This window comes from Sus scrofa, chromosome 17 (genome assembly GCF_000003025.6).
Source record: "Sus scrofa isolate TJ Tabasco breed Duroc chromosome 17, Sscrofa11.1, whole genome shotgun sequence".
Taxonomy (NCBI): Eukaryota; Metazoa; Chordata; class Mammalia; order Artiodactyla; family Suidae; genus Sus; species Sus scrofa.
In genome coordinates, this window is record NC_010459.5 from 52414364 (window position 1) to 52484851 (window position 70488).

At 51.5% G+C, this 70488-nt stretch overlaps 1 protein-coding gene and 1 long non-coding RNA gene across 4 annotated transcripts; one reads left to right on the plus strand and one right to left on the minus strand.

The window, feature by feature from the left end:
* Positions 10827-30469, minus strand: KCNG1 (potassium voltage-gated channel modifier subfamily G member 1). Of its 3 annotated transcripts, XM_013985459.2 has the most exons (4): positions 30223-30412; positions 20067-20240; positions 17182-17981; positions 10827-11994 (listed from the first exon to the last, which is right to left on the minus strand). In XM_013985459.2, the coding sequence occupies exons 3-4, from the start codon at positions 17953-17955 to the stop codon at positions 11224-11226; spliced, it is 1545 nt and encodes a 514-aa protein (XP_013840913.1). In that variant the 5' UTR covers positions 17956-17981; positions 20067-20240; positions 30223-30412; the 3' UTR covers positions 10827-11223. The 3 variants fall into 3 exon arrangements, with proteins under 3 accessions (XP_013840913.1, XP_020932856.1, NP_001106921.1); XM_021077197.1 differs by lacking the exon at positions 30223-30412 and having other exon boundaries at positions 20067-24763; NM_001113450.1 differs by lacking the exon at positions 20067-20240 and having other exon boundaries at positions 10890-11994; positions 30223-30469.
* On the plus strand, positions 30727-38085 carry LOC106506716. Its single transcript, XR_001302204.2, has 3 exons — positions 30727-31228; positions 32479-32611; positions 37904-38085. It is a non-coding gene; the product is annotated as an uncharacterized LOC106506716 (long non-coding RNA).

Below are 70488 nucleotides of genomic sequence, written 5' to 3' on the forward strand. Positions count from 1 at the left end.
ATGAGAAATGTGTGAAAGTCCCTTGAAATGTTATAAAAAATCAGGCAAAAGCATACCTCTGCTCGCTTGTGTATATTATTAATTTATCAGACCCTTTTCATCATTGCTGGCTGCGTTTGGGGGGAATAATTAGCAATAATAGCAATAGCTACTATTTATTGAGCATTGACTATGGGCCAGAGCCTGTGCCGGGTGCTTTGTATTCTTTATTTAATTCTCATATCATCCTATATGGTGGGGTGTTATTGCTCCCTTTCTTTTATTTTCTTTTTTTTAAACAGAGGATGAACTAGTTGTTCAGCAGCTTGCCCAGGGACAAACAGCAGGGCAGTGGCTTGTCAGGGAGTTGAACCTGAGATTCTTTGGCTCCAAAGCCCAATTTCTGTTTCTCCTGGACTTGCAACACTTGCTGCTCCTCCACGTTGTCTCAGTCATGCAGTAGTGTGTGTCTATTCAGTGTGGTTCAAATTAAGAAAACTGTGGATTGTCCCTTCTGAAGACCAGACTAATGTGGCTAGTGTGCTAAGTTCAGCTTTTAAATGCCATTAGTGTTAAAGATGGCTTGATAGACTCTTCTTGGACTTCTACTTCGGATTCAGGTATCAGTTAATTAAAATGACAGAAACCCAATTTATTGGATCACATGAATAAAAAGTCCAGGGGAAGAGACGGCTTCAGGCACTGCTGGTTCCAGGGATTCATTGTTGACATTAGTTTCTCTCTTTCCATCCTTGGTTCTGTTTCCTCTGTATTAGCTCCATTCTTAGGCTCCCATATCTATACCGTTCAGTGAGGAAGAGAGAGGGTCTTTGCTAATAGGGCCGATAAAGATCCTGACAACCATTTGGAAAATGAAATCCAGGATGAGGCAGCTCTAAGATGCCCTCAAGGACCCACGTACCTATTTTACTGTTCTGCCACTCTTAGTACTTGGCATATATCTTTAGCGTCACCTCATTGTCCAAGAGGGCTGTTAGAGATCCAGCAATCACATCTATGTTCCAGGAATAGGAAGAACAGAAGGATCATCTTCTTTTTAAGGAGTCTATTCAAAGTCCCCTACAAGAATTTTCTTATAACTTACTGGCCAGAACTTTTTCATTTGGCCACATCTAGCTTCAGGGGAGGCTGAAAAATTGTCTTTAGCTCAGGGGTTGTGTGCCCCGATCGAATTGGGGTTCTGTTAGTAAAGAGGCAGGGCAGAATGGGTGTAGCTTGACCAGAAGAATTTCCTTCGCAGTGGCCATTGCCAGATGCTGGGGAGGCAAAGAGCAGGTGCTCACCACACTTGGCAGCTAGTGTTGTGCGGAGGTCTCATAGCTCCTCCTCAGGGGAACAGATATTTTAGAAAGGGTTCTGGGTTAGAGGCCAAAGGTTCTTACGGCTGATTCCAGTTCTGCCACTAACTGGCCATGTGGTCACACACACCTCATTTTGCCTTTTGTGTTTTAGTTTCTCCAACTATAAAATGGGGACAATAGTCATATCAGCAGGGGGTGGGGTGGGGGAGGGATGGATTGGGAATCTGCGTTAGCAGGTGCAAAGTATTACACATAGAATGGATACACAGCAAGGTCCTACTGTATAGCACAGGGAACTATAGTCAATATCCTGGGATAAACCGTAACAGAAGAGAATATAAAAAGTGTGTGTGTGTGTGTGTATCTCACTTTGCTGTACAGAAGAAATTAACACAGTATTGTAAATCAACTACAATACAATTTTTTAAAAAGGAAAAAGAATAGTCACATTGGCTGGATATGCCTCTGACAGCAAGCAGAGAATGCTTGAGTAGCGGTAGGGTGACCAGCTCATCCTGGTTTTCCTGGGACTTTTCTGGGTTTACCACTGAATTCTAAATATAAATATAGCATCCTGGGAGCACCCTGAGTTCCAGGCTGGGATGGTTGGTCACTCCAAGTAGGAGTAACTTGAATCAGAAAGGCAGTTATCAGAGCTCCCGTTGTGGCTCAGTGGGTTAAGGACATGACATTGTCTTCCTGAGGATGCAGGTTCTATCCTTGGCCTCACTCAGTGGGTTAAGGATCTGGCCTTGCCACAAGCTGCAGTGGAGGTCACAGATGCAGCTCGGATCCTGTGTTGCTGTGGCTGTGGTGTAGGTCGGCAGCTGCAGCTCCAAATCGACCCCTAGCCTGAGACCTTCCATATGCTGCAGGTGCGGCCATAAAAAGAAAAAAAAAAAAGGCTTATCATTTGGAGGCAGGTGTCCCTGGGTGAGTTCAGCAGCTTGCCGATGTCTTCATGGACCCAGGCAGGCTCTCTGCATCTCTCTCTCTGAGATCCGCCCTCCTTGGCAGGTTGGGTTTCCTTCCTCCACCTTGCCATCCCCGGGGAGTGAGGGTGGCTGCCCAGCTCCACCACCTGTTGTCCTAGAAGCAGGGGCCGAGGTGGGGATTTGGGGGCATGTGGTTTACTGAGACGTGCTCTCAGGAGAAAACTTCAGTGGAGAAGGGAAGCAGGTCTGGGCAGGGGAAAAAGGCAAGGTGTGGTTTGGGCTGGAGTTTAGTTTCTGCCTGATCCCTCGGGGAGCCCGGGGGCATGAACGGCATCACTGAACAAGTGGCACCTTGAGGCCAGGGGCTGAGGACGGGCACCCCCGTGTCAGCCAGTCAGTGGCCGTGAGTTGGCTTGGTGGGGTGGGGGTGTAACCTTGCAGGCATCTCTGGATGCAGTGACTCCCTGGAGAGGGGGCTGCTGTGGGTTGTGACAACACGCAGTGTCTGGGGACTGGACACCCAGAGCATCTTGTACCCATGTCCTCACTCCACAGCATCCAGGACAGATGGGAGGAGAGGGGAGATGAGGGCTTTCTCTTCTCAGAGGGAAAATGTCCCCAGCAGGCAACGACAGACTTCCTCTGGGGGGGGGGTGTCACTGGCCAGCCCTGGGTCACGTGCCCACGTCTGATGACTCATTGGCAAAGGACGATGGGAGGAGCATCGTTGGCATAGACCCTGGGACGTGGCAAAGGGAGGACCTGCTGGTGGGGAGGACGGGGAATGGCTTTCCTGTGAGCAACCACGGTGTCTGCTCCCACAACCCCCCCACCTCCAAAGCCGCGGTGAGGCCCAAGTGCTGGCCGCACTCTGGAGACACACGTGGTTGTGAACTATTTTCCCCTCCAGCTCTTTCCTGGTCCTGCAGGCAAGTATGTTAGGCCTGCCCAGCAGAGATGAGACCACCCTCATGGCTCTCCTGGACCCTGAGCTGAATTTCTGGGCAGGCACGGGCTCTTGCCTCGGGCACGGGAGGAGCCCACGGGGGCGGGATGCGGGCAGCCCAAGTCTTTGCGGGAAACCATAAACCCCAGTGTTTGGGGATGTATCTTCTTCAACCAGGCCTTCCAGTTTATTCGCCTCTGAAAGCCAAGCACGGCCCAGAGGCCCCGGATAGAGAAGACTGACGAGCCGAGAGCAACAGAATAAAGGTACTGCCTCGCCCCCGCCAGCTCCCCTTCCTTCCCCACAACTGTCCTCAGAAACCTTGATTCATTCTCCCTGCTGAGTCATCTTCATGCCTAATTCCCAAGACCCCTGAGCTTCTAAGGGAGGCATTTCCCATCAAATCATCTTTATGGAGAAGTAGCTTCTGTCTGTTTAGCAGTGATTCTGCTAAATGGGGTCACATAGCCCTCTCCGTGGGCTTGTCGTTACTTAACGGACTTGTCACTCCTTTCTTGGGCCCTGCGACTACACAATAACACACGGAGGAATCACAACTGCCACGTAATCCAGACCTGGGGTGGAGGCCTGTAAGGTTCTTAGTCTCCCCCAGCCCTATTTTTAGGTATGTATGTATTTATTTTTTTCCCAGCCCTATTTTTAAAGGCAAGGGCCCTTGGTGGCTTTAAATTTATTACAACATATTTATTTATTTGGACTTTTAGAGGTCACGTGGGTGGCATGTTCTTGCCAGAAAAGGAAATGAAAAAAACATTTCAGGCCCTGTCTTGTGTTTTCTAACGCCCGCACAATCATTTCATATGTTTAACTCAAAATACATGAGTGTCGCTGGAGGACTCAGTTCACACCGTGGAGGTGGCTTCCAAGCAGAGGTCATCAGGTGACGTGGGGGCAGGGACTGTTTGCCTGTCATAACTGTGGTGCCAGCACACAGGAACCAGATTTAATGACAGTCATGCCCCTGCATGTATGAAATATGTATGGCTGATATGTGTGTGTATTTTATAGGACTCTGCATAGAAGTTAGGGATTCACAGATTTTTATTTTTATTTTTGGTCTTTTTAGGGCCCCACCAGCAGCATATGGAGGTTCCCAGGTTAGGGGATAAATCGGAGCTGCAGCCGCCAAACTACACCACAGCCACAGCAACACCAGATCTGAGCCACATCTGTGACCTACACCACAGCTCATGGCAACACCAGATCCTTAACCCACTGAGTGGGCCCAGGGATTGAACCTGCATCCTCATGGATACTAGTTGGGTTCATTACTGCTGAGCCACGAAGGAAACTCCCACAGATTTGTTTATTCGGCAGATATTAACTGATCACTTAGTAGGTGCTAGGTGCTGTCGCAGACTGGGGTGCCCTCTCTCATGGCACTGACCATCTAGTGGGGAGAGAAGGCCCATGAGCAATACCTATATAAGGTATCAGGTGAGAATAAGGGTCTTAGAGAAGGATGAAGCAGCTTCAGTGGCTAAGTGTTTTTATTTTTTTGTCTTTTTGCCTTTTCTAGGGCTGCTCCCGAGGCATATGGAGGTTCCCAGGCTAGGGGTCTAATTGGAGCTGTAGCCGCCACCGGCCCATACCAGAGCCACAGCAACGACAGATCCGAGCCGCATCTGTGACCTACACCACAGCTCACAGCAACGCCGGATCCTTAACCACTGAGCAAGGCCAGGGATCAAACCCACATCTTCATGGTTCCTAGTCGGATTCGTTAACCACTGCGCCACGACAGGAACTCCAGTAAGTGTTTTTAAATATAGATTTTATTATTATCCAGGTGTGGTTAGGCCAACAGATTAAGAGACAATTGCCATCGAAACCATAGTTTGGGAAGTTCCCTTGTGGCACAGTGGGTTAAGGATCTAGCGTTGTCACTGCAGCAGTTGGGGTTGCTGCTGTGGCGTGGGTTCAATCCCTGACCCAGAACTTCCACATGCCATGGGTGGAAGAAAGAAAAAAGTGAGGATAATTTGTTACACGCATAGTTCCTGGAGGAGGGGGCATGCCACACCCTGGCGGGGGCCCCTGGGGAAGCACCAGGGCTGGTCGGAGGCAGGGTCAGGGGAGGAACAGTGAGCCAGAGCTTTATTGTGGGTTTTGAGGGAAGGAGTGCATGAAGCAGGGCAAGCAGGCTTAGGTTTAGCAAGTCTTAAAAATTTCAGTGGGCTCAGGGGCATGGGGTTGTCTGATCTGGCCCCACGAGAATTAGGGCAGGTGGACAGTGGCCTGAAAAAGGAGCTGGCAGGAGGTGGCTAAGGGCATGGCATCTGGATTGGTTGGTTTGTATTTGAAAATCATGCTGGTGGGTGGGTTGTTTATTTTCTCCAGAAATTGCCATCTCTGGGAGGAGCTGCTCCTCCAGGGTCCGAAAGGCCCTGGATGTCAAATGATCAGAAGGCAGAAAAGCCATGGTTAATACACTGGGGGCCATGCTGGTAGTGATCTTTTATACAGGCTGTGGGGAGGAGGTCAGATAAAGCCTCTCCGTTGAGGTGACATTTGAGCAGAGACCCTGATGCAGAGAGGGAGCACATGGCTATACCTTAGCCAAGAGACTTCCAGGCGGACGAAGCAGCGGGTGCATCGACCCTGCGGTGGGACTGTATTCTGTCTCTTCACGTTGGTGTAGCTGGAAGGAGAGACCAGGAGACCAGGTGACCAGGGAGGTGGTGCCGAGGGGGGCTCTGGCTTTGACTGGATGCAAAGCCTCCAGGTTTCAGGGGAGGCCCTTTGAGCAGAGAGTGAATATGATCTGACTTGTGTTCCAGTGGGGTCCCTCTGCTGCTGTGCAGAGAACAGATGGGAGGGGAGGCAGGAGAGCAAGGAAACCAAGGAGGAGGCTCCGACGACAATCCACCGGGGAGAGGATGGGGGTGTGGCCGCTGGAGGAGGTGGGGGTGGGGGCGGGGTCGCTGGAGGAGGTGGGGATGGGGGCGTGACCGCTGTGGGAGGTGGGGATGGGGGCGTGGCCGCTGGAGGAGGTGGGGATGGGGGCGGGGTCGCTAGAGGAGGTGGGGATGGGGCGTGGCCGCTGTGGGAGGTGGGGATGGGGGCGTGGCCGCTGTGGGAGGTGGGGATGGGGGCGGGGTCGCCGGAGGAGGTGGGGATGGGGGCGTGGCCGCTGTGGGAGGTGGGGGCGTGGCCGATGGAGGAGGTGGGGATGGGGGCGTGGCCGCTGGAGGAGGTTAAGATGGGGGCGTGGCCTCTGGAGGAGGTTAAGTGATCAGAAACCTGTAGAAGCTAACAGGTCTGGATGGGGAGTCAGTTGGGGAAAGAGAGGGAGAGATGGGAGAACTGTTGTTAGGTGTTCCTCCGAACGTGTGAGGCCATTTCAGCAAGTTAAAATCTGAGTGAAAAGCAGGCGCTCTTGGGCGGATGTCTCTCTCCACGCTCCCACGGCCCTGCGTCTGCACCCCTACCATCCCACATGTGCAGATGTTTTATGTACGTGTCTTTTTCTCCATTACATTATCAGCACCTCTGGGGCAGGCAGGGACTGAGGCCAGTTCTGTTGTTTTGTTTGGTTGTTTTGTCCCCAGTTGCTCCGGGAGGGCCTGGCTCAGCGTAAAGCCTCTGGAAATATTTGTTCAAAGGGGGCGACTTTGCAGATCTGGGTTTTCTCCCTGAGAGGAAGGGCGCTCCCCGCGGGGCCGTGCTTCCGTACCCACAGGCCCCCTCGACGGCTGGTGGAATGTCTGGGGCTTCCGCACCCCTGGGCCCCCTCTGCTTGGAAGGCTGCCCCTCCCCATCCCCCAGGTCCCCTCTTAAATGTCACCCCCTCGGAGTCCTTCCCTTTCCTCAGTGGCTGCTCTCCACCTCTGCTTCCGGCCCCAGTCGCTGTCGCTAGGTCACCCTGTGCTCACCAACATCAGAAGGTATCTTCTTCAATTCCCATTTCACTCTTTCTCTCCCCATCGCTGAGCAGGGGCATCAGGGCAGGGCCTGTCCCTGAAACATTCACTGTGACTGGAGGTGACGTTGGTGGCCATTCCGATTCCCCTCCAGTGGGAGGGGTACCCATGCCCTCCAGCTTTGGGACTGGTTGCTAAAGGCTCCCTCCTGTGCCCCTCGGGAGGCTGGCTTGGCTGGTGAGAGGTCCTGCAGGATATACTCCGGATGCCCAGAACCAAGGAGAGGCAAGTTGTCCAGGTTATGCAAATACAGAGGCAGATCCTGTCTTTATTTGGTTCATCATGGATTTTTAGCATTAATCTTGATTTTAAAAAAAATGCTGCATTAAAATATGATTCATCCTGGGAGTTCCTGTTGTGGGTCAGCAGGTTATGAACCTCACGAGTACCCATGAGTTTGTGGGTTCGATCCCTGGCCTTGCTCAGTGGTTAATGATCTAGCGTTCTGTGAGCTGCGGTGTAGGCTCAACTGGAGATGGGGATAACCATGTGACCTAAAAAATGACAAATTTGGGAAAGATCTGTTTTGCTGTTCCCCCTAGACAAGTGATTTTCTCTCACCATTCTTCGCTGAATGGTTTTAGTTGCTTGAACCAGGGTCTTAAGGGAGGCCCCACTGGGGCAGGGGACAGAACTGTGCCCCACACTTCAATCAGAACAGCCCTTATTTGATTTGATTTATAGCTGTGCTCCTGCATCAGATTCATATTGCTAAAAAAAAAATGCAAAAGCCACCAGGGTCAGGTTGATAATGGTCTTAGAAGTGGCTAGTTCCGTGTCCTGAGGCACCTTTTTTTTTCTTTCTTTCTTCTTTTTAGGGCACATAGAGGTTCCTAGGCTAGGGGTCTAATTGGGGCTGTAGCCACCGGCCTTCACCACAGCCTCAGCACCTTGGGATCTGAGCTGTATCTGTGACCTATACCACAGCTCACAGCAACACTGGATCCTTAATCCACTGAGGTCAGGGATGGAACCTTCGTCCTCATGGATACTAGTCAAGTTTGTTACTGCTAGGCCACAACGGGAACTCCTGCAGTCGGATTCTTAACCCACTGCACCATAGCGGGAACTCTCTCTGGATTCTTAATTAGGGCCAAGGACCCTTAAGTCCCACTCTGGGTGTGAAAAGTCAGTATCTCAAGCCCCTTTTCCTATCAGAGGGCATCTGGCCTCCACTTTGGCCACCAGGACTGACCAGAATCTGGGAAAGAAGATGCCAGAAGTCTGGACCCTCAGTGGCCCCAGCTCCCCCGCTGCCTTCAGTGTGGTGGGGGCTCGGCTCCCCTCCCAGCAAAGCCCTATCTGGGCTCCCCCCTCCCCCTTAAGTGATATTCATTCCCCCCCGCCCCCGTGTTTTAAAGGCTTCATTTTAAGCCTCTTTGTGTGTCACGTTTCTGTCTGCTGAGCATTTTCAATTGTCTCCTGTCTCTCTTAGCCACTTTGGAGGCTGCGGGAAAAGGTCATTCCATAAATCTGAGGTATCATTACTGTGATGGCAGCGCCGGATCGCTGTGACACCCACTGGGCTGGGGAAGGTAGAGCTAATTAATCGGAAAACTTACTTCTCAGGCGTGAGTCACTGGAAGCAGGTGTCACGGGAGACTTTAACGAGGCCCTCGTGACTCCGATGATATTTCCACTCTGTATCATCTCGGGTGTGCCGTGTAGAGGTAACACTGCGTCCCCATGGGGGGGGGGAAGGGGAGAGAGACAGAGAGAGAGACAGAAAGAGACAGAGAGAGGGGCCCTGCGGCTCTGGTACCCAATGTTAAAAGCCAAAGCTGGAGTTCCCGTTGTGGCGTAGCTGGTCAAGAACCTGACTAGTGTCCATGACGACTCGGGTTTGATCCCTGACCTCGATCAGTGGGTGAAGAATCCGGTGTTGCCGTGAGCTGTGGTGTAGGCTCCAGATGTGGCTCAGATCCTGTGTTGCTATGGCTGTGACATAGCCCAGCCGCTACAGCTCCAATTCAACCCTTAGCCTGGGAACGTCCATGTGCTGCAGGTGCGGCCCTACAAAGAAAAAATGCAAAAGCCTTTCTATTTTCTGGCCCTTTTACTTCATTCTTTCGTTCACTCCATAGAGGTTTGTTGAGGACCTGCTGGGTGTCGGGCCCTGTGCTAGGTGCTGGGAGTCAGCTGGGGGTCGTGTGGCTGAGTCCCTGCCAGGAGAGCACTGACACCCCCCCCCCCAAGCAGGAGACAGAGCATAAGTAAGCAGCAGGGAAATCAACAAGATGGTTCCATGGGCCGTTAAATGGGTGAAGATAGTTGGGGGGGCAGCAGTGTGGGGGGGTGTTGCAGTGACTCCATAGCAAGGTAGTCAGAGAGGGGATGGGCGGGAGCCAGCCATGCAGGAAGGGTGATCGCAGCAGCGGGATCTGAATGTGCGAAGGCCCCATGATGGGGGTGGGCTGGGTGCATCTGAAGAGCAGTTTGGAAGCCAGCATGGCTGGGTGGGGTGAGTGACGGGGTGGGGGGGGGAGATGGGGCTGGAGAGGGGGGCAGCCCAGGCAGTGCGGGGCTTTGGGGTTTTTTTTTTCAGGGTGATAGCAGCTGCTGTGGGTTTAGGTAGGACTGTGATGGGACCAGATTTCTTTTCAGGCTTGCTCTCTGTAGCTGCCAAGGGGAGAGGCCAGGGCCAAGGCAGCAGGGGGTCTGAGGATGAAGAAGACAGCGATGCTGGTGGATCTGTGAGGGTGAAGGCAGGTGTGGGATTGCCACCTGGGCGTGAGGCCCCCTCCCTAGACTGGCACCGAGGGGCTCTGATCCCTGTGACAGGAGTAAGTCTGGTGGGCTGGCCTGGGCTTCCCTCTCTACCAGGCATCATCTGCTACACGAGGTGGGGAGCTGCACCCCATGGGGGGGGCTCTGTGGGCCTCTGAGGGGGTGCAGGGAGGCCTCTGGGGGCTACAGACGGGCTCTCACATAGCCCAGGGAACTGCGGTTCACCTTCCCAAAGCATCAACCTAATGCAATCTAGGTTTCCATTTATATTTTATTTTATTTTATTTTTTAGGGCCACCCCCGTGGCATATGGAGGGTTCCAGGCTAAGTGTTGAATCAGAGCTATAGCTGCTGGTCACAGCATCACATGATCTGAGCCTCATCTTCGACCCACACCACAGTTCATGGCAACGCCGGATCCTTCACCCACTGAGCGAGGCCGGGGATCGAACCTGCGTCCTTATGGATGCTAGTCAGTTCCGTTTCCCCTGAGCCACGCCGGGAACGCCTAGGTTTCCATTTAGGTTCAGGTAAATGGCTTAAAGCATTTTTCTTTTCAAAAATTAAAATAAATGTGGTGCAGAGTAAAAAATTCACACGGTTTTTGAAAAAGATAACGTGAGGCCATTTCACCTTTGAAGTCAGCCATGCTGACTTGGTGTCCCCTGGGCTGCTAGGGGTACCCTGGGGGAAAAGTTGGAGAAACAGATGCAAAAGAGAACAGAGAACGGGTGAGAAGGAAAGGGGGGAAAGAGAGGGCTGGAGGTTGGAGGACTCAGGGAGAAAGAGGAGCAAGGAGCCTCGGCATTTTCCAGCGATTTCTGCAAAGGTATCCACCCTCTTTTCCTCCAGCCCCACGGGGCCCACGAGGCATGAAGGAGCCAAAGAAATGGGCCCTTTTACTTCCGGTACCCACGCCAGCCGGCCTGGCTGGGAAGCGCAGTTTCCTCTCCTCAGAGAGCCCCATGGAAGGCTTTTTCTCTCTTTTTCACTGGTTTTCTTTAATGGCACATGATCCACACTAAAGACAGACAGGTAGCTGCTAGTGTTTGTATTTTTTTCTCTAGGCAGCCCCGTAAAGCAGGTCTTTGCTGGGCATGCTATTTACACGGTGGAAAGAAGACGCCAGCTCCTGACTGGGGGAAAGCGGCCTGGGGGCTGGGGCGGGGCGGGGCCCGTGTGCTGGGCTTCACTTCTGGACACAGAGGACCCCCGAGGATGCCGGGACAGCCCCTCTGGGGTGTGGCTTGGTCCGTCCTAGGCCAGGACCCACCTTCGACACACCTCCGAAGGCTTCTGTAGTGGTGGCGAGAGCGTCCGGCCGCGGGGGGCGGGCGGGGCTGGCGACGGTGGGGCTGCGTCCTCTGGGCTCAGTTGTTGTCTCTGGTGTCCGAGGAGGCACTTCCAAACAAGATGTCACTGTCGTGGGACATGCTGCTCAGCGGCGACTTGGTTTTGAGGAGGAACTGGGTCCTGCGGAACATCAGCCTCTCCTGCTCCTGCTTGAGCTCCAGGTAGGAGCGGGAGAAGGTGTGGAAGATGGAGGTCACCGGGAAGGCCATGAGGAGGATGCCGCTCAGGATGCTGCTGAGCGCCACCACCTGGCCGGGCGTGCTCCTGGGTACCATGTCTCCATAGCCCACGGTTGTCATGGTGATGACGGCCCACCAATAGCAGGCAGGGATGCTGGTGAACTCGGGGCTATCGGCCATCTCGTTCTCGATGACGTAGAGGAGGGGGGCAAAGAGGGCGATGGCCACGCAGAGGAAGAGCAGCAGGAGCCCGAACTCGCGGGTGCAGCGGCGGGCCGTGAGCCCCAGCGTCTGCAGCCCCAGGGAGTGGCGGGCCAGACGCATGACGTACAGGATGCGCAGCGCCCGCAGGACCCGCAGCACCAGCCCCACCTTGTCCAGGTAGCTGTTGCCCGTGCCGGGCTTGCGGCGGCCCGCGGCCGCGCCGTCCACCAGCAGCGTGATGTAGTAGGGCAGGATGGCCACCAGGTCGATCAGCGTCAGCGGGCTCCGCAGGAAGGCGAACTTGCTGGGCGCCTGGATGAAGCGCAGGAGGAACTCGAGGGAGAACCAGCCCACGCACACCGACTCCACCACGAAGATGTTGTGGCACATCTGGGAGCACTGGCCCTGGGGGAGAGGGAAGAGGTCAAGGCACAGGTCAAGGGGTACAGGGCTCTGTCCTGGGTGGGTGCCGGGCGACCTGGGTGGCGGGTGGTCCCACCTGTCCCTGCCCTGTGGCTCCGGGTCCTTCCCGGGTCCCCTCTTGCTGGTTATGCTCCCTCCCGAGGCTATCTCATCCAAGCCTAGAGTTTGAAGGACCGTTGACACTGATGGCTCCTAATCTCTCTCTAGCCCAGACCTCGCCCCTGAACTCCAGACCCCAGACAGGAGGCTTCCTGGGGTGTCGGATAGGTCCCCTCCTTTTGGTTATGCTCCCTCCCGAGGCTGTCTCATCCAAGCCTAGAGCTTGAAGGACCATTGACACTGACCGCTCCTAATCTCTCCCTAGCCCAGACCTTGCCCCTGAGCTCCAGACCCCAGACGGGCGGCCTCTTGGGGTGTCTCAAACTCATCATGTCCCTAAATGGGCTCCTGATGTATTTCTTTGTAAAATGTAAAATTTATTGAGGTGTCACTGATGTACAACACGGTGTACCAATTTAAGGTGTACTACAGTGAGGTGATTTGATATCCTTTTTTTTTTCTTCACTTTTTAGGGCCACATCTGCAGCATATGGACGTTCCCAAGCTAGGGGTTGAATCGGAGCTGCAGCTGCCAGCCTCTGCCACAGCCACGGCGACATGGGGACCAAGCCGTGTCTGTGACCTACACCATGGCTCACAGCAACGCTGGATCCTTAACCCGCTGAGCGAGGCCAGGGATTGCCGCCACATCCTCGTGGATCCTAGTCGGGTTTGTTACCGCTGAGCCACAGCAGGGGCTCCTGATTTGGCACGTGTAGACACTGCAGCATGATTATCGTAGTGTTAGTGAATACCCCATCCTATCGCATAACTAGCATTTCCTCTTGTGTGTGTCGAGAACATTTAAGATCTAGTCTCTTTGGGCTCCTGATTGACTGCACACCCGCCCACCTGTGGATCCCGTTTTTCTGGTTGCATAGGACTTGGCCTCATCCTGACAATTCCCATGTAATCCTCATGCAATCCCACTGGTGCTTCACTTTAAATGACTGCAGAATCGAACCACTGTCCACGTGGTGCAGTCACCACCCTCTCAGTCCTGGACAGTTGCAGGCACCTCCTACCTGGGCTCCCTGGTCCCAAAGGTCCATTTTGCACATATAGCCAGAGGCACTCAGAACATGAATTGGGTCCTGTCCCTCCTTGTGGCTCAGGGAGGTGGCTCAAGTCTCCGTGGAGCCCACATGGCCAAGCCACCACCCCTTCCACTTCCTTGCCCCCTGCCTGCCTTGTTCACCTGCTCCAGGCCCGTGGGCCTCCCCACTGCCCCTCCAACACCCCAGGCTCACCCCCAGCTGGGCCCTGACTTTCTCCTTCCCTGCCGGCCTCCTCTGGTCCCTAGACACCCACAACCATGAGGCTGCAGGTTCGATCCCTTGCCTCCCTCAGTAGGTTAAGGATCCTGCCTTCCCTTCCTGCAGCTCTTTGCTTCCATGTCGCTTTCTCAGGGTGGCCTTTTGTGACCTGCCCTGTTTAAAATTTTCCCCTCCTTTTTGTCTGACACTCTGAGTCCCCTTGACCTATTTGCTCGTAATGCTCATTTTTTCATAAGCCTTATAAGTTATTGAACACGCCTTAAAAGATACTCATCTAACTTGTTCATTGTCTGGCTCAGCCCTGCCTGGCCCCTGTCCCAGAAGATTGTCATCGCCTGGCACAGTTTGTGTGTTACTCACTCTCGACCCCAGTGCCTGCAAAGGCCCAGCACAGGTAGCTGATCCATTCGTCTTTGTTACCCGGGTGGATGGAAGAGCACTGGACTCATGTTTAGACAGGGCAGGGGGGCGAGGGGGGTGCTAAGTCGAGGGCAAAGGGAAACTGGGAGAGGTGGGCCAGGTGGGGTGGAGGCTGCCCTCTCCAGCTCAGCGCCCCCTGATGGCTGCCCCTGAATTCAGTCTAGAGGCTGCCTTAGTGAAGTTTTCAAGCGAAGCTGGAAATCTGGAGTTTTACATGAGGTCTCCTGGGCTGTAAATGTTTTGATAATTCAATACAAAGAAAGTACTCCACGGGCAACTCAAACAGTCTGCATGCCACATTTGTCATGTGGGCTGCCAGCTTGTGGCTCTGGGCTGCAATATACCTGGATGGTTGTTCGTCCCCAGTGGGTTTGGACATCAAAGGGGCTTCGGGCAGAGAGGGAAGGCACAGATGGCTCTACTTGGGCACAGCTGGGTTCTACCAGAGCTGCTATAATAGCTTTTCTCTAGGAATATGTGAGAGGCTGGAGGGAGGAACTAATACCCGGTGAGGCTTTGAGGTCTCCTCCTCTAGGAAGTCTTCCTGGAGTGCGTCCCCTCCAGGTATCCTCAGCACAGCCAGTGGGCCTCTCACAAGAGCCCCCTTGGCTTCTGTCTCATACTTATGGTCACGCGAGTGTCACCTGGGTTTGAAGATGCTTGAAGCTGGAGACTCACTCTGATATACCTGGCCTGCCCTGTGGAGCCCGAATACACTAGGCACTCAAATGTGTGCCTAAGTGAAACAGTGAACCGAACCGAACTGGTCCCTCAAATGAAGTCATTTTCAGTGATTCACGAAAAAGGCCAGGTTTTTCTAAAAGCAAGTATCAGACGTTGAATAAAACTACGAGTTTACCAGTATTTTCCTGATAAAATCAGGATCACATATGTTGGAGCTGAGAAGAAATCTAAGTCAGATGCTTCCAGACAGATCTCAAATGACACGCGTTTTCTCTTTTTATGGCAGGTGCATATAATCCATACACTTAGCATTTCCTGTACACCCATTGCTACGCACCATTCCACTTCCTGTAGACTCATTCACTGACTCCTCACAGCCACTTGGATGTGTCAGGAATCTGAGACACAGAGAGGTTAAGTAACTTGCCTACAGACACACAGCCGGAGTGGACAAAGTGGGATTCAGATTCAGGCTGTCTGGCTCCAGCTCTGCCCCCTTTGTCACTACTCCTTGTACTTCTCAAAAGTTCATTTTATGGGTTGAATGCTGTTTTCTCAACACTGGTTTTAAAAATCCAATGTATTAAAAAAAAAAAAAAAAAAAGCCGTTCCTGTCATGGCTTAGCAGTTAACAAACCTGACTAGTATCCATGAGGACTCAGCTTCGATCCCTGGCTTCACGCAGTGGATTAAGGATCTGGCGTGGCTGTGGCTGTGGCGTAGGCTGGCAGCTGCAGCTCTGATTTGACTCCAAGTCTAGGAACCTCCATATGTTGCAGGTATGGCCCTAAAAAAGACAAAAAAAAAAAAATTGCCAGAAGCTCCCTGTGAGTTATAAATGCAACACCACTGCTATTTCTTCCATAATACATCTGTGTGGAAAAGCCTCACATGGTGAGTGGTTCTGATGTTCCATCAGAGTCCACATAAAGCATGTAAGTAGATGCAGGGTACACAGCCGGTGCTCAATAAGTGCTGGCTGGAGTAATATTTATGTTGTGCTCATACTGCCATCCCTATTTCTCCAATGTCTACCCCACTGACATCTATCTGAATCTTTCGGACTGTGTGAGACTTGCTCTCAGAACCCCCACAGGGGGAAAGAGTCCAGCGTAAAGGCCCGAGGGTCTCGTACGTAAGGAGGCTGGACTGGGGAACACACATTCTGTGGACTCAGCTCCTACAACAGCAGCTGTGTGGGACTGCAGCCCAGGGGGCCTGACTATAAATGTTAAGGGAAGCTGGGAGTTTGAATTTTTTTTTTTTTTTTTTTTTTTTTTTTTGCTTTTTAGGGCCACCCCAGCGGCATATGGAGGTTCCCAGGCTGGGGCTCGAATCAGAGCTGCAGCTGCCGGCCTACACCACAGCCACAGCCACGTCAGATCCAAACTGCGTCTGGGACCTACACCACAGCTCATGGCAATGCCGGATCCTTAACCCAAGGAGCGAGGCCAGGGATGGAACCCAAAACCTCATGGTTCCTAGTTGGATTTGTTTCTGCTGTGCCATGATTGGAACTCCTAAATTTTTAAGTGAAAAAAATCTTAACTTAAAAAAAAAAAAATTTTTTTTAGGGCCGCTCCTGCAGCATATGAAAGTTCCCAGGCTAGGGGTCGAATAGGAGCTACGGTTGCTGGCCTACAGCACAGCCACAGCAACTCAGGATCCGAGCTGCATCTGCAATCTACACCGCAGCTTGTGGCAACCCTGGATCCTTAATTAACCCATTGAGTGAGGTCAGGGATTGAACCATTAGTGTCCTCATGAACACTAATGTCGGGTTCTTAACCCACTGAGGTACAACAAGAACTCTGGAAAAATTCTTACTTTTAAATGTTGGCAACCGAGTCAAAATTTGGGGGAGCACAGTGTGGGCCAATCACAGGTCTGTGGGCTGTAATGAGGCCCAGGCTGCCACGTGGGACCCATACTTCCATGTTCAAGAACCCAGAATTTGGACTCGGACAGGCCTGGGTCTGGGCAAGCTGCTTTGCCTCAGTGTTCTCATCTGTCAAATGGGTGTAAGAACACGTCCCAGGCAGGGGCGCTGGAAGAGCCTCTGAGAAGATGAGATGTGGACAGAGCGGCAGCCCAGCTGATGGTTCCTATAAAGTGCCGGCTAAGTAAGGGGGTGGCCCCAAGGATTGAGCACCCACCCCGTCAGGCCCTGGAGTAAACACTTGATGGGTAGTCTCCCATTTAAGAGAAAGAAATGCTCACTATTTGAGGTCACGGCCACACATACACACACCTGTCAATAAAGATCATATTCAGGACCCAGAAAATGTTTCTGGGATATTTCAGCACAAGGGAATTAGGAAGGCTGGGAAAGGATGCAAGATGGTGAAATAAATTTTGACGGTATATGTCACGTGCTGAGCGTGGGGCCAGGCACATCATAAATCACATCATCCACCCATCTCTTCATTTATTCATCCAGCCATTCATTCAACGGAGTGGCCGAGTGCCTCCTCCCAGCTGGAGAATGTCTTGGGGGAGGGACAGGGCCCATCACAGACCTGAACAGGCACGGAGCTCCTGTTTGAACGTGGAGATGGACAACATACACGTAAACACGATGTCAGGGGGGACTGGGACGCCGCTCAGCTAGTGCAGTCAGGGAAGGCTTCCTGGAGGAGGTGACGCTGCCCCTCCCTCCCCCCCGCCCCGTACAGCTGGGGGCTCTTACCTGCTCCTCCTCCTCCCTCAGGCTGGGCAAGGTGCTGATGGAGAGGTTGACGGCGGTGACAGTGACGAAGAGCACCGACAGGCAGGCGAACACCTTGCCGGGCAGCCCCGAGTGCGGCCTCTCCACCATGTCGCGCAGCCTCCGCATGCAGCGGCCCAGGCGGCCCTCGCCCTCGGCCGGGCCCTCGCTGTCGCGGTCCTCGCTGTCCAGCGGGTCGTCCTCGTCCTCCCGCTCCACCATCTCGGCGAACTCCTCGATCTTCTGCAGGTAGCGGCGCTTGCAGCAGCCGTCCAGGTGGTCCTCGGCGATGCCCCAGTAGAGCAGCTCCTCCTGGAAGGACAGGGCGCACATCTCCCGCAGCAGCCGCAGCTTGCCCGCCCGCAGGAAGGTCAGGATGGTGCCGAAGGCCCCCGGGTTGCGGTCGAAGAAGAACTCGTTGCAGGTGACGTCGTAGTCATCGCACACGTTGAGGATGTCGTCGAAGTTGGTGCAGGCCTTGAGCTGGCCCAGCCGCGTCAGCGGGAACTCCTCCAGCGTGGTCCAGGGCAGCGAGTACTTGATGCCGCCCACGTTGATGATGATCTGGCGCCTGCGGTCCTCGGGCTGGCCGCCCTGGCGGGGCTCGTCCTGCGGCCGCAGCCGCTGGGCCCGGCGGTAGAAGACGCCCTTGAGTGACTGGCTCTGGGGGAAGAAGGCCGGGTGGAAGGAGGCGTCGGAGGCGCAGCTCAGCGCGCTGTAGTCGTAATCAGAATTGTCTCCCGGTAAGAGGGTCATTTTGGGCCTTCACATCCCTCTAGGGCCTGCGGGGAAGGGAGGAGAGACCATGGTGACTCCTGAGTCGGGGGAGGATGCTGAATCTGCAGCTATGTGCTGGTATGGATTGAATTGTGTTCCCCTAAAATCACACAGGGAAGCCCTGACCTCCAATGGGATGGTATTAAGAGGTGGGGCTGGCGTTCCCGTTGTGGCTCAGCAGGTAATGAACCCGACTAGTATCCATGAGGATGAGGGTTCAATCCCTGGCTTCACTCAGTGGGTTAAAGACCCCGCACTGCAGTGGGCTATGGTGTAGGTCGCAAACACGGCTCAAGCGCTGCGCTGCTGTGGCTGTGGTGTAGGCCAGCACCTCCGATTTGACCCCTAGCCTGGGAACGTCCTTATGCCGTGGGTGCGGCCCAAAGGGCCTCCAGGAGGTGGTAGCTTAGGAGGGTGGAGCCCCCGTGGTGGGCTTAGTGCCCTTAGGGGGAGGAGAAGACGCCAGAGCTTAGGTGGCTGCAAACCAGAGAAGGGCCCTCCTCTGGACCTGGCCATACTGGCCCCTGGATCTGGGACTCCAAGCCCCCACCCCTCAACCATGAGCAATAAAGGTTTGTGGTTTAAAGCCCTTGGTTAGGGATTTTGTTACAGCAGCTCGAACTGAGTGAAAACAGCCACTCTATCATTCAGCACCCCCGATCGCCGCCGGTCCTCTGAATCCACATCATTTATGCCATAAAAATGTACCAAGTGCTGCTGTGAGCCAGGTGCTGCTTGAACTGGGGGTTCATAGCCCTGCACAGGCCAGATGTGGTCCCCGACCCTACAGAGCTGACATCCGAGGGGACCGTCATGCGACCTCTGTACTGTTATTTACTTCGCCCTTGAAGTCTGCCCAACCCATTTTCAGGATGTGTTTAGCTTGGAAAGGTAGCTGAATGTAGAGGAATGGTTCTCAGCCAGGGCTGATTGTGTCCGCCGAAGGGGGCTGGGGAGACGGACACATATGACAATGTCTGGAGGCATTTTTGGTGTCACGATTGGGCGATACTATTGGGACCGAACAGACAGGGGCCAAGGCTGCTGCTAAAAGCCCTATGAGGAGTTCCTGTCTTGGCTCAGTGGCTAACGAATCCGCCTAGGAACCATGAGGTTGTGGGTTTGATCCCTGGCCTTGCTCAGTGGGTTAAGGATTCGGCGTTGCCATGAGCTGTGGTGTAGGTTGCAGACATGGCCCGGATACGGTGTTGCTGTGGCTGTGGCGTAGGCTGGTGGCTACAGCTCCGATTCGACCCCTAGCCTGGGAACCTCCATATGCCGTGGGAGTGGCCCTAGAAAAGGCAAAAAGGCAAAAAATAAAAGTAAAAAATAAAAGCCCTATGATGCACAGGCCTGACCGCACAGCAGAGAACTATCCAGCCTCCAACATCCATAGTGCTGCGGTGAAACTCTGCTGCTGTGGTTACCAGCACAGGCTGTGGAGCCACATGGCCTGGGCAAGTTACTCAAGCCTTGATTTTCAATTTCCGCATCTGTCAAATGGGTATAACCATATGATCTCCTTCATAGGACAACTGAGAGGATTCGATGAATTGTGTACCTAAGCCCTCTTAACACAGTGCCTGGGACATGGGACAGCAAACCCTTGCTGTCTACTATTACTATTAGTATTTAACTCAAAGGGACGCCGTGTATCCTTCCATACCTGCGAGATCCACATCACTTGCCATAAATAAGAGGCCATCTCCAAAACTATGCAGTTATCACAACAGTGCCTGGTTCGCTGCTCTATCAGTAAACATCATCTCGAGGACACAGGAGTGACTCGGACAGGCACGCTCACTCCTCCAGGAAGCCTTCTTGGGCTCCACCGGCTCAATCAAGTGTCAACTGACTCCACCCCCATTTATCTTCCTGCACTGTTTTAGAATGATCCGCGTGCTAGCCAGCCTCCTTCAGTAGACTGCTTGCTCCCTGGGGGAAGAATGTGCTTGACTCAAATCTCTGAATCCCTGCGTCCAACAGCATAAAGGCTCCAAGAAGTGCTCAACAAATGAGTACATTTCCTGTCGGTGAGGCCAACAGGATGAAGGCAGTTCTGAGAAACGGAGGTCAGTGTATCAGCTTACCTAGACTTCTTCCTGCTGAATCCTCGAAGCTAAGCACTTGTGCTACTCGAATGAGATCGCTAGTCATTCACAGCTCATGGGCTGCATCTGGTTCACAGATATTTTTGCCTGGCTTGGAGAAGATTTTGACAACGGAGAAATTCCATGTTGAAATTCCTATGTATCTTGGTTATTCTTGGAAAAAAAAAAATCAGACTATCTGGTAACACCTGGCTCTAGTTCCAGAAATGACTGCCCCCTTTAGGCAGGGCACGCACACTACAACCCATCACAGTCCCCACCCCTCCCTGCTGTCCTGCTAACACCCGATTTACTTTTCTCATGTATGCGTCCTTCCTGGCCCCTGGCATTTGCGTTTGAGACCCCTCAATAATCAACGGAGCTCTCCAGAATTAAGCTGGTCCACAGAAACATCCTAAGAGTCTAATACTTTGCTTTTATTTATTTATTTATTTATTTATTGTCTTTTTGCCATTTCTTGGGCCACTCCCACGGCATATGGAGGTTCCCAGGCTAGGGGTCGAATTGGAGCTGTAGCCACCAGGCTACGCCACAGCCACAGCAACACCGTATCCGGGCCATGTCTGCAACCTACACCACAGCTCACGGCAACGCCGGATCCTTAACCCACTGAGCAAGGCCAGGGATCAAACCCGCAACCTCATGGTTCCTAGGCGGATTCGTTAACCACTGAGCCACGACGGGAACTCCTAATACTTTGCTTTTAAAAAACACCCCCCACCCCCCCAGCTCAGTCCTCCCATGGATGCAAGTGGTACCAGCAAAGTGTATCAACTCCAAATGGAGACCCATTTCCAGTACCTGTGTATCCATTCGTGCTATGGACACATCCAAGGGAGACACACACACACACACACACACACCCCTGCATCAATGAGAAACAAGGTTTAAGAGGAACCATGGGGGGCCTCCATAACTGAAAGGCACCTTCCTAAAAGAAATTCTTTTACAAAAGCAAATCATCACTCATTTATCTTTGGGGAAAGCTATAGTATCACAGATCAGGTTTTGGAAAACTAGGGTACACCTGCATTTGAAAAAAAAGTGATTCGATTTTAAAGCATTAAGAGTGTTTTCAACTTCCCCTAAAATTGGAACTCATCTCCTAAGGCAAAGCCTGCCAGAATCCCTTGGAGGAGAAAGATCATTTTTAGTGCGACTGCTTTTCAGCTCTGCTGCTTTATCTTTGCCACCAAAGACAAGGGGGAAAACGACATTCTATTTGACCAGAATGGTGGTGGAGATAAAGGAACACTCCTTTCATCCAGCAGCCTCAGAGAGCTCTTTGAAACCCCCACACCTGTAATCACCTTTTTTCTTGCAAAATTTCTTCGTTCCACCCTCCTCGTTCTTCCTCCGAGGGAAAGCTCCCTCAATTAGCGATTCCTCATTTTTCTTCTCTCATGACCCGAGTCAACCGTGAGTCAAAGCCTCAGCCCCCTGTGCGTGAGGTCATCCTTGTGTTCAGTATGGAGAAGGGAAAAGAGCCTGCTTTGTTCAGGCTGCCTGCACACGGGGGGCCAGAGGTCCCTGGGGAGGCCCAGATGCTGGACTTTTCAAGAGGAGGGATGGACGTCCTTCCTTTGGTCTTGGGGTCACCCTGCCCAGTGGGTGTGGGGGCGACAGTTCTCCATGCTAGAGTCTCGGGCAAGGTTCATGGATCAAACAGGCTCCAAAGTCCTGCTTCTGGAAAATAATGCTACTTTTCACCCTCTGTAAAAGGTGGCCTTTTCAAATTTCCCTACAGGGTGAGGTCAGCTCTGGAGCATGGTGGAAATGGAATGATTTTTGCCTCTTAGGGTCTGTATGTCTGCTTGGGAAGAGAAGCTGTTTGAGAAAGGAGGGGCTGTGACGGCGGGGATGGGGCGGAGGAGTCTTAAGGGAGCTGGCATTCATGGGTTCAATCCTTACCACCTGTCGGACTGGGCCAGGTGTGGAGGCACAGCAGAGGACAAGAGAGACCCAGCCAGCCCCTGTCCTCATGGATGTGACATTCTAGTGGGGGAGACAGTCTCTAAATAAGTACATAGATCATTTCAGGCTATAGTGAGTGTTGTGATGGAAACAGAACAAGGTAACAGATGGGGAATGCCTGGGGAGGGGGTCATTGTTAGTTGGAGGACCCAGGAGGGCTACTTAGAGGAAGGGACCTTGGGACAGAGACAGCCTTTGGAGAACCTGGGGGAGGGTGTCTCAGGTGGAGGGCATGGTAAGTGCTTGCTCCTGGGCCTAGAGATGGGCTTGGATGATCAAAGACCAGACTGAAGGCCAAGTGATTGGGCAGAGTGAGTGCGGAGAAGGTGGGAAGGGATGAGTATTGGGGGAGGGAGGATTGGTCAGCAGGTGCCAGACAGGGCTGGGGTTTATTCTGTGGGCAAGGTAGCCTCAGGAGAAGATTCAGGGTGAGCTGGGGAGGCCAGCCTGGGAGACCCTGTAGTGATTCTAGAAAGAGACCATCAAGGCTTGGACCAGTGGAGGGGTCTGGAGAATTCGATGGATTTAGGGTGGACTTTGGAGGAACAGCTGACAGGATTTGATACCGGACTAAAGTGATCATTCCCCTGGTGCAGTTCACCCAGATGGCCTATAGATGGCGCTATGATGATGAGACAGCCTTTCCTGGCTGTGGGATGATGGACAGGAGAGGGTGTGGGCAATTCAGGGAGAGAGAGCAGGAATGGGGGCCTCCTACACGGATGGATGGATTGGATGGATAGAGTCAGACCACCCAAGCTGACCTGATGCTTGAGTGTGGGCTTGGGGGGAGGTGTTGGTATTAGCTGGTAGCTCTGAGCTGGCAGGGCTGGAGAGGGCCAGAGTGCCAGGCCAGCAGAGATACGGCAAAGCCCAGGGGTGGGTACTTCCTGTGCCCAGGGCCCAGCACCCACTCCCCTGCTGAGTCTGCACACCACCCCAGGGCTGAGAAGTCGATGTAGGGAGACCCCACTGGGGGGATAGGGTAGGCAGAGTAACCCCCACCCCACCCTGCTCAGGCTCAAAGATGTCTGTGTGCTTAGCCTAATCCCTGGAACCTGGGAACACGTTAGACTGTGTGGCGAGCAGGAATCAAGGGTACAGATGGAAAGAAGGTTATGACTCGGCGTCCTTTGAGGTGGGAAGAGGTTCCTGCAAACACAAGGGGCCTTAAAAGATGGAAGAGAGGGGCAGGACTGGGTGTCAGAGCGATGCAGTGCTCGGGGAAAGAGCGACTGGCCAGTGCTGGTTTTGGAGATGGAAGGGGCCACAAGCCAAGGAAAGCAGGCTGAGACAGGTGAGGGACGGACTTTCCCCCAGATCCTCTAGAAAGGAACGCAGCCTGCCCACACCTTTATTTTAGCCCCGTGAGGCTCATTTGAGATCTCTGTTCTCTAGTAAGTCTGTGTTGTTTTAAGCCACCTGGTTTGTGGGGATCTGTTAGAGTGGCAATTAGGAAACAAATACAGGAGATGCTGAGAAAATGCTGGTTAGATTCCAGCTTGGGAGCCACTGACTGACTCCCCCAAGCTGGGGATGCAGAAGAGCCTGCTGGCTCTGAGGTCAGGAGACCTGGGTTCAAGGCCAGTCCCTCTGTGTCTTTGGACAAGTCATGTGTTGCCTCTGGGACACAGTTTCCTTATCTGTAAAAGGGGCATCGTGCATTGCTCCGACCTCTGAGTTACGAAGAGGACTAAAGCAGATGACACGGGGACATGCTTGGCCCAATGCCTGACATGCTTCAGACCCTCGGTGGCGCTGCTATCTTATTCTCAGCTATGTGGCAGCAGGGGTCTGTCATCTCCCCCTCCGCCAGCCAAAGGTGACTCCTTTCTGTGACCTGATCCAGCGGGACTTGAACCCAGCATCGTTTGCAGGGAGGGCAGTCTGGCACAGCCTCTGGGAAGGCCACGGGGTGCCGAGGGGAATGAAAGATATTAGTGCCTGTTGACCCAGGAATCCCAGGCGTGGGTTTAGTCCCCAGACCTGGGTCCACAGGGGTTGTGACAGACATTGTTGGTGACACGCTGTTCACCCTCCAGTCCTTGACTCAGGGTCTGCTCCTGGGGAGGCAGGTCTGAGAGAGGAAGAGGGTGTTTTTAAGTGCAGCCACCCCGGGATGCTGTGGTGCTGGGGGGACCCCAAGTGCCCCTCCCTGGGGGGCAAGGAACCAGCCACGCAGATGGCGGACGCCTGGAGATTTCGCAGGAATTGGAAGCAACCAACTAGATGGAGGTTTAGCAACACATTTAGATCTGAAAAACATGGTGCCAAGTGGAAAAAGAAACACAAGTTTACAGCACCACGCTATTTATGTAGACGCACACACACAACAGCACAGGCTTTGCAAAGGCTTGAGCACACGTGAGGACCCATGTCGACATCTCTGCAGGGAGGGTGCCTGGCAGGGCAGGGGAAGGGGATGAAGCTTGGGACCTGGATTGAAGGGAACAAGGGCTAAGACGGCCGGAGGAAGAGTGCTGAGAAGTAAAGCATGCAGTTAGCACGACCCCGGGTTTTAAGCCAGGTTGAAAAAAACAAAAGAACACAAACACCATTCAAGGTTTCTGTGCAATCCCTGGATTCGGGGGAGGCACAGATTCCCAGGCCTCTCCCCAGACGGTCGCAAGCAGAATCCCTAAGGGGGAGGCCCAGGGATTGGCATTTTCGAAGGTTCCCGTAGAGCTGGCTGATGTTTGAGAGGAAAGGAAGGGGGGCCAGGAGGGCCCGTAGACCCTTGAGGGGCTGGGGGGGTGGGGGAGAGGTGCTCTGGGCTTCAGCAGGGAGCCTCCTGCCCAGCTTCTCAATCTCCTTGAGCTTCTGGAAGGTGTCACACTATGGGAGCTTCACTGGATGACTAGAGACCCTCTGGTTGGAGGGAGAAACCTTCTGCATCTGGTGGTGTCACCACAGAGGCTGGGGTTGCTGCTGTGGCACGGGTTTGATCCCTGGCCCGGGAACTTCCATATGCTGCAGGTGCAGCTAAACAAAACAAAACAAACAAAATAAAACAAAACAGCCTTCTTGCACTGAGGCCGCCTCGAACCCATTCCCCTTTGTGAGTCCCCAGCTCTGCGGATGCTGTCCCTGCCATTTCTTTTCCTTCCTCCCGGGAGAAAGATGAGGTTCACGAGGTACGGAGAATGCCTGAGCAAACACTTCCAAAGAGAAATGATCATTGGAGCTGGAAGGAGTTCTGAAGGGCAGCCCCTGTGCAAGAAGGCTGTGGTCAGCGTCCGAGGGGGGGGGGGTGCAGGGCCTGGGGCTGGACTGAGAAGTGGGGAGCAGGGTGGGTGGAAGGTCTAAGTCGGGCTTGCCTGGCCATCACTGCTGCTTCTGCTCATGCCCTTCGGCCTGATAGAGCCATCGGCAACCCCCAAGTCACCAGCCCTCTCCTGAGCCTGTTCCCTCCCCACAAAGCGGGGCGCCAGCACCTATGTCCCAGGGCTGTTATGAGGATCTGAGGCTGGAGGTTTGCTGAGTATGACCACTGTCACCTGACCCCTCATTCCCATGGTCACATCCCATCGAGGACATGAAGGGTTCCATGAACCGTTTTGCGTGGATCCCGATGGCGAAACACCCCTTGGGGCTCTTTAGGATCTCACCAAACTGCTGGCCTCTCCCAGTCCTAGGCCCATCCTGAAGGACAGAGCTCTGTCCCTCTTCTGGGCGGGAGCAGGGATGCAGAGAGCGCTGGGCACTCGCAGAGCTGTTACCTGCCCCCTCGTCACAGCCTCCCTTAATCACACACCAAGTGCCAGGCGCGGTGGAAGAACCTTAACCAGAGACGCCCACGTCCCTCCCTGAAAGGCAGGTGTTACTATGAACACTCCCATTTTACAGATGAGGAAATTGAGGCTTTGCGATGTGAAAACGCATGACTCTAGTGATAAGAGATGAAGCCAGACTCCGACTAGGTCTGTGGGACTCTGAGCAAACCTCCTTGACTCTGCATTTTACTGCCTCCCTGCATCCCTGGTGGGGAAAGGGGTGGGGGTCCCCCACGGGCAACTAGCCAGGGATAGGGTCTCTCATCTCTTTATTTTCTACGACAAGCTTTTGAACTGTCTTTGGCGAAGGAAAAGCAGGCAATTGCCCAGAGCTGGGGAAGCATCTTTATTCCTACTGTGCATTCACGCGAGAGCAGAACACGAAATCAGCAAAACTGGATTTGTCAAGTTCTGGGTTGCCATTTTGGTCTCTGGGCAAAAGAACCCCCCTGCGGTGTAGACAGGCAATAGCTAGGGGTGTGGCCTCTGGACCGTGCTGCCCGGCTCACCTGTGCAGCCTTCTACAAATCACTTCACCTCTCTGTGCCTGAGTGTCCTCAGCTGGAAACTGAGGCAATTGTGGCACTCACCTGAGTGCTTGGAGCTGTGCCTGGCACCTGGAAAGGGCTCGGTGTCTGCTAGATTGGCTTCTGTGCGGCCAGCCCGGCTCCGCTCCTGCCTGCCCCTCCCTCGCTCTGCCTTTCTAGAGGCATGTGAAGCAGAAAACACCTTTTGCACAGGGTGGACCTCGGGGCCGGCTCGCCCTCTCCCCTGGCGCTGAAGTCGAGTCGCTCACTCAGCTGGGCCGAGTTTCCCATCAGTAACCTACACTGATGAGGTAGGCGAGCGCCTGCGACCCGTCTCCCAAATATGTCCGTGTCCTGAACCGTGTGACTACGTTATTGACCCGGCAAGAGAGCTTTTGCTGGTGCGCCTAAAGAGAGGATCTTGAGATGGGGAGGTGACTCTGGATTAGCTGGGCGGGCCAGATGTCATCACAAGAGTCCTTATCAAAGGAAGGCGGGAGGACCAGCGTCAAAGTGATGCGACCCCAGAAGCAGAGGTTGGAATGAGGCGAAGCCGAGGGCCAAGCGTGCAGGAAAAGGCAAAGAAAGGGATTCTCCCCCAGAAGGAACATAGCCCTGCTGCCCCCTTGACGTCAGCCCGAGGAGACCCGTTTGGACTTCTGATGCCCCCCAAACTGTCACGTCATACCTTTGTGTTGCTTTAAATCGCTGGCAATCTGTGGCACAAGAAACTAACCAAGTGCCATGCAACTTTCTTAAAAAGAACATTTCTTTCCTGAACTCTAGGCCCGCCCCCCACCCCCACACCTGCCAGCCTGTGTCACTCCCTAAGCCCCAGCGGGTGTTGGAAGGAACCCCATCCATCTCTCATTGCAGCCCTTGCCATGCCAGGGCAGCCTCATTTGTCAAGGTTAGGGCTCCTGGCTGTGCTGACGCAGAGGCGGGTCATGCTGCATTAATCCTCAATTAAAATGTTAATCAAAACGGATCCAGCCATTAGGCTGGCCTAGGTCCTGGCATGCTGGGTCGCTGTGAGGTGCCCTGTCCGTGTGGGGAACCCATATTTCTTGACGATTCCTGTCCAGCCTCGTTACAATCCAACCACGCCGGACCTCAGTCCTGCTTCCTGCAGGACCCAGGTCACTGGCGGGGCGGGTGGGGGGGGGGATATGTGCTGGGAGCTGGGCCTCCACCCCCCACCTGCCCCCAAAGAAAGAACATGCCAGAGTCTCCCAGCCCGCTCACCCCCCCACCCTCACCCCAGAGGCAGCCTCTGCAGCTTCCCTACTCTGCTTCGGGCGAAGTAACACCACATGCACGTTTGCCTTCTACCGGGAGGTGCTCTGGGGCGGGAGCCAGGAGGTCCTTTGCTATTTGCCTCCTTGCAGCCCCCAATCTGGGGACACAAACAGGCGTAAGCACAGGAACGGCCTGGGGAGCAGGGAGGACCTGGGGGCAGCAGGAAGGGGACACCTGCGCAAGCAGCCCCTGGGTTCTTGTCCTTAGGAGGTGTTAAGGCGGCAGTGTCTATGTCGGGGAAGTGAGGGGGGAGGGAGGGAGAGCAGGGCTGTGCCTGCCACCTGGGGGTGGGGTGGGGGCACAGGTGTGAGGCTGCCATCACAGAGCAGGGAAAGAGCTGAGGCACCATCCAGACCCCATCTGTAGCGCATTCACTCTCCACTCCGATTTTGCGAGTGCACCCCTGTTTGCACAAAAATGGCCAGTAGGAGCTGAGTGACAGCAGCTAGGCTATCTTACCTCTCCCTTTTTATTAATTCTATTTAGAGTGGCTTCTCCATCTCCCCCCCCAACCGCCCATAGAGGGAGGGGCTCCATCTGGGGGTTTAATGAGTCAAGCAGGAGTGGAGTCCCGGATCCCTATGTCTTTGGCAAGTGGAAATGTTGACTCTGCCTCACGTATTCAGAACGGGGATGTGGAGAAGGGACAGCCTGATCGTGACACCTTTCAGGGGTCCGGGGCGTTAACTGCTCAGTCCTGGGTTGAGTGTCTCAGCCCTACACCCAGGACGCATCTCTCTGCTCTTGGGTTCCCTGGGGCATCTCCCGCACCTCTTGCCAGGGCCCAGCTGTGTGTCTGGTGCAGAGAATTCAAAATGGCAGCGGGGCGGGAGCCTGGCTCCCAGATCTGCCCTCATCAGACGCCAGGACTCCGCCGGCCTGGGTTCTCAAGGCTCCGGAACATGAATCAAGGCTGTCTTGTTTCCCGCATGCTCATGGTCCCTCGTGAATTTGAAGCATGTCCCACGAGAGACCACTTTCCACTGGAATGGCTGGCTTAGGGGATGACTGATGAGGGCGATCCCCAGGGGCCATCCTTGCCTGTCTTTCAAACACCCCTTCTCCCCCCTCCCCTTGCTCAGCAGGTGCCTCTGCAGGGCTCCAAGACAGAGAACACAGGGTCAAGCTCAGGCCTGACAGATCCTGAGAGGTCCATTCAAGAGAGCCCGCACGCCTTGGCTACCTGCCAGGGCTCCAGAAGGGCCAAACTTTCCTTGGAAACGTGCTCCGGTGAGTCTCCCCAAAGTGAGTCTGACTGCAGTCATGTGTGTGGGGCTCTCACACACCCTAGTGAACAAACCTCTGCTCAGAGGCAGCATCAGGAGCACCCTCCACCTCCCGTCCAACACACACTCAATGAATGACAGCAGTTCCTGCTTCCTCCCCTCACCTCCACGGCATTTACCCCGAGGGGTCAGCAAAGGAGATCTCTGGTGTCCATCTGCTTCACCTTGGTGACCCTGCGTGGGCTCAGGAATACCAGTGCTTGCGAAAATGTCGACTGAATGACAACTTCACTAATATGCCCCGTCCGTGGGAGGCTGCCGTCCTCAGTAGGGTTGGATGGGTGTTTCAACCCTTCTTCCCATTGTCACCCTCCCTTAAGTAGATTTTTAAAGACCTTCTCTTCTTATCCAACAACCTATTCCAGCTTCCCCGCTCCCCTTGAGAATGAATGCCTTCGATGCAGCAAGGAAAGGTCATTCTGCAACCCGGCCAGCGACCTTCTGCCGGTAGACGCCTGGGGGAGGGGGAGGTGCAGGGGGAGGACATGCTATCCAAGCTGCGGGCTGCTTCCATCCCGTCCTGCCTGCATCCTACCCCCTCCTTCACCGTCCTCTCCCCAGCACAGTGCCTCAATGACTGTTTGCTAAATGAATGAAATCATGCACACTGGGCACTGGGCACCGGTGAGCTTCGCATAGTAGGTGCTCAACCAATCTTTGTCCAACCTCTGAATGAATGAATGAACTTCCCTCTCTTCCTTTCTCACACAAAAGACTCCAATCCATTCAGCCTGAGCCCCTCCCCTGAGGCTGAGGAGGCGACCTTCCCTTCCAGGGAAAAGCGCTGTCTCCGAGTCCCCAGCTCCCAGCACACATTAGGTGCTCAATAAAAGCTTGTGGCGTTAGTGAAGGACTCAATAAAGCCTCCTGAAGGGATGCTTCATTCTGTGTCTAAGGATGGCGTGAATGAGCAAGGGACAGACGCCCCCTACCACCTCCCCTACCACTCCTCCCTGGGTCCTCGGGCGAGACGGCGAGGAACCTCTGCCACAGCCAGGATGTGCTCCCTGCCCCGTCACTTCGCACCTTGGAGGCCCCCCACACACACCCCGGGAAGCCCAGAAGCTGGACCCGCACCGTGACCGTGGCGAGCGCGCTTCACGCCGCCGCCCGCAGCTGCTCTCGGGTCCTCTGTCGCCCCAGCCACCTCCTTCAGCGGCTCTTGCGGGTCCCCTCCGGGGAGCCGGGGCCACGGCCACGTGCAGCTCCCCCCACCGGAGCCCGAGGCCGCCCGCCCGGCGGCGCCCAGCCAGGCTGCAGCGCGCCAAGTTCCCACCTCAAGTTCGCGGCACGGCGTCCCCGCCGCAGAGTTGACCGGGCCGCAGCTCGCGTCCCCCGGCTGCTGGCGGGTCCCGGCGAGGACGCGACCAGGGGCTGCAAGCCGCCCGCGCCGCCTCTCGGAGCCGCCGGCAAACTTCGGCCCCCGGGTCCCGCTGGGCTCCGGCACTCGGACCCAGGGCCACCCGCCTCTGCCTCCCGGTCCCCGCCGGGCTCCGAGTGCGCCGGGAGCACCGCGCGGCAGCCGCCGAGGGAGGGAGCGGGCGGGAGGCGGGCCGGAGGGAGGGGCGGCGCGCGGGGCGGGGAGCGCGGGCGGCGGCGGCGGCGGGGAGCGCGGGGCCACGCGGCGCAAGCCCCGGGCGTCCGGGCGGCCAGCGCCGGGCCCCGGCTCTCGGAGGCGCAGCGCTCCCCGGGGCGCCTTCCAGGGCTCGGGCCAGGACCGCACACGGGAAGCGCCCGCCGCCGCCCCCTCCCTCTGCGCGGCCCCTCCCGCCCGCGCCCCTCCGCCGGCCCCCGTGGCCCCCGCGCTCCGCTGCCCTCGGGCTGCACGCGGCCGGCTGCGCTCCAGCCTCCAGGGGGCGCGCGCGCCGTGTCTCGTGCTTCCCCCGGGTTCAAGGGCCCAGGTGGTCCCGGTCCCCTGGCGCCACTGCCGCAGGCGCCAACGTGCCACGTCCAGCCCCCACGCTCCGCAGCCCCGGGGCCGCAGGCTCACGCGCTTCGTTTTTGTGCGGCCCCGCGCGTCTGTCCTGAGCTTCCCTGGAAGTCCAAGCGCGCCATTGGCCTTGGACCCCTCGGGCCACTGCGGGCCAGGGAGTGCAGACACCTTGCAGCGTCAACGTCTTAGGGACAGCACGTGCCACGCCAGGGGCCCTTCCCTTCGAGGCCCCGTATGCTACCGCCCACGTGGCCCAGCTGCCCCGCACCCCGGCCGACGCGGGACACGGGGGTCCCCGGCTCGGCCCAGGCAGGCAGCCCGCTGGGAGCGACGCCTCGCCTCTGAATTGGTAGGAGTCTCGATTCTGGGGGAGTTGGGTTGGAGGTCTGAGCCCGAGAGAGGGCGCCACCGCAGAGCTAGCCTTTTAGGCCTTTCCTCTTTCCCTTCCAGTGTCTCCCGCCCTTTCTCACCATCAGAACCGAGCAAGGCCGTGAGGAAACCCTGCCCGGGGCCTGGCGTGAGGCCTCGTCCACCTCGTCCCTGGGGAGCAGGGAGCGGAGTGCCCACTCTTTCCGCCAGGGCATGAGGGGGAGTGGGGTCAGAGTGTCATTCCAACCGCGAAGGGCAAACCTTGGCTCACTGGTGCTGCGGAAGCCACCGCCCCAAGGACCTGTCCCCAAGACCTCACTTTCTGTTGGGAGAGGCAGAACCAGGGCAATGGCTAGTTAGCAGGACTGCAGGCTATGGCAGGGCCGGAAGATGCCAGAGCTGGGTGTAGGGGGGAGTATAGACTGAGGGGAGAGATGGCTTTGGCTAGACCTGGGAGGAGGTGACACTGACACTGAGCCCTGAACAAGGAGAGGGCGCCCATCTTTGGAAGATCTGGGAAGAGCACATTCCTAGTCGATGGAACCCCAAAGGCAGTGGCCCTGAAGCAGGGGAGAAGAAGGCGGGTTTGAGGAACCAGAGAGGGCCTGGGGAGGGTGTGTAGAAGGGAGGTCCCCCAGCTGTGTGGCTTCGGTGATCAGGGGGTCCCTGGAGAACACTCGGAGGAGCATAGGTCTATGTGGTGGATCACACCCCTGCCTTTCCCTTCTGAAAATTGGCATCTGTATCCCTTTTCCTTGCTTATTATCTGTCTCTGCTCTAGACATCAGATTCCATGAGGGCCAGGACTGTGTGCTGTCTGTCCCCCGGCATCTTCCACATTGTCTGGTCCAGACAGCCCAGGCTTCTGACATAGTTGTTACAGAAATTCCTGGGACAGTCCGAGGGGACGCATTTGGTGATCTCAGGGAGACACAGGACTTGCTGAAGATCACAGGAGCACGTAGTGGAGCAGGAGTTCTTAGACCTACTGTGTGTCGGGATCCTCTGGAGGGCTGGTTCAAACCCAGAGGCTTGGCCCTCCCCCCCGGCTTTCTGTGTTGGTGGCTTTGGGGTGAGGCCCTTCAAACAAGTTCCCTGCTGCAGCTGGGGCGGCCACTGGTCTGGGGATCCCGCGTTGAGAACCGTGATCTTGAAGATGGGAGACCCAACCCATCTGGGTCTCACTTGAGGGTTCTCGGGTGGACTCAAGCCGTGCTTTCTATTGTGTAGGCCCATCTGGACCTTTGAGCCGCTCTGTGAAAGGGCTGTCCCCGGGAGCTGTGTCTATCAGGACGCTGTGCACCTGTGTCCGATGTTGGGGTGACCTGTGGACAGAGGACCCACAGCACAGATGGGGACCTTGGTAAGGACAGTTCCTCCCTCCCGCCCCCCAACCACCCCACGTACACTACACAGGCTCCCTTGCTGTGCCCAGGACTTAAATTACTGCCTGATCTTATCCCGGACTTGTGCTCAACGATGTCCAATAAAATTCTTTTAAGTCCTTTTATGGAATTCCCTCTGCAGTTGCTCCCTCCCTTTAGAGCCTTCCAGATTTTCAGCTCTTCTCGTCATCTCTCCATTTCCCTCCCAAGCTGTTGTGTGGAAATGGATGTTGATGATGCCTGGAGAGTGTCCTGAAAAGACGGAGACATTCTGCGTTTGCTGAGCACCTACTAGGTGCCAGGCAGGTTGCCGGGTGATTTGTAAATGTCAGAGGTACAAGCCGGGCCGGTCGGTGGGCTCTGGCTCCAAGACCTGTTTTAGGCAGGGCTGCTGGATTGAAGTTTTTAAACAACTTTGAATTCGTTGGCCAACCTTTAGACATTGGGAGTTTTCACATAATTTTTTGTTTGCTTTGGAACACTGGGCGATCTGGCAGACATCCCTCATGGGAGCCATGTGCTGGTGCTGGGTGGTGGGGCCCCCCCATGCCCCCCACCTTCGCCCGTGGTTTGCCCCTCAGCCCCATCAGGTCATTTAAGTTACTCCTGACCCTGGACGCATGATATACTGTCTTCTCATCTCAGTAAATTGTCCAGGGCTACACAGTAAATGACAAAGCTGGGTCTGAATCCAGACCTGTCTGACCTAAAAGCCCCAGCTTGTCACTGAAAAACAAGCTGCTGTGAGTCCCGGGGGCAGGAGGAAGCTATGGCGTCGCTGGCCCCAAGGAAATCCCTTAAAAGGGAGTTACTGTCAGCGGTTTAAGGATATGCTTTCCTTCCCATTCATAACCTACTGTCAGTAGGTCATAAAATTCTGGGTTGTTTTTCCACCGTCTGAGGGTTCCCCAGCACTGCCCAGACTTTGCAATCCATCCTGCCCCTTGAGATGAAAAGGCTTAGATCTGCAAGACCCCTGGTTAGAGTTAGGAGGAGGGGGGGTCTGGGTGGGGGTCTCCCTAAGCTTTCCTGGCAGAGGGTCTCACCGGGTGTCCCTGGCACACAGCTTATTGTAGGAAAAGTGCTGCCCCGCGATTCCGGGGTGGGGATGGGAGGGTGGGGAGCCTTCCCCCGCCACCTCTGCTGCTGCTCTGCCTCTTTTCTGGGCCTCAGCTGCCCCGAGCAGCGTGGCCCTCTTCCTGGAGTGGTCTTCCTTGGCTTTCCACACAGCCATGTCGTACGCATCTTCGTCAGCTGCTGTCACCTTTGGGACTCCTTGGCCAGGCGGGATCAGGGGACAGGGAGGGAGGTGGAGGCACCCAAGGGTACAACTTTATTTAACTCTTTATTTTAAAAGCTGCTGTTGCTTATCAGGAGTTTGTTTTACACTAATTTTGATTTTTTTTTAAAATACTGTCTCAAAATGTTATTTACCTTGATTACTGAGCTTTTGGGCACCTTCTTAAATTAAACACCCAGGCCAATGTTCCACCTGCCTCACCCTGGTCCCAGCGCTGCTCCTAGTCTGTGGCCCTGGGTCCTGGTCCAGCCTGTGGCCCTAGCCTCGCTGGGTGACTGGACACAAGGCCCCTTGGTGCCCTGAGCCTCTCAGCTGCCCCATCTGTTCTGGGAAAGGATTAAAATGCTGAGCTAGTTTATTTTCATTTTTCTAATATGTGAATGAGTTCTCGAATGATCCAAGACATCCACTAGAGCTTTGATAAGTTGTGCATCACGTCCATCTCCTGGGGGCTCTGGGGTGCTTAACGCCTCCCTGCCTCAGGCCATTACGGGATGTCACCGTCCTTTTCCTGACACCCGGCTCGAGGCGTTCCTCTGTGCGAACACCAGATCTTCGCGGCTGCTGTGCGCAGTGCCAGCTGCTGCCTTTGCTCACCCCCGGCCCCATCCCGGGAGAGGATCCGTTTTGGAGGTGTGGGCGTGCACGCTAGGCTTTGATGTCTTGCTTCTTGTTCTTTGGATCATGCGACACATGTCCATGAAGGACCGTCTGTTTGCCAAGCATCTCGAAGACACATTTCCAGCTTTAGAGGAGCTTACGTGTTAGCGATGGAGCCTACGTGTAAGCAGATCCGTGTGCTGAGCGAGGTCTCTGGGGGTAGAGGCCTTCCAGCTAAGTTCGGGCCACATCCAGAGAACGGGGCACTGTCCTTTCTCCCGGGAGGACCCTGCACCCTCTCTGCCGGCTTTAAGTGCCACAGCCCCGAGCAGCGCAATCACCTTCTTAATAGAATCCCGGTGAGAGCGTCCTGCAGCTTTACACGGTGTGTCCACACCTGAAGGCGCTCTGAGTTGGCGCTTTCAGTTCCTTCTAACTCCCATCTCCCTCCGCCCCTCCTCTGGCTTCAGCTTTTCCTGGTCTGACAGCCCCCAAAGCCCACTTCAAAGCCCAGCCCCTTCTTTGAGCTTCCACCGCAGCTCCAGCCCTCAGGGGGCTCTTTCCCTCACTCTTTCCCAAAGCCTTTATCAACTAATAGGTGCTCCGCCTGGAGCTTAATTAAGATCTCTCTGATTCCTTGTTGCTTCAGGCCAGCCAGGATGTTCTGCTTCTTGCAGGAAGAGGGCACTGGCCCCGAAGCCAGGAATAGCTGGAGGGCGCTGCCCCTCAACTCACTGGGTGCAAACGGGTGTATCTCGCTGGGCCTTCCCTACTTTAAAAAGAATGAATGTATGCTAATATTTGAACATTAGGAGATCTCGCATAAAAAATCTGGATTTCTGGCTTCCCTTGAAATCTCAAACGTCTCCAACCCTGGACCTACATTCCTCCCTGGCGAAAACTGGCCAGAGCTGGTAGCAACTTTTTCCTTCAGATGGGACATGGCTTCTCTAGTTTGCCACAGTCCTCACTGCTTCTTGCTGTCTGAGGCTGAGCTCCCTTGACTCATCTGCTGTACTTTCTTGGCCCCTGTGGGCATTTGAGATTTTAACCCTTGCTTTCAACTTTTGGGGGGTTTTTTGGTCTAAGAGGAGAAATAGCTCATTAGCGTGCTTTGCACTGGCAGAGGCTAAGCAAGGCTCAAAGGGGGGCTGGGTGTCATTGCTGAAGATTGTTGGGTAGATGGGGGAGGGGAGGGTCAAGAGATAGTCTGTGGATTCTTAGTATTAACGAGCTTGGGTGTTTGAGCTTGGCTGGTCCTATGTTGCTTTCCTTGTGCATATAGAGACGTATTTAATGTGACTATGAAACGATATAAAAATAAACTAACTTTGGAGTTCCCGTTGTGGCTCAGTGGTTAATGAACCTGACTCGAGGACTCGGGTTCAATCCCTGGCCTCACTCAGTGGGTTAAGGATCCGGCGTTGCCGTGAGCTGTGGTGTAGGTCACAGACACGGCTTGGATCTGGTGTTGCTGTGGCTGTGGTGGAGGCCGGCAGCTACAGCTCTGATTTGTCCCCTAGCCTGGGAACATCTCTATGTGGCATGTGCGGCCCTAAAAAGACCAAAAGTAACTAATTAACTAAATAAATTAACTCAAGGAGAGCACTTACTCTGTGCCAGAAGCCATTCTCAGATTCTTACATTGAATTCTCACAATAACCCTGCGTGGCCAGTGCTGTTATCTCCCCTGTTTTAGAGACAGGAACAGGTCAGTAACTTGCTCAGGGTGGCGCAGCCAGAAAACAGGAAGCTGTGATTGCAGCGACGGCAGAACCTGGAGCTTAGCAGGACTGGCGGTGCCTTTGGATGATGGCTTTTTAAATCACGGTCCCCTCTGCACCATCTCATTTCCTGGGATTGCAACCTGCCGCCTTCCTGCTAAGGAGTCCGTCAGCTTTGAGGCCCTCTTTCCCTGGCACAGGGATGGAGTCCGCCAGCCCTGCAGGTCTGTTGCTGGAGGCTGTCTGATCTGGAGGCTAACTAAGGCTTTAGCGAGAGGAGGATGGGGTGGGAGTGGGGCTAGAAAGCAGCGGCCCTGCCAGCCAGGACCAGGTCCTCTCAGATAGCCCAAGGACCCCAGAACCGCAGGCCCCACCAGCTGGCCCTGGGCATGAGCTCATCCCCCAGTGTCCCCGCGTCCGAGGTCAGCGCCCCGTCGCCTGGCTCTCAGCACCAGCTTGCTGCAGTGGAAGATTTTTGTGGCCCTGTCGTTACTTTGCATTGCTTCTGGGCTGCGTTCCCTCTTATTTCATTTTCATCTGAAATCCTGAGCTCACCCTCCTCGGAGCTGACGGGACCATTTATTTCCAAGGTTGCAGCCGGTCGGAGGGCTGCTGGGGAGGATGCTGGGTTTTTGCCACCTTGTTTTCTTCCTGGAGGCAGGGATGGGAGACAGAAGAATGTCTTCATTTTGCAGCAGCAAAGCTGGCAGAGCTTAGAGCCTTCGTTCTTATCCCCAGAGGGCAGCGCCTTGGTGGACTCTGTCCCTCAGTCTCTTGTCCTTTTGGACTCAAAAATCTTGGGCGAACCTGGTGTGTGCCTTGCCAGCATCTGGTCAAACGCCCCTGCATTGTCATAGTTGGAACGGCTCCGAGAGACTGTGTTGTCAGACCTCCTTTGGGTGTTCAGAGAATGAAACAAGGCCCAGAGAGGGCAAGAGATGTATGGGGATTGCACAGCCGGTGAGTGGCAGAGCCAGACTGACAGGCTTTTTTCAGTTCTTTTGCATCACAGGAGCCCCCTCTTCAGAATCTCAGAAGGCCAAGCCTCAGGGGATCCAGTCTTTATGCCCCATCATCTGGAAAGCTCTGCCACCAGCACTTCCCGGGGCTGCCCCTCCTCCTTCCATGTTAGCTCCGATATTTCCTCCTCAGAGAGGCCACCTCGAGGCCTTCACCTAAAGCAGCCCCCACTCGTCCATCATGTTCTTTCTCATGCTCTATTCTCTTGCCTCAGAGCTCTGATCTGTAGCCCAAATGATCTCCTCTCGGCTCCATGTACATTTTTGTTGTCTGTCCACCAGAATGCAAGCTCCACGGGGGCAGGGACCTTGTTTGGTGGCTGTCTGATTTCCCGCCGTCTTTCTCTCTCTAGCACCTGGCATCCAAGAGGTGCTGCATAACTATATACAGACTGAAGGAATAAGCCTGTCCAGGGGGATTTCAGGGACTTCAAAAGATCCTTAAACAAGGAAAGAGTTCTTAGGAAGCAATGAAAATTTAAATGCCTTCAGAATCACTTTCATTTGCCTCAGATAAGAGTTTATTTGTAGAAACAAAAGTCCACTCCTAAAGGTGCTTCAAGGCCATACTTCTAGCCTCACTTAAAAAAATTTTTTTTAAAATTTTTAATTTTTTTTTCTTTTTAGGGCCACAGCAACGCCAGATCTGAGGCACATCTACAATCTACACCATAGCTCACAGCAACGCCGGATCCTTAACCCACTGAGCAAGGCCAGGGATCATCCTCACGGATCCTAGTCAGGTTTGTTAACCACTGAGCCATGATGGGAAGTTCCCTCCTGTTTCCTGTCAGGGCCCCCTCCCGCACCCTGCCATCCCAGGGGCCACCGCTCTTTCAGTTTCTTTCACCATAGATTAGCTTTGTGTCTTCTGGAAATTCATGTGAGCAGAACCACAAGGAGTGGCCTCTTGTGCCTGCCCTCCTTGGCTCAGTGTAAAGCTCAGTCTCAGCTTTGAACTTGGTGTGTTGTTGCAAATACCTGTTGCTCGTTCCTTATCATTGCTGAGTAGTGCTCCGTTGTGGGGACACAGCATATTTTGTTGCTCCAGTCGCCTGTTGATGGACATTCGGGCAGTCCTAATCATGGGCTTCCGTGGCTAAAGCTGCTCTGCACCTCCTCGTGCAAGTCTTTTTGTGGCTCTGTGCACTCATTTTTAGTAAATCCCCCGCAGTAAACCTGCTGGTGAAAAAAATCCTATGTCCTCAGCTACCATGATGGGCTACCTCCCTGTGCTGGAGTCTTCTGTCTGGAGGGGTAGACTCGTTGGGAACTGCATGAAGGCCCAAAGCATTCTCATGGGAAGCACTCTGGTCTGTAGCTGGTCCAGACCCAGCATGGCTGAGTAGGTGGAGGCATGAAGCTTTTTTTTTTGGATTGACAGTGGTTTGGAGGCCACCCTCCTGGGTATCTTGCATTTCTACACATCTCATCAGCAGAGGCACAGACTGTTTTCTTGCAGACCATATCTTAGAGGATGTTTGTGTAGGGAAAAGTCTTGGACGATAGAGGTAGTGTTTCTTTCCCCGGCATCGACTAGGCATGTTGAGTGCTCATTGTAAAAGATTTAGGTTTCCAGATCTTGCTCGGACTTAAAAAAAGAAAGGACATTCTGACACAGGCTGTGACATGGAGAAACCCTGAGGACATTATGCCAAAGGAAGTGTGCCAGTCACACGGAAAACCAAGTCCTATGTAATTCCACCTCGATGAGGCATCTGGAGTAGTCACCCCAGAGAGACAGAGAGCAGAACGGTGGTTGCCAGAGGCTTGGGTGGGGCAGTGAACAGAGAGATGGATGCTTCATGGGTATGGAGTTTGGGAAGGTGGGAAAGTTTTGGCTGTCAGTTGCACAGTAATGAGAATGTACTTAACAGCACAGAACTGTACACTTGGAAAGGGTTAAGGTGGTAAATTGTATGTTGTGTGTTTTTAACACACACACGCACACATGCATGCACATGCGCCGTGAAAGATTTGGGTTTCCTAAGCTCAGAGTGCCTCTCTTGGGATGCATTTCACTGCGTGTCTTTGCACTGTGAAAACTGGGGCTTGGGAACTTGTGCAAGAAGCTGGTGATCCTCTGGCTACTGCTCTTGCTCTGAGTAATGAACGATCCCGGGTCTCTGACCCAGGAGTCTCATGTCTTCTGCCAGCATCCATCCGATCAGGCTCACTTGCTAGCTCGCAAGTAGGGCCAATCTCAGACCCTTCACAGTTCTTGACAAAAGGAATCTCTGTATTTTTTCCTTTGGGGCTCTTGTGATAGCAGGAAGGAATTAAGTACTTATCTTTATTTTATTAGGGCCGCATGTGCGGCATATGGAAGTTCCCAGGCCAGGGGTTGAATCGGAGCAGCTGCTGCTGACCTACAGGAATACAGGGTCTGAGCTGCGTCTGTGACCTACACCACAGCTCACAGCAACGCCAGATCCTTAACCCACTGAGCGAGGCCAGGGATTCCACCGCATCCTCATGGATACTAGTTGGCTTCATTACCGCTGAGCCACAACTGAAAACTCCGTTAAGTCCCTGTCTTTAAGGATCCTGAAGGGCTTGTCCAGGCTCTTCTGGTCACAGTTTTATTCCCAGGGGCTCACACAGTGATACACAGAAGATGCCCCATGAATATGGAGCGAATGACTGGACGGCTGAATGAAGGAACGTTTGTCGCCCTGACCCCCCACCCCGGTCTCGTCTTCCCTCTGGAATAGATGGCCTGGCTAATGGCCAGAGCTCTTGGGAGGCCAGCTCCTGGGGAGCCCCCTGTGCTCTGTGCCAGGCTGGTTCTCATCCTCCTCCCCCATCCCTTGCCCCCCACCCCACTCCCCACAGCCTCTCCTGCACAACTGCTGCTGAGGGCACCTTGAGTGGGACAAATGTCTCACCTCTCTTGCTCTGCCAGGTGTTTGCTCGTGGCAATCCCACGTCGCCCTCTGAGTGTTAAAGAAGAGGACACAGAGGCCTCTCGAAGCAAGGGTCTCCTGTAACCTTTGCCCTGGATTTGGCCGGTGCCGTCCCGTCTCAGATGGGTCCAGGTGCCGGCAGTTGTGCCCCCTCGCACTACCAGCAGCCTTCTGGGCATCAGGAGGGTGGGATGGGAGTGGAACGTAGACATCTCAGGCTGTTGTCAAGAGTTGACCCACAGCAGTCCCGTTAGCGCTTGGCGATCCTGGTGTGAGGTGGGCATCACCCCGCTGGCTCACCCTTGGGGGCCTCTGAGCAGCTGCCAGCGGGAGGCCCTCGTCTGGCTCTCAATAGCCCCGGGGATCACGTGATTGGTGGCAGGTGGTCTGCAGGGGTGGGCTCGGCTGCCACGCTCTCCTGAGACTGACTCAAATTCTAATCTTCGTCCCCCCACGTCTGGTCCCTCAGCCTCCTAGTCTAGTCAAGTCCCCTCCAGGCAGCCCTGGGATGGAGGTCTCTGGCAATTTCTCTGTTCTTTTCATACCGTTATCCTGGCGTGTATTTAATGCCTTATTCCCCTCGGGGCATTCCATTTATTTTCAAGAGCTTCCTTTTGAAGTAAGAAAAAAAGGAACCTTATCAATTTTTTCCTTTCGTTTCCACTGAAACAATTTTAATTCTCTTTCACACCACGTGGGTCCTTCTGACTTATGGGGCAGAGTCTTGGATGGGAAGGCTGGGCAGAGAAGGCAACAAAAACATCAAGGCTTATATTTCAAGCGAGTGTGTTGTGGCCTTTAGAAAGTGTGGGGTACGTTTGCGGCAGAATAAGGGCTTCCAGTTTCATGCTTCTATCATCCCTTCAGTTTACAGGCCCAGTCAAATCACTGAATATTTATTAAGCACCTACTGTGTGCCAAGTGCTTTGTTGACTCATGGACCCTGTGTGCTTCACCGATAAGGTTCTCTTCTCAGTGGTAAAGGAGTAGCTCTTGCCTTTAGTTTCATATAGCCTGGAATAAAAAATCTTTGGCGGGGGGCGGGGAATAGCTGCCTGCAGCAGCAGTAGTTCGTGCATTCCGTCATCCACTCGTTTGTTCATCTTGGAACAAACATTTATTGAGCACCTGCTATGAGCCAAGCCTCCCAACTGCATCTTGGGGATACGGCTTTGGCCATGGCAGCTAAGATCTGTGTTCGTGTTTTAAATATTGGTGTGAGAGAAGCAGTGAATAAGTGATCAAGTACATATGGAACGGCAGATAATGATAAATGAAGGGCAGATGGGTCAAGTGATGAGGTTTCAAGGGCAATGAGGGCAGCCCCGCAAACGACGTCTGGGGCTCAGTGCATTCAACTCACTCAGTCATCACTTGAAGGCTCGGGCAGGATGGCAGATGCTTGCTCCATGCAGCCTGTCCCTTGTGTTCTTTTGTTGTAGTCAGGGATTCAAAGTGCTGAGCCATCGTCACCCTCATTCCCCTAGGCTCCCGTGTCGCCTGCATTCTCCTCAATCCAGCCCATCGCCAGGGTCCACCAGTCCTGTAGTGCCTGGACCACTCCTTCCTCTTCTCCTCCAGCTTCCCTTGCCATTGCTCCAACACACCAGGCGTCTGGAAGATTCTTCCCCAAGCTACGGGCATGGCTCGATCACTTACTTGCTTTTCGGTCTTTGCTCCGATGTCACCTTCGTGGTGAGGGCGCTCCTGGTCACCCTGTTTGAAATGCCATCACCCCATCCCTCTTCCTAGCCCTCTCCATTCTCCAGCCGTTTTCTTTTTCTCCTTAGTTTTTTGTGCACATGCGACAAGCCATGTGTTTTGATTAGCGGTTACTACCCTTGGGTTGCAAGGGATGGGGGCGGAAGCAGTTGCTGGGGTGTGAGGAGAGCACTGCGGAGACGGAGAGCCGTCTGGAGAGAACCAGTGGCCTTGGCTCGAGGGACCAGGTGGCCTGAGGAAATCATCCTCTCGTCGCTCCCTCTGGTCTTGCTGAGGCTCCCGACCGGCCAGGCCCCATCAGAAGATGGAGGTGCGTTGTTGTCGGCCGCTAGAGGCACAGAGAAGGCTGGAGAAAGGGATCTGGACCGAGGGTGGGAGCCCACCGCTTTTACTAAAGAGTTTGGGGGCAAGGGTGACCAGCGGACTGGACCTCGATCAGGCCAGCAATCTTTCCACCAGCCCATATGTGGTGGAGAGAAGGCAGAGAATTACAAGGCCCGAATTTGAACTTCAGCTCTCCCACCGACCCGGTGTGTGACTTTGGCCAAACCACCATTGCCTCTGAGCCCACACACCCATCCATTAAATGCAGCTAAAAATCCCTGCTTAGCACCTCTCTCTGGATGGTTGTGATATTTCCGTCTGGTTCAGGATGTGCAAATGCTTTCCAAATAGTAGAGTCTTGGATAAAATTGGTTGCTTTCATTTCAGCCACCAGCAGGCTGCCTTCGTTGGCTCAGGAATCCCAAGTCTAGATGCAAAATGGGTTACTGGTCACCGCAGGACCTGGGAAGGACAGGTAGATGCTCAATTGATTCCCTTAAATTGGTTTCTGTGGGAAAAATTCACCAAATTCTTAAGCTCCCAGAGGCGGGTAGCAGTTCTGCTACCCTTCAGAATGCAGGATACTCAGTTTTTGCCGGGGGCCTGTGGACAAGGTCTTGATTCTAGCTGTGAATAAGTGTTTCAAGCAGTGACCCATTTTTTTCCCCCTCCTCCCTCCCTCGCTCCAGCCGAAGGGAGCAGCACCTTTCCGGGGGTGCTGGTTGGCAGCGCTGCGGGCTGCCTGCGAAGCTGCGGGAAGCGTGGATCCCTGCGCTCCTCCTTTCTTTGTTCTGGCACTGCCATGCCCGTCTGTAGCAGGCAGGCGACACCCCTCGGCTGGAGCCCTGTGATCCCTGCTCTAAGGGGAGCAGAGAACATCGCCGTGGTTGCCGAGGCATTTAGAGGAGAGGGCGTGCCTCTTTCACAGTCGGGGCCACCAGCCCAGCGTGAAGTCGGCTGGTGGGCAGCACGCGGCTTACGGCTGTGATGTGGCAGTCAGGGCTGGGTACAGGCCGTGTACCAAGCGCCAGGGTTAGAGGCGGTTCTCAGCCAGCCACCGCTGCCTGCTGTTAGTCTCTGGCTTCGGCGGCGATCACCGTGTGTGTTCCTGGGGGTGGGAAGGAGGTTTCTTTTCTCCTTTGGCAGCTTATGGAATCTAGCCTCCTTTCCAGCCATGTGCGGTCTCGTGTTTGGCGGCCCAAACTCTAGCCCGGGCGAAGGAGAGCTGGGTGTTAGTCGCAGCTCTGCCCCTCCTGTATTCCACGTCTCTGGGCAGGAGGCCTCCTTTTCCGGGTCTCAGTGTACCCCTTAGTAAAACGAAGGCATTTTAGGGTAATGTGAGGGGTTTCCTCCAATGTGAATACTTTGTGTTTCTAGGCAGGGTTTCTCGCCCCAGGCACGACGGGATACCTTGTTTGGTTGCACTTTGCTTTGAAGATACTACCTTTTTTTTTTTTTTTAAACAAATTGAGGTTTGTGGCATCCCCATGCTGAGCAAGTCTGTTGGCGCCTTCTTCCCAACAGCATCTGCTCACTTTGCGTCTCTGTGTCACATTTTGGTAACTCTTGCCATCCCAGACTTTTTCATGAGCACTATATTTATTGCGGTGCTTTGTGCTCAGTGATCTTCACTGTTACTCTTGTTTATTGTGGGCCCCATAAACTGTGTAAGACCAGGAACCTCATTGATAAATGTTGTGTGTGTTCTGACCGCTCCACCCTCCGGCCCCTCCCGCATCTCTTTCCCTCTCCTCAGGCCTCCCTTTTCCCTGAGACACAGTAATATCGAAGTTAGGCCAGTGAATAACCCTACAGTGGCCTCCAAGTGTTCAGGTGAAAGGGAGAGTTGCATGTCTCTCGCTTTATTATTATTATTATTATTATTGTCGTTTCTAGGGCTGTTCCCGTGGCGTATGGAGGTTCCCAGGCTAGGGGTCTAATCGGAGCTACTGCTGCTGGCTTACACCAGAGCCACAGCAACACCAGATCCGACCTGCGTCTGTGACCCACCCCATAGCTCACGGCAACCCCGGATCCTTAACCCACTGAGTGAGGCCAGGGATCCAACCTGCAACCTCATGGTTCCTAGTCGGATTCGTTAACCACTGCGCCACCACGGGAACTCCCTGCCCACTGTCTTTTGAGCCACTCCGTCTGCTTGAGAGAATCACAAACGCTCAGCAGCCTTTGACACAGTTGATCTGGTCCTTGACCGCATTCTCCTTGCCTTTGGGGACCTCAGGGACTCCTGGCTCCCCACCCACAACCTTGCTGGCTCTTCCCGAGCCTGCTTTGCTGGCTCCTCGTCTTCCTCCTGACTTCTGAATGTTGGAGTAAATCACGACTGTGTGTTTGTCTCCCTTCCCTCTCCTGTCTGCGTCCAGTCCCTACACAATCGTGTTCAGTCCCACGTCTTAGGACACCGTCTTTCTCTGGGGTGGATCCTGTGTTTATACCTGCCCCGCCGATTCTCTTTTGATCGCCAGACTCACGTATCTCTCCACCCACTCCATCTCTCCAGCCCCATCGCAACGTACCACTGCCCCCCACCCCCACCTTCCCACGTCACTCGTGCCTCATCTTCCTCACCTCCTTCCCACCCTACTGTGGGAAGCCTAAAATCCTAAGGGTCATCCTTCATTTCTCCTCCCGCCCATCCCCAATCCACCAGCCAGTCATACTGGGTCCCCCTTCGAAAGGCTCCTGCATCCGACTTTTCACCCCTTCACCGTGTCTCCCCATCCTGTCTCCCCCTCCCCCCAGCCCTGGTCCAGGCTCCCACCACGTCCTGCCTGGAGGAATGTAGGGGCCTTTCAGCTGGGCTGCCGTTCTTGCCCTCTTCCCAGTCATCCTCCCCCCCCCCCCCGAAGCTGGAAGGATCTTTTGCAAATCTAATTGGGGTGATGTCATTGCCTGCTTAAAACCCGTCAGTGGCTTCTTACTGCACTTAGGAGAAAAAAATCCGCTGTGTCTGGGGGGGCTCCTGCCTCCCTCTCGGCCTGTCTCATCGCCTCTCCCTGCCCAGGACACCGCACTGGGCTTCTCTCTCCATCTCGAGCAGGCTTAGGGCTTTTGCCCTTGGTGTTCCCTCTAGATCTTTTCATGGTCGCCTCTCTTCTGTTCTTCACGTTTCAGCTCAAAAGCCACCTGTCCTCAGTGGCCTTTCGGTGGATGACTGTTAGTAGTGGCTTCTTTGACTTCCCCTGTGACAAGATGTCCCAGACTCATCTCATATGCTTCCTGCCCCAGACCTAGAATCAGTCATTTCTCCAGGGGCCTCTGGTTCCTTTATTGAGAAAAGACACCTAGAGGCTACAATCCAGGCACCACAATCAAGGCACTAGGGTGTTCACTGCTACGGGGCCGGTCATTATTCTTTGGTCTTTTCAGAAGATAAAGAGTTAGGAAATATTACCTTTTTTTCTTTTCTTTTCTTTTTAGGGGCACACTAGCGGCATATGGAGGTTCCCGGGCTAGGTGTCGAATCAGAGCTATAGCTGCCAGCCTACGCCACAGCCACAGCAACACAGGATTCGAACCACGTCTGTGGCCTACACCACAGTTCACGGCACCGCTGGATCCTTAGCCCACTGAGCAAGGCTAGGGATCGAACCCGCAACCTCATGGATACTAGTTGGATTCGTTTCCACTGCACCATGATGAGAATTCCTAGGACATGTTACTTTAAAACATATATATACAAAATCATGAGTTCCTACTTCAAATTCAGAAACGACAGGGTTTTTCCTTAACTTCGTTGATTTTGCATTGTATCTTCTTTCCCTCAAGCCAAAAACCTCATTCTTTCAAAAAAAAAAAAAAAAACAAACATAATTGCTCATCTTCTTTATCCCATTACACACACACACGGCAGGCTCAGAATAGCAACGTCGACATTGCTGTCAACAGTATGATTACTCAAAACAGTGTAAGATTTATTTGCAGTCCTCTCTTGTCCTTAGAATAATAGAAGTCAAAACACGGTCTTTTAACATCGCGTGGCTTCCTCCCTCTGCCACTAGCTGGGTACATAGTGTCTTTTGTTTCACTTCCTTTTCCTTGTCCAAGAATTGCTTTGGGAAAAATTCACCTTTGTTTATACATATGTAAAATATTTGCCTGGTTCTCCTGATAGATGAATCCGCTGGCCCCAGGTGTCCACAGTGTAATCCCCGGAACCTGTGAATATGTATTTCCATGGCAGAGGGGTTTTGCGCGTGGAATCCAGAGTCCTGAGATGGGGAAGATGATCCTTGATAATCCAGGTGGGCCCCATGGACCCTAAGGGTCCTTCCAAGAGGGAGGCAGGAGTCAGAGGGAAAAGGTGCTAATGGAAGCAGAGGTCAGAGAGGAGAGCAGAGGCTTCGCTGCTGGCTTTGAAGGTGGAGATCAGAGCTGCAAGCCAAGGAAGGCAGGAGGCCCCTAGCAGCTGCCAGAGTCTGGGACCGGATCTCCCCCAGGTCCTCCTGAAAGAACACAGCCCTGCCAGCTCCTTGGGTTTAGCGTAGGCAGACCCATTTGGGACGTTTGCCCTCCAGAAGAGTAAGAAAGTAAATTCGTGTTGTTTTAAGCCACTTAACTCATGTTAAGTTGTTCTAGCAGCCATTAGGAAACTCATACAGCTCCCCAAACTGGGTCTAGCAGTTATTCCTGCCACCTCTCCTCTATGCCATCCCTCCTTTATCATCTTTTTTTTTTTTTTTTTGCTTTTTAGGGCTGCAGCTGCAGCATATGGAAGTTCCCAGGCTAGGGGTCAAATCAGAGCTGCAGCTGCTGACGTACGCCACAGCCACACACAGCATCTCGGGATCCAAGCCATGTCTGCAACTTACACCATAGCTCATGGCAATGCCGGATCCTTATCCCACTGAGCCAGGCCAGGGATTGAACCCACATCCTGTGAATACTAGTTGGGTTCATAACCTGCAGAGCCACAATGGGAACGCTCTCCTTTATAATCTTTAATGTATATTTGTGGCATATCCTTCCATGTTTAAGATACAAAAGTCACCTTTAAGATATATAATCAACTATATAAATACATAACCAAATGTATATATCTTTGTATCTCTTTTTTTTTTTTTTTTTGTCTTTTTGCCTTTTCTAGAGCCCCTGCAGCATATGGAGGTTCCCAGGCTAGAGGTCTAATTGGAGCTATAGCCACTGGCCTGTGCCAGAGCCACAGCAACGCAGGGTCCAATCCCTGTCTGCAACCCACACCACAGCTCATGGCAACACCAGATCATTAACCCACTGAGCTAATAAGCCAGGGATCAAACCCGCAACCTCATGGTTCCTAGTTAGATTTGTTAACCACTGCTCCACGACGGGAAGTCCTGTATCTCTTTCTTAGATGGCTCTTCCCTTCTTGCTTCTTTCACTTAATGGAATATTCTCAGAGCAGTATGTAGAGTTATTCTTTATCCCTTTTTACAGCTGTGTACAATCCTATTGTGTGAAAATACCATATTTTATTTATTAGTCTCCTTTTGATAAGATTGGGTTGTTTCTAGTCTTTTGCTGATACAAACAGTGCTGCCGTGCATATGTCCTTCTATATTTTTGCCGGTATATCTTGGGCTAAATTCCTAGAAGTGGACTTTCTGGGTCAAAGACTGATGCCTATGCATTTTTTTCATGTCTTGCCAGGGCCCTTCACAGGGGCTATAGCATTTTATCTCACTGCTTACAGTGTGCAAGAGAGCCGGTTTCTTTTCCCCAAACCTTGTGTATAAACCTTTGGATTTTAGCCAAGATGGTTTGCCTGTGTCATTTTCATTTGCATTTTTCTTATTATGAGCCAGATTGTGCATCGTTTGGTATGGTTAATAGATATGTGCCTTTCTCTCTTGTGAGTTGTTCCAGATACATTTGTACTGAAGACATTTGAAGGAATGAATGAATGAGTGACTGTATCAGAATTTCCGCTTAGGACATGAGGGAGCTCACCAGCTCCTGTTTTGTTTCCCAGCCCCAACCACCCCGTCAGGTGCCCCGCACCACACTGGGTACGTCTCTGGTGCCTGGTGAACATCATCTTGTCGTGCTGGAAGGTCGAATCTGCCAGCCTAGCTGTTCCGTAAAGGTAACAGCAAGATCAGGCCTGCGAATATGAGCGACTGGGAGAGTGACCCAGCAGGTTCTGCAATGGGTTGTTGGACGTGGGAAGCTGGTTACCAACCCAACGGGTATCCATGAGCATGTGAGTTTGATCCCTGGCCTCGCTCATGGGTTAAAGGATCCGGCATTGCTCTGAGCTGTGGTGTAGGCTAGGCAGGCAGCTGCAGCTCTGATTTGACCCCTCGCCTGGGAATGTCCATATGCTGCAGATGCAGCCCTAGGGGGAACAAAAGAGGTGGAAAGCTGAGCAACGGCTGAAGGCCACTCATGTCACATCTGTAGTAGCCGCGGCCTCAGCCAGGACACAAACTGTCTGGCTGCGAACTGACCAGCCCTTCCTTCCTGAGGAAAGGTGCAGTGGTGGAAAGATGATTGGCTTTGAGCCCAATAGTGCTGGGTTTGAACCCTGGTCCTGCTACTCCCCGAACTCTGAGGACTTGGGGGGTGTCATTTAATGTGTTTCAGATGCTTCATGGAAAACGAGCATTTGTACCTTCAGCATAATTTTTGTAAAAACCAAAGTGTGAAATTGTGTTTGTGAAGCGCAGGATATCTGGTGGCAGTGGTTATGCCAACGAGCAGTGCCAGCTCTGGCAGACCTAGTGGCAGCAGGCCCGGTGCTTTGCGTGTTTGTGTGTCATCTCATGTCATCAGCACGCAGCCCTATGCGGGAAGCGCATCACTGCTCTGCTGGCTCAATTGGGGAAACTGAGGGGCAAGGCTTAGATGGTGGCCCAGGGTCTCAGAGCTGTTGAGCCGGCAGAAAGCGGATCCATGTGAACTGCCTCCAGAGCCAAGGGGCCTACTTGCCTGGCTCTCTGCAGCGGACTCTGCAGACCACACCCCGGCCTCACCCTGGAGGCCAGCGAACCTGACCTGATCGCCTTGCGAGAGCCGTCTTCGGAAGGGCTGTGCCGTCTGCAGGCTCCGGCGCAAAATGAAACCGTGGGCTCTCATTGTTTAAATATGAAGAGTTTTAAGGTGGCAACAGCAGAGCCTTCACCCAAGCACAGGGCCCTTCTGAGCAGCGGGCCCACAGGTCGCACGCCCACGCAGCCCACTTTGGTGATCTCGCTGGGCTGTGCATCCCAGCAGGCTCAGGGCTGGTGGGGTGCACCCTGCCTGCCCCCCCCGGGAACCCACTGAACCCCCTGCCAGCTTCCCAACTTCTCTGAGGACCCAAAGGAACCCCTGAGGTCTAATGCGTGGCCCGTAATACGAGCCCTGAAAGTCTTCCTGGCTGCCCTTCGCTCCACAAAGAGCAGCACCAGGTCCCTGTGAAATTGCTGCACGTGACTCAGAGAACCCCAAGGTGAGATCAGGAAACTCCCTGTGGGCAAGGACCCCCGCGTGTCCTTTCCAGCATTACAACATGCGAAATTCTTGTAATAATGACGTCTGTTATTACAGTAATAGTAATAATGATAATAACAACAGAGTGACTTTCAACCGTCATTAGGAATTTACTCTGCACTCGGCATGCACAGGGACTTAACTTTTGCAGGTTACAGGCTTCCTGGAATATGAATATTACCAAACCAACCGGTTTATGTTCACGGTTGGAAACCGTTTTCCCTTTCTTGTTCCGAAAAGCTCTGAATGCTGCCGTTTCCTGCAAGATTCAGTACAAGATTCTAATACTTTTCAAATCACTGACAAAAAGGAAGAGCACCCTTCTCCCCCCACCTACGCACCTGCAGGAATTAGTTACATTGTTATAAACGTAATGCTGTCCTGCAAGTTTCCCAGCCCAGACCTGTCCTGTCACAGGCTGCTTGCACCTGGATTCATAATCTGGGTCCCAGACGCTGGCCCATGGCATCTGAGGAAGAGCTGCTTTGGCCAGTGTCGCAAGCAGGCACAACAACCGTGCACCGCTGTGACCGGCCTTGCAGACAGGAGACCTGTGACGGGGTCAGAGGGACGTAAGCAGTCAGGCCGGGGAACTCGGAGTCGTTCACATGGGATGTTGTGGTGCCTCAGCTGGCCCAGTGACCTTGGCTTTGGTCTCACATCGACTTTTCAGGAATCTCTTTGCAGCAGCCGTAAATTGTAGTCCATAAAAATAGGGCAGGCTGGAAAAAGGCAGTGGGAGCATATTTCTCTACTTTCTTTCACTTCACCTGGGGGCGAATTCAATCTCAGTCATTAATGGGCTTCCCTATCTCCCTGCCACCTGCTGGGTACCAAGGACCTGGCAGAGCCAGAGCAGCGGGAAAGCTCTGGCTTCTGACCTGTGTTAGGGCATGGGTATCTTCACTGTATCATCCTGGGCCACTTATCCTTAACCTGGGGCCGTTTTGCTCCCCTCCTCCCACCCTCAGGGACATGTCTTTGGAGATGTTTTTTGGTTGTCGCTACCCGCACTGGCTGGGTAGCAGCCACATATGCCGCTAAATGCTCCGGAAAGCCTGGGACAGCTCCCTCCCCAGAAAAAACAAAGAATTATCCTGCCTGCAGTAGTGCCGACCTGGAGAAACCCTGCTTTAGAGATTCACAAGCATCTGTTTTCCCAGCTTCCTGACCTCTGGCCACTTCATAGTCTGGGGACCTCTTTTTCTCCCTCTTCCTGTTATTCTGAATGTAGCTTCCCTCTCCATTCTTATTTTCTAAGGTACCTCACCTTTCAAAGAGCTTAATCTTTTACCAGCCACAGAGATGAACTATGATAGATCTAAGCCAATCATGTGCACACCCCAGTGCTAACACTTCCTGCATCTCTTGCAGCTAGATGTTGCCCTGTGACACAGTTCCGGTCAGTGAGATGCAAGGGGAGATGGGCTGGGGGATTATGGGAAAGAAATTGCTCCTTTCATGAGGTGTTCTGGAGAGGAGAGCTCTATGGTGCCAGACCCTACAGCCTCCCTGCCTGGAGTACCCATGTGGAGATGTGATGTATAGGGCTGTGGCAGCCACTTTGTGACTATAGGTAAGTAAGGAGTATCCCAGAGATGTCTGACCTTTGTGAGCCACTGAAAAAACCCCAGAAACATCCAGCTCTAGGCCTCTTGTTAAATAAGCCACAAATATCATTAAAGTTTAGAGCATACTTGATCTACTTGGGCAAGAAACTTAACCTTTCTCTGTTTTACTCTTTTGTATGATGGCAAGAATAAATACTGCATAAACCTGGTGTAGGTATTTAAGGAGATGAGAGGTGTAAGACCTAAGATTAGGTGTCTGGAATATGATAAATATTCAATGTATTGTAAATGACTTTGTTACTGTCACTCTTAACAGACTTAATCAGGGATGGATGGTATTGTGGGTCTTATGGTAAATTTTTTTTATTGATTGATTCTCACTTGATTACCCAACAAATATGTATGAGAACCTGCCATGCTGAGATGCCGGAAATGAGAGGAAGATATTATAAAATAATAAAATGGGAGGGAAATGATACCCAAGAAGTCGTACATTGGATCTCATCAAATTTCCCTTTTATTTAAGAGCGATATTTTTGTGAACTTTATATTTATCACCTCATTTACCACATTTGAGCACAATACCTGTTACTGCCAAAGTGTTTCTTTAAACCAACCTACTTTTTTTGGTTAAATGGATTTATTTTAAAATGAAGCTTTATATCATCACTACGGCAAATGGAAAACCAACATTGCTAAGTATTAAATAAAAAATAGCCAAAATAGAAGTGCAGTGAAAGATTCCCTAATATTATAAAATTAAAACAATGTATTCACTTGTGGGCTATATAACTAACTCTTCTTATTCACGACAGTTGTACCTATGCTGCCCTTAGAAAACACTGAAGGGAATAATCATACTTAGTAAAAACATTTTAAAGTTTAAAAACTGCCTAAGACTCAAAAATACTGCAGGGGGTCTTGATATAGAAGTTAGACATAAATAATATGATTATCATTCCTAATTATTCCTCAGCAGCTCGCCATACTTAGCAGAAAATCACGATGAAATATCCTGTGGCTTTCTGGTTCACAGTATTTTTCTTCTCTGTATTAAGTTTATGAAACATTTCTCTATCATAATCCCCAAGATATTTCACTGTGAATGCTGGAATCCAATAATCCCTTTCAACAGTAATTTACTCGGCATTCAGCATTCGCATTTCCTTAACTTTTGCAGGTTATGGCCTTTCTGAAAAATCAAACTTAACTGAACCAGTCTGTTTATGTCTGAAATTAGAAACTGTTTTTTTCTTTCTTGTTCTGGAAAACTCTTAAGGCTGCAGTTTCCTGTAACATTTAGCATAAGATTCCAACATCTGGAGTTCCGGTTGTGGCTCAGTGGGTTAAGAATCTGACATAGCGTCTGTGAGGATGCAGGTTCGATCCCTGGCCTCGCTCAGTGAGTTAAGGGTCCAGCATTGCCATGAACTGCAGTGTAGGTCACAGATGCGGCTTGGATCTGGTGTTGCTGTGGCTGTGGTGTAGGCTGGCAGATGCAGCTCGGATTTGACTCCTAGCCTGGGAACTTCCATATGCCACAGGTGCGGCTGTAAAAAGAAAAAAAAAAAAAAAAGAGATTCCAGCGTTTTTCAAATTGTTGACAAAAGGTTACCCCCTGCCCTGTCCCTATATTTTGGGGGTGTAGATCTCTGATACTGTAGGTCCCCAAGGTTGAGTTAACAGTCAGCTCCTGCAGAAAGACTCCTGGACTCCTTGTCTGTTGACTGCTTTTGATCACAATCTTGTCACTGGCTGCACTGCATGTATCATTTGCGTCTCTCTGAGGGTTTCTCCAGCCAGTTTCCAAGCTTCCTGGGTGAGGATGCTCTTCCGGTTCATTTCTGTAAGTCCGGCCCTGATTATAGGGCTGGCAATTACTGGGACAATGATGGAGTCAGATGGTAACATGAGCCGGGAAGAGTCTGAGACACAATGGGCTGTGGGTAGCTAGAGCAGGCTTGTCCCTGGTGGGAAGGGGCTCAGACTCTGGCTGCCACCAGAAAACATAGCCCAGCTCTGCCAGAGCCTCTCTTTTCCCAAGAGGAGCCTGAACTCTGAAGTTTTATGTGAAACTTTATCCAACAGAGCATTCAGCATCATGTCTCTGACTTGACCTGGTTGCTCATCCTGGCCTGCTGCCCGCCCGCGGTGTACACCACGGAGTGTGTGGACAAAGAATGCCACCTGCCGTTTCAATAAACAAAGGATGTTGCGGCCACCAAGCCGTCAGCTACTGCAGCCGCCCCGATGGTGCATCCTGAGGGGATTCGGGATGGAGAAAAACGGGATACTGGCCGTGGGTTGTTAAGATGCAGATCAAAGGAATAATATCAGTGAGCCCAGACTCTTGTATCTTCCCGTATGTGTAAAAGCACTACAGTCATTAACTTGAGTCATTTTTTTGATCTTCGACTACGTGTTTGCTTATCTTTCATCTTTCACTTTATGGCTGCACTTGTGGCACATGGACGTTCTTGGGCCAGGGACTGAATCTGAACCACAGCTGTGACCTCTGCCACAGCTGCAGTAATGCCAGATCCTTTAACTCACTGTGCTCGGCTGGGAATCAAACCTGTGCCTCCATAGCAACCTGAGCTGCTACAGCCAGATTCTTAACCCTCTGTGCTGTGGTGGGAACTCCTTTTTGAGTTTTTTTGTTTTTTTGAGCAGAAATTCCTCTAACTCCTGGCTGCTCTCTTCCTTTTTGGAGCAGTCTCCAGAGCTGTCCCAGAGGGGCTGCTGTCCCAGGCTGTAGTTCTCAGTACGGCCGCCAGAGAAAACATATGTCTCAACCTTGGACTTGTATATTTTTTCAGTCGACAGGCGAACAGCTGTACACCGGATGCTTTAGAAATGGAAACCAGCTCTCCCCACTAGCTACTTGATCTGTACTGTGAAACCACTGCAGTGCTGGTGTGTTGTTTCCCTCGAATGAGGGATTTGGCAGTAAGGTGGCTGCAGTGTACGGGGTGCTTACTCTGGGGGGCTGGTTCTGGGCCCCGCAGGGAGCACGCTCATCTCATCACCCTGACAGTGAAGCAGGCACTGTTATGACGTCTGGAGGAATGCGGTGACCTGCACGGTGGCAGACAGGGCTTGCACAGGGCCCAGGCAAGATTTGAACCTGGGGCATCGTTTTGGAGGCAGACTGAGCCATGATGCTCCGAGTTACATCCCCGATGCCACTGCTGGTCAGGAGTGGAGGGCACAAAGCCATCTTCATTCCCAGGGCCTGTGATTGTGTTCGTTAAGCTCCATGTTGGCCCCTCTTTCTGGGCCCAATGCTTCCGAGGGGGGCCTCGTCCATCCGGATTCATCAGGTTTGTTTCGGCATTCAGGGAAGCGAGGGGCTTGCCAATGAGAGGCTGGGGAGAGGCCAGGTAAACACAATTACGTACCATTAGAGGGTCTTGAAGGGCCAGGGGAGTGACAGTGGAGTGAGGATAAATCCTGCTGTCGCAGAAGCCAGCCGGTCTGTGAGATGAATCACAATTGAGTGCCTGCCTCCGCTTCCTGTCCCGGAGGATAAACTCCCCCTGCAAGCCTGGCATGGGCGACCTATGTTAATTACCTGCCCCTCTTCCAAACAGACCCTGTCCCCTGGAACATCTTTCTTCATTCTTCCAACGATTTGGACTCCGGCCGATTATAACAATAGCTAGCATTCATTCAAGGCTTATGCGCCTGGCACTCTTTTCAGGGCTTTACATGTTTGAATTCATTTCATAACCCTAGCAACTTGTGAGGTGGGTCTATTATTATTCCCTTTTTTACAGATGAAGAAACGAGGCATAGAGAGGTGAAGGTGACTCAGTGGGACCTGGATCTAGACCATGTGGCTTGAAAGCCTGTGCTCCTAATTCCGGGCTGTGGAGAGGGACCCCCTGGCGCCCCGGGGGCCCCCTGCCCATCACGGCCCATCCACTGCAGTCTCTGCCCCCAAGGTGATGCCCACGGTCAGACATGGGTATTGTGCCCAGGCCCTTTATCTGTATTTACCATGGTATCATCTGCTACTTATTTCTCTCTACTCTCCTCTTTAAAGTAAATTTATAAGTTAATATAGGCAGATCCACTTCCTTCTTTTTTGTTGTGAAGGTAAAACATATATAACATAAAATTTGCTGTGTTGACCATTTTACGTGGACAATTCTGTGGCATTATATTCACATTTTTGCACAGCCACCACCACCATCCATCTCCAGAACTGTTTCTTTACCCTGAACTGAAATCCTGTTCACATTAAACACTAACTCCCATCTCCACTCTCCCCTCAGCCCTTGGCAACAGCCCTTCTACTCTTTGTTTCTGTGAGTTTGACCATTTTCAGTACCTCTTATAATAGCATCATGTCTTCAAGGTTCGTCCATGCTGTAGCATGTGTCTGAATTTCATTCCTTTTTGAGGCTGAATAATATTCCACTGTATAGATATACCACATTTGGTTTATGCACTCATCTGTTGATGGACATGTGTGTTGCTTCCACCTCTTGGCTGCTGTGAGGGATGTTGCTATAATCATGAGTGTGCAAATATCTGTTTGAGTCCTTGCTTTCAGTTCTTTGGGGTATATGCCTAGAAGTGCGATTGCTGCTTTGTGTGGTAGATCTGTGTTTAACTGGTTGGGGGAGCTGCCATACTGTTTTCCTCATCTCATTCTTTTTATGCTGCTATATAGAATTCCATTCTGCTTGGTTTTACTTACAATCAGTGCTGCAGTGCCAACTTTGGACATCACTCCTTGTCCAGACAAGAATGTTTATCTAAGGTAATTTCTAACCAAATCAATGCTGTTGGGTTGAGGATAGTCTTAATTAACATGTTTAATTTCATTGGACCAAAGGTTTAGTCTCTCTGCCAATCCCATGATAACCTAACGTCTCATTCTTCTTCCATTGCTCCAGCTGTGCCCCCTGACTCCCTAAGGAACATGGCAGAACCACCTGCTGCTCCCACCTACTGAGCCCTGGCTTTCAGATTTCTTTGTCTGTTCCAAGGCTGTGTCACAAGAGTAACACTCAAGCTACACCCTCTGTGTCTCTTGCAAAGTCCCTTGATGTGACTCGGAGCAACCCAGTCGTCATTCTTCCATTCAGTGTGTGCAGTTTCTTCTACCGGAGTTATTACCCTCGGGAGTTTCTTCTTTAATTGACCGCATTCATTTAATTATTCCTACTTTGGTTCTACCTCTTCCAGGAAGCCTTCCCTGCTTACTCCCACTCATTTTCCTCTCTTTTCTGAACTTAACTAATGAATTAATAATGAATAAGAACTTCAAGTATGGTACATATATTACCTTGTAAAAATCCTTACACAAGCTCTCTGGGGCACACACTATGGTGATTTACATTTTAAGAAGATAAAACAGGCCCAGAGAGGTGAAGTGACTTGCTCAGTTACTACACTGTCCAGTGGCAGAGCTGGCGCTGTGCTCAAGCAGTTGCAGTTTGGACCTTTGAAGTTCACATGGTGAATTTCACACCTCCTGCTTTTGCCACATAGCTGTCTGACCTCTTCATTTTGTCACCTCCTCAGAAACCACCTGGCATTGTCTCTAAAGCACGACAAGGTTGCTGCCCTTCCCAAGGATGCTGTGTCTTTTCCTTTCCTAGCGTTTTAGGTGCACAGCAGGTGTTTGGTGTTTCTTGTCTTTGTCTCGTTACCATCTGTGAGTTAATCTGCAGGCTGTTTTCCGGGAAAGAGGGTAAGTAATTTCCTGTCTTCAGTGGAAGCAGGCTGAGAGTAAAGGATTCTTAACAAGACAATCCTGTTTTTGAAGAAGAGGAAAGGAGACACAGCCAACCCAAGAAGCAGAACAAGTCATCAACACTCATTTAAAAAAGGGGAATGATGGCCAACATTAATTTATTGAAAATATATTGATGCCTGTAGATATTAGACCCCAAAAGTAGGCACAGCCCCTGACTTCAGGAGGTCACAGTGGGCAAGACTGGGTGGTAAAAATGCAGTGACAAGAAAATGTGATAGGAGTTCCCATCGTGGCGCAGTGGTTAACAAACCCGACTAGGAACCACAAGGATCCCTGGCCTTGCTCAGTGGGTTAAGGATCCGGTGTTGCCGTGAGCTGTGGTGTAGGTTGCAGACATGGCTTGGATCCCAAGTTGCTGTGGCTCTGGTGTAGGCCGGTGGCTACAGCTCCGATGAGACCCCTAGCCTGGGAACCTCCATACGCCACGAGAGTGGCCCAAGAAATGGCAAAAAAAAAAAAAAAAAAGAGAGAGAGAGACAAAAGAAAATGTGATAAATTCTAAGAACATGACGTTACCGAGAAGAGGTGCTTCCTGCTCATGGGTGTGTGAGCGTACGTGAGCGTGAGTGTATGTGAGAACGTGTGTAAGGATGTGGGCATTCATGGATGTGATGGAGTATGTGTCTGAGAAAGTGTGAGTAGGCATTCATGTGTGACACATATGTTCACATGTGCGTAGGTGAATATGTGTGTTTGACTGTGTGCTTGCCTGTGTGTATGTGTGTGTGTGTGTCTCAATGGCAGATACGTCTTCCCAAAGGACCTGATTTTTTTAAATCACTCAATGAATTTTATTACATTTATAGTTGTACAATGATCTTCACAACCGAATTTTATGGCATTTCCATCCCAAACCCCCAGCCCATTCCCCCACCCCCCCAACCTGTCTCCTTTGGAAACCGTGAGTTTTTCAAAGTCTGGGAGTCAGTATCTGTTCTGCAAAGAAGTTCATTCTGTCCTTTTTTAAGATTCCGTGTATAAGTGATAGCATTTGATGTTGGTATCTCACTGTCTGTCCAACTTCACTCAGCAGGATAATTTCTAGGTCCATCCACGTTGCTGCAAATGCCGGTATTTATTTCCTTTTAATGGCTGAGTAATATTCCATTGTGTATATGTACCACATCTTCTTTATATACGCCTCTGTTGCCAGACATTTTGATTGTTTCCATGCTAAAGGACCTGATTATATTCATTATCAGTTGCTGTGTAAAAGTGACAAAACCTAGTAGCTTAAAACGGTAAACATTTGTTCACAGTTTCTGTGGGTGAAAAATCTGGGCTTAATTGGGTGCTAGCCGCTTTCAAGGGTGGCCTCATCTGAAGGCTCAACTGGGGAAGGACCAGCTTCCAAGCTCATGCACGTGGTTGTGGGCAGGACTCAGATCCTCGTGGGCTGCAGGAATGAATCCCCCCCCCAGTTCCTGGTCACAGGAGCCTCTCCACGGGACACTTCACAACGTGGTGGCTGGCTTCCAACAGAGTAAGTCAGCTAGCAGGGGTGACAGTGAGCAAGGTGGAGACCAGAGTCTTTTTGGTCATCAAATTTCGAAAGTAACATTCCATCACTTTTGCCACATTCTGTTTATTGGAAGTGAGTCGAGGGTCCAGATCACACTCAAGGGGAGGGGATTACACAAGGGTGTGAACACCAGGAGGCAGGAATCATCGAGAGGCATCCCAGAGGCTGCCTGTCCCACCTTTGCTTTAGCTGAAACTTGGAGTGATCCTGAGTTAATCAGGCGAACCAGGGGCAGAAGCGTGTTCTAGGCAGAGAGAACCAGTGAGCAGAAGCACAGATAGAGGGAAAGGGGCACAGCATTAGGGAAAACAGGGTCCTGCGTGGCTGCCATTAGGTCGTATGTGAGCTCGCACGCACCTGTGGTTATGGGGAGGCAGGAGAAAAGACAGATGGACCTAGAGCATGGATTTGCCACCGAGGCGATATCACCAGCAGGGAAAAAAATTAGGGATGGCAGGGAGAGAAAAATCTTAAGTATTACAGTGATAAATGGTGCTCCAGAACCCAACCTTACATAGTGCAGCTGAGGTATTAAATTTCACGAGGAAGAGAGGGTCAACTAGGAAGACACAAGTCCAGAAGGATCCTTGGAGTGAGCGTGATCGTGAAAAAAAGGTCAAGAACCTTTGATCTAAGACAGTCAGAGAACTATGGACCGAGTACTTAAACTCTATCAGACGTTGTGTTAAGCATTTTCTATTGCGTAATTTTCTACTGTATAATTCAGTCTCGAGACAACCCTGCGTGACCTGCCCTTCATGGGGAAGGGCCCTGTGGTGGGCAGCGTCTGCTGTGGCCCCAGTGATTCCCACCCCCGAGCGTTCATGCCTCTGTCACCCTCTCCCCTTTATTTATTTTTTCTTTTTTTAAGGGCCACACCTGTGGCACACGGAGGTTCCCAGGCTAGGGGTCAAATTGGAGCTGTAGCTGCCGGCTTTCACCACAGCCACAGCAATGCCACATCTGAGCCACATCTGTGACCTACATCATAGCTCACGGCAATGCTGCATCCTTAACCCACTGAGCGAGGCCAGGGATGGAACCCACATCCTCATAAATACTAGTGGGGAATCTTAACCTGCCGAGCCACAACAGGAACTCCCCTCTTTCTGTTACTGTGGGCTGGACCGTGTGACCAGCTTCTAACAGTAGAAAGTGGCAGGAGGTAGGAGATGTCATGTCTGTGATTATGTTAAACAGATGGACACTCTCTTCCGGCTCGTCTCATGTGGTCACTGTCATGAGACAAGCAGGGGAGACCCCCAGGTGGCGAGGAACTCAGGGCAGCTCTTATGTAAGGAACCGAGGCTCTGACTCCCAAAGTTCCCAAGGAGCCGAAGGCTTCCAACGCCAGAGGGGGGAGCTTGGAAGTGGCTCCTTCCCCAAGTGAACAATCAGATAAGACCACAGCCCAGGCTGGCACTTTGCAGCCTCTGAGAGACCCTGAGCAGAGGACCCAGTGAAGCCACGCCTGGATTCCTGATCCACAGAAACTGTGAGGTGGCAAATGTGCGTTAACTTATTCTAACTTGTGTGATAATTTGTCTTTTTTCTTTTCTTTTGTAATAACTATTCATTGTGGACAAGCCCAGGGGATGAGGAAGTTCCTGGGCCAAGGATCAACCCCAAGCCACAACAGCAACAATGCCAAATCCTTAACTGCTAGGCCACCAGGGAATTCCTTTTCTTGTCCCCCTCTTTCTGCTGCATGCATGGCATTTGAAGTTCCCAGGCCAGAGATCAAATCCAAGCTGCATCTGTGACCTATACCACAGCGGCAGATTGAACTGGGAACGCCACAGAGATGACCCGGATCATTAACCCACTGTGCCACAGCAGGAACTGTTTTGTGGTAATTTTAAAATGCAGCAATATGTAAAACAGGAACAGGCTCAGGGAGGTGAGGGTGCTTGTCCAAGGTCACACCGCTAAGATCCCAAACCTGTGTACTCATTCTCAGCTTACATCTCTTTAGCACCACCTCTGTGTCTCTGCATTCTAGACCACAGTGGCTGGCTGGCTGGCTGGCTGGCTGGCTTTCTTTTCTTTTCTTTTCTTTTTTTTTTTTAGGGCTGCACCTGAAGCATATGGAGGTTCCCACGCTAGGAGTCTAATTGGAGCTGTAGCTGCCGGCCTACGCCCAGAGCAAAGCCAGATCTGAGCCCAGTCTGCAACCTACACCACAGCTCACAGCAACACTGGATCCTTAACCCACTGAGTGAGGCCAGGGATTGAACCTGAAACCTCATGGTTCCTAGTCAGATTCATTTCCGCTGCGACACGACGGGAACTCCATGGTGCTCGCCCTTCCTTCCTTCCTTCCTTCCTTTCTTTGTTTCTTTCCTTCTTTTTTGTTTTTAGGGCTGCGCATGTGGCATATGGAAGTTCCCAGGCGAGGGGTCAAATCAGAACTACAGCACAGCCACAGCAACGTCATATCCCAGCCACGTCTGCAGCCTACCCTGCAGCTCATGGCAATGCCAGATCCTTAACCCACTGAGTGAGGCCAGGGATCGAACCCACATCGTTATGGATCCTAGCTGGGTTTGTTACTGCTGAGCCATGACGGGAACTCCCTAGGTCACAGTGGCTTTAAGGAGTTCCCGTCATGGCTCAGTGGTTAACGAATCCCACTAGGAACCATGATATTGCGGGTTCAATCCCTGGCCTTGCTCAGTGGGTTAAGGATCCAGTGTTGCCGTGAGCTGTGGTGTGGGTTGTAGACACGGCTTGGATTTGGTGTTGCTGTGGCTCTGGCATAGGCCAGCAGCTACAGCTCTGACTGGACCCCTACCCTGGGAACCTCCATATGCTGCAAGTGCAGTGCTAGAAAAGACAAAAAAAAAAAAAAAAAAAAAAAAAGCCTGGTGCAGGAGTGAGGCCCTTTCAATGAAGGTGATGGGAAGCTGCAGAAGGTTTTGGCCGGGGTGGGGGTAGGGGGCGATGTGGGGTGAGGGGAAGCTTATGTCCTCTTGAGTTGAGTGTCTCGATTCCAGCCAACAGCGGCCAGCCTGGGGGCCAGGGACACGTAGATCATGCTGGCAAGACCTTGGAATGTTCTCTAGAGTTAAGCTGAGGGTCAGACGCAGAAAAATCAACACCTGCTCTTTCTCCTTCCCATCACGGTTTGCTGAAGTCACCTGCGTGTTCAGAGGGACGGCAGGGAGAAGGCCGGGCCTGACTCCAGCCGCTGGCGCTGTTTTTTGTGATAGTCACAGGGGCACGAGGGTCATATTACCTGACTTGGGGCAGTCGCTGCCGCGGGCTCCCTCAGGACACTCAGCCCCCTCTCCTGGGCAGGCAGCATATCCGTGACCACCCGCGGCCCCAAATGAGAACCGCCTGGGAGGCTGATGCTTTTCATTTTCTTGTGACAATCATGTAAGAAAATTGCTCCCTGGACTCGGCCCCAAACTGATAATTAAAGGACCACTTTATCACCAGCAAGGGCAGCAGCATCCACCAATGGCCTTGCAGAAAAAGGAAAAAATAGTAAAAATAGCCTTGCTCTCTTCAGTCTCTTTGTGTTCATGTGGAAATAGCTGGCAGGTTCTCGAACAGCCTCAGCTCTGTTTATCTCTCCTCTGTATTTTTGTCAGGGATACAAAGGGACACACCTCAGAGGCCAGGCATTTTAGTTCATTGTCATAATTCTGCATCGACCCAATGGTCCCACCTGTTCTCTCCATCTCTTTGGCTGCTTGGGGCCGTGTCGTTAGCATATGCCTTGAGGTCAGCTGCAGAGGGACTGTGCAGATCAGGCCAGAATTAGGGTGTGAGGGTGGCGGCTTTGGACTCAGATTGCCCCGGGTACCAGCAGCACTGGTTCTGGCATTTTCTAGCCAAGTCAACCCGAGCTAGTAACTTGCCTTTTCTGAGCCTCGTTTTTCTGACCTGTCACATGGTACCATCTACCACACAAGGGATTGTAAGGATACAAAAGGAAGATGTAGGTGTTCACGCTGTGGCACAGAGGGGTTAAGAATCCGACCATAGGAGTTCCTATTGGGGCTCAGCAGGTTAAGAACCCGGCATAGTGTCTATAAGGATGTGGGTTGGCTCCCTGGCATCCACAAGCTGCAGTGTAGGTCATAGATGCATCTCGGATCTGGTGTTTCCATGGCTGTGGCGTAGGCTGGCAGCTGCAGCTCAGATTCGACCCGTAGCCTGGGAACTTCCATATGCTGCAGGTGTGGCCATAAAAAGAGGGAGAAAGTAGAGGGGGGAGATGCAGGTGAAGCCCTTGGCCTAGTGCCTGGCATACACTAAGTGACTGAAAAATCTTAGCAAAATGTTGATGCCAGTGGGGGTTGGAGGGGGAGGTGGGGAGGGTGGGATGGGGCAAGCCCGTAACCCCCTAAGATCTTACCCCTGGATCTCACTCTGCTTAGTTGAAAAGCTCAATGTCCTCCCAGGAGCCCCAGCTCTTGGGCCCCCCTGAAAAAAGGAGCTTTGTTGTCCTGCTCGTTTCCACAAGGGACAGTAGAAATCGATGGTAGTCAGGTTATTAAAATGTGTGCCAGGGGTGCCCATGGTGGCGCAGTGGAAACGAATCCGACTAGGAACCATGAGGTTGCTTGCGGGTTCGATCCCTGGCCTCGCTCAGTGGGTTAAGGATCCAGCGTTGCCGTGAGCTGTGGTGTAGGTCGCAGATGCGGCTCGGATCTGGCATTGCTGTGGCTGCGGTGTAGGCTGGTGGCTACAGCTCTGATTCTACCCCTGGCCTGGGAATCTCCATATGCTGCAGCTGTGACCCTAAAAAGACAAAAAAGAAATAAAAAGAAAAAAAATGTGTGCCTAGCCCAGGATCCAGGCTCATGGAATTCATGTTTGGGATTTAGGAAACTACAGACTGGTTTGTATTTGTCTTGGGTTGTTCGAAATGATAGATCCAATTTGATGTGTGTTGTGTGTTAATGTGAGTTTTTTTTTAAATTTTATGCTTAAAGATGGGATCCTGACTAGAGACTACAAGGTCTGTTGTGATAGAAAGAGCGCAGTAGTGGGAGTCTGGGCATTTGATCTGAGCCTGACAAACATTCCATTGTCCTCTTGTCTCAGTTTCCCTACATGTGATGGGAACAGCCGGCCTCCCCAGCCCCTATGCAGCTCTAACAGTTGTGTTGGGACCACCACCTATGGCTGTATGCCTTTGGGCCATAGGGTTCTCCTCCCTCAGCCTTTGTGTCATCATCTGTAAAATGGGGTTAATAGCCATTCCGCCTCATGGGACCATTGTGAAGGTGACATCAGAGAATGCTCCTAACTCTAGAAAGGTGCCACATACACGCTGGGGCTTCGCCAAGAGCAAGGATGCCGCCAAAGATGGAGCCTGTGAGGGGATTGCAGCACCTGCCATTTATTGAGGGCACGCATCCGTGGTAAAGATTTGAGGGAAGCAGGATGGGGCAGAGGAAGAACTGAGTAAGGCTGTGGTCCCGGCTCAGTACAGTTTCAGCCTGATCCCACTGATGGGTGGGTGAGTGGGGCTCTGGCATGTGAACTGCACAGAACTGGTCCCACCCTGAGTCAGGGGGCTAGACTTTTTGACGCTGTGCTAGCCAGTTGTTGTTCCTGGGCTGCCTCCAGGGTAGGGGCAGGGGCTTCCTTGTGTAAGATTTGCTGGATTGGGGGGCAGCTGGGAGCCATTAGAAACCATTTCTTATGCATCCTCAGTAGGAAGGGCTGAGGGCACACCTGGTACGTGGGATCGGGGTGGCCGCCAACAGGACCCGCTGCACCTCTTCTTCATTCCTAGAAGATTGAAGCATGATGCTTCTTGCTGTTTCTATGCAGTCTCTCATGGAATCACAGCCTGTGATGGGGACAATGGCTGGCACATCGATAGACTCGAGTTGATGTTTCTTCATTTCCATTTCCCTGGCTCTATCTGGCTGTGGAATTGAGAAGGGGTCTCAGACCTTTGCACGCTCTTCTAATCCATTGCTGGAATTGAAAGCAGCCAGAAACATTGCCCACACAGAGGCCAGAGACATGAGATCCTGGGGGCTGCTTAATATGTGATAAATTGCTGTAAAAAGCGCTTTGCCAACAGAAAGAGGAAAAGATGTTACCAGGCAGGCCCCAGGGAAGCGTGGGACCTTGACAAGTCATCAGAAGACTTCCCAGGGGCGTGAAGAGAATTCTTTTCTGTGCTAGAGGTTGAGCAATTCCAATCCACAAGATTTGTTGCAATTTGGTTCTGTCCTTGCAGATAAAGTGGATGGGTGTTAGACTTTGATGGATGAAGTCTCCTTGAGTAGGGATGTCACTGCAATGGGCTAAAAGAAAGTGTATCAGGACTGTAGGGGGTGGGGAAAGAACCCTTGGAATCAGGGGTGGTGCAGGGCTGAGAGAAGCTCTGTCTCATAAACTAAAGACCCAAATAGGGCACAGAGCCAGCAACACTCAAATCAGAGAGTAGCCTGGGAGCAGCCCATCTATGTAATTGGGGCATGGAGTCGAGGGGAGGTATTGTAAAGCAAATATCTGGAATAAGAGTTGTGTATAAACTGATTTTTTTCTGTCCATCCATCCATCCATCCACCCACCCATCCATCCATCTATCCATCCATCCACCCATCCATCCATCCATCTGTCTGTCCATCTATCCATCCATCCATCCACCCATCCACACATCCACCCATCCATCCATCCATCCATCCATCCATCCATCCATCCATCCACCCATCCATCCGTCCGTCTGTCTGTCCGTCCATCCATCCATCCATCCACCCATCCATCCATCCATCCACACATCCACACATCCACCCATCCATCCATCCATCCATCCATCCACCCATCCATCCATCCGTCTGTCCGTCCATCCATCCATCCATCCGTCTTTCCGTCCATCCATCCATCCATCCATCCATCTGTCCGTCCATCCATCCATCCATCCATCCATCCATCCATCCATCCACCCATCCACCCATCTAGCCATCCATCCATCCATCCACACATCCACACATCGACCCATCCATCCATCCATCCATCCACCCACCCATCCATCCACCATCCATCCATCCATCCATCCATCCATCCATCCATCCATCCACCTATCCACCTGCCCATCCATCCATCCATCTGTCTTTCCGTCCATCCATCCATCCACCCATCCATCCATCCCTCATCCATCCACCTGCCCATCCATCCACCCATCCATCCACCCATCCATCCATCCACCCATCCATCCATCCATCATCCATCCACCTGTCCATCCATCCATCCATCCATCCATCCATCCTTTCATTCATTCTTCACCATTAATTAAAATATTTTTTTTGGAGTTCCCATCGTGGCTCAGCAGAAACAAACTTGACTAGCATCCATGGGGACACAGGTTTGATCCCTGGCCTCACTCGGTGGGTTAAGGATCTGGCGTTGCTGTGAATTGTGGTGTAGGTCACAGAGGTGCTGTGGCTCTGGCGTAGGCAGCAACAGCTCTGATTAGACCCCTAGCCTGGAATCTCCATATGCCTGGGTGCGGCCCTCAAAGAAAAAAAAAAAGACAAAAATATTTTTTTGGAATAGTGAATTCATTCACATGGAAAAATTCAAATAGAACACAAGAATAAAAGGTAAGCCCAAGACAATAGCAACCTGGTTTCCCTCCTTAGAGAAGAACACTTCCCAGTTTCTTTTAGTTTCTTTCAGAGATATTTTTGCGCACAGAATACTCTTTATTCTGTGCCTTGGTCTTCTAGCATATCTTCAAGACACAGATGGCCGCTGCGTTAGCGTGGGCAAGTTTTGGGTGGGCCATGTATGTTTCAAGAACCAGGGTGAGTGAAGATAATTGCAGACACAGGCTTTGAAAAGTTCTGCCAAGTGGCTTCATAGAAATCAAACATCAGTTAAGATCTAATTTTTCACATTCTGTCTGAGTAGGGAGAGCTGGAGTTTCATTCATCTGCAATCTTTGGTTTTAAATTGTTTTCTGCTTCTCCAATCCCCCAAATAAATTAGCAGGGCATTTTCAGGGTGTTGCTGAATAACCAGTTTTCCACAACAAAGCCATTAACAACTTACCTGTTGTTATTCTAACAACGTTCAGACCTCTGCTGAAAGAGGGCTCCCTTTATCCACACACATGATTGGGTTTTCATGCCCAGTTCTTCATGTGCCCCCAATTTTTTTTTTATTTTGAAACTTTTCAAATCTATAGCAAAAGTAAAAGAATAATGTAATAACCACTCTTCCACTTTTCATTTAGACTCCCCAGTTGTTGGCATTCAACATCTTTGCTGCATTTTTCATTTTTCCCAAATTATTTGAAAGTAGATTGCACACCTTATGATCTTTCAACTCTCAGGTCTGCATCTCCTCCGATCTAGGACATTCTCCTGCATAACCACAATATCATTGTCATCTCAACCATTTAATAATTGCTGTAATAATTTTCTCTACTGTAGAGTCCATATTCAAATTTTCCCAATTACCTTCTTATTATTGTTCTTACCACTAATCTATTAAATTAAGTTCAGAATTTCTTTGCAGTTCTTTTTGTCCCACCTGCTAAGGGTATTTAGTTAGAATCTGTGTCTAAGAATTACTTGAATGAATTATTTTTCTATAGACTACATTATTTATTTTCTGTACATTAAGGTTATTTGTTTCTGCTTGTATTCAAGCAAAATTAAGGTTTGCTTCTTTTCACCCCTTTTAATTTAATATATGTGGTTCAAAAGCAAAACTATATAGAAAGTTATACTCAGGTGGCTCAGTTGGTTAAAGTTCCAGCATTGTCACTGCTGTGGCTCAGATTGCTACCGTGGCATAGGTTTGATCCCTGGCCCAGGAACTTCTGCATGCTGTGGACGCAGTAGAAAAAAAAAAAAGTTAGGCTCAAAGCAGTATTCCTCCCATTGCTACGTTTGACCTCATTCTCATTTACACACTACAGAAATAATTTTCCTTAATTTCTGGATTGTTCTTTCCATGCTTTGTTTTGCAACTTCCCCTCCCCCCTCACTGCTGTTCTGCACCTTGCTTTTTTCCCTTGACAGTGTATTCTGGAAATAACTCCATATCAGCTCACAGGCTGACTCTGTTTTATGGCTTCTTAGTATTCTGCTAAGCCGTGGTACCATATTTTATTCAATTATTTTCCTGTGAATCAACACTTAGATTTAGAATATTTCCCATATTTTGCTGCAACTAATAATGCTGCAATGAGTAGTCTTGTGCATTTTTTTTTTCACATTCATGGAGTTATATCTGCAGGATAAATTCCCAAGAGTGGGTTTGGTGGGGCAAAGAGTAAATGCGTATGTAAATCTGTTAGATACTGCCAAATTTCACGCTCTAGTGATTGTACCATTATGTACTCCTGCCAGCAGTGTATAAAGTACCTATTTCCACACAGTCTTGCCACCAGAATTTGGTGTTAAGCCTTTGAATTTGCCAAATTGATAGGGGAGAAATGCTATCTCAGGGTAGTTTTAATTTGCATTTCTCTTGTTATGAATAAAGTTGAGCATCTTTCCTATGTTTAAGTCTCATTTATATTTATTTCTGTTAACTCTTTATGCCCTTTGCCAGTTTTTCTAGAAGGCTTTTGGTCTTCTTTTCCCCCTTCCATTTTTAAATGTTCTTTATATCGTTGAGAGATTAGTCCTTAAAAATATGTATGCATATATATATATATATATATATATATTCCTATAATATACCTATAATGCATTATTAGCTGAAAAATTAGTTGCAAATATATTCTCTTGGTTTCTCATTTGTCTTTTTTTTTTTTTTTTTTTTTAATGGCCACACCTGTGGTATATGGAAGTTCATGGGTCAGGGATCAAATCCAAACCACACGGTGACCTATGTTGCAGCTGTGGCAACATCAGATCCTTTAACCTACTGTTCTGGGCTGGAGATTGAACCTGTGCCTCCACAGTGACCTGAGCCACTGTGCCTGGATTCTTAACCCACTGTGCCATGGTGTCTTTTGAGCTTGCTTATTTTAAAAAGTGTAGTCATAATTCTTCATTTTAATTCACAGTTTATAGTCTTATAACTCTGTGGTCAGTTTTGGGATTTCTCTTTCTTTTGTATGTCTTTACTCAACTAATTACCAAAACTTGATGTTTCCTTCTTTCTAAATTTCTTGAATTTGGTATTTCCTTTCCACAGACCCATGACCATCATCCTAGTCATTTTGCCCACATGGCTGTGTGATCCATTCTCCCGTTGCCTAAATGATCTTTTTAAATCTCTCAGTATTGTTCTAAAAGATTCATTGTTCTAAAAGATTCAGAGGCTCTATTCATCTTTGAAAAAAATCTTTTTTTCCATCTCTTCTTCAGATTGGATAATTTCCATTGACCTATATTCAAGGTGAGCAACTCTTTCCTCTATCATTTCCATTTTGCCATTGAACTTGTTCATTGAGTTTTTTATTTTATGCACTTTTTTCAGTTATAAAATTTCTACTTGGTTTCTTTTTCCATTTTTTCCTGCTGAGGTTTCCTATCTCTTTATTCATTATGAGTATGTTTTCTTTTACATCTTTGAGCAGTTATAATAGCCCTTGAGAATGGGCTACATTTTCCTATTTCTTTGTATGACAAATAGTTTGGTTTTATATCTTGGACATTGTGAATATTATAGCATAGAGACTTAATATTGTTTTACTTTTCCAAAGAGTGTTCAGTTTGGGTATTTTTTTTGGGGGGGGCAGGCAGTTTACTTGGTTGAACTAAAATTGTAAAGTCTACCTCTTGAGTGGCAACTAATATTTCAGGTTATTTTATTTTATTTTTCCTACATTTATCTAGGCTTCTTGGACTCTTCCCCATGCTATTCAGGAGTTAGACAGAGATTGGAGCAACATTTATGTAGAGCATTTTGAGGCCTTTCCTCTCTGCATCTCTCCCTTTTAGCATTCTCCAAGTCCTCACTTTCCAGGGGCTGTGGTTCCTCTGAATTCTACCTTCGAGCTGTTCAGACCAGATTGTGGGTTTTCTGTCAGAGTTTTAGCTTCCCAAGTAGCACTGACTGTGGCTTGACCTCAGGCTAAAAAGCATAAAAAGGCAGAAAACCTGCCTCCTGCTATTCTGTGTGTCCAATGTCACGTCCAGTCTAGAATCTACCTGCTTTGGTTGACTTTCCAGTGCCTTCATGTTGCTGTGTCTTCTGCCCTCTGAGCTTGTGGTCGTCATTTGTGGGAGAGTCAGTCGAATAGGAGCTTACTCAGCAATAAGTGGAACTCTGATTAATTTTTCCAAAACATTTTCAGCTTTTCCCTCTTTGTCAAGGACTGGCTCCTGTTTTACTTTCATGTATTATTGGTCAGGATGCACATGGCTAGCACTTTAAAATACTTGGAGTTCAAGTTGTCTTTTCCTCTATCCCTGGTGCCTTTACTGTCGGGATGGATCCAACCACAGAATCTTTATTTAACTACAGAGAATGAAAATATTAATGTTCTGTTTGAAAATAAAGGTAATATTTAGAAGAATAACAAGCATGGCTAATTATTTCTAATGATTAGTGTTTACACTTAGTTTAGAATGTAATTAAGAGCACGTTCTAAAGGAATACAAACCTCTCAATACAATTACATATTGTCTTATCCTCGTGCATTCTTTGTAACCTGTGGTTGCTAAAGTTAATTCTGCCTTTTCTCATTTTGCTTGAAGAAGTGCCCTTTTACCTACCTATACCTTAGCTTTAGGCTTGCTCACAGGTTTCCTAGCAACTGGGCCAATGAGTGCAGTAGCTTTTTTTTTTGTTTGTTTTCGTATTCTGGTATAATGTGCTATTTTTAAGTACCAAAATACTGCCTTTAGAAAAATGTAATACAGTTATTTTGGTATTTTAAGAAATCTGAAAGCTGAATCATCTACATTTTGAGATTTTAAGAGCGTTTTTGCTGCATTAAAAATTCTAATTGAACAAAAGATCACTTATTTAGGAAA

Excerpts from the sequence above, each read along its gene's own strand:
- KCNG1 (XM_013985459.2), bottom strand. The coding sequence starts at position 17,955 with ATGACCCTCTTACCGGGAGACAATTCTGATTACGACTACAGCGCGCTG. Across the intron at positions 11,995-17,181 it reads TGAGGGAGGAGGAGGAGCAG|GGCCAGTGCTCCCAGATGTG; the intron begins GTAAGAGCCCCC and ends CCTCTCCCCCAG.